Source organism: Triticum dicoccoides, chromosome 6B (genome assembly GCF_002162155.2).
Source record: "Triticum dicoccoides isolate Atlit2015 ecotype Zavitan chromosome 6B, WEW_v2.0, whole genome shotgun sequence".
In the NCBI taxonomy this organism is placed as follows: Eukaryota; Viridiplantae; Streptophyta; class Magnoliopsida; order Poales; family Poaceae; genus Triticum; species Triticum dicoccoides.
In genome coordinates, this window is record NC_041391.1 from 92,669,959 (window position 1) to 92,742,047 (window position 72,089).

The following is a 72,089-nucleotide window of genomic DNA, read 5'->3' on the forward strand; positions in this document are numbered from 1 at the left end:
CATGTGTTGAGGCCAAGATATTCCATTCCTACCATATGAATCTTGATCTCTATCCTTCCCAAGTTGCTTTCCACTCAAATCTTCTTTCCACCAGTTCCAAATCCTATGAGAGAGAGTTGAGTGTTGGGGAGACTATCATTTGAAGCACAAGAGCAAGGAGTTCATCACAAACGCACCATTTGTTACTTCTTGGAGAGTGGTGTCTCCTAGATTGGCTAGGTGTCACTTGGGAGCCTCCGACAAGATTGTGGAGTTGAACCAAGGAATTCGTAAGGGCAAGGAGATCGCCTACTTCGTGAAGATCTACCACTAGTGAGGCAAGTCCTTCATGGGCGACGACCATGGTGGGATAGACAAGGTTGCTTCTTCGTGGACACCTCGTGGGTGGAGCCCTTCGTGGACTCGCGCAATCGTTACCCTTCGTGGGTTGAAGTCTCCATCAACGTGGATGTACGATAGCACCACCTATCAGAACCACGACAAAAATAGCCGTGTCTCCAATTGAGTTTGAATCCTCCAAACTCTTCCCTTTACTTTCTTGCAAGTTGCATGCTTTAATTTCCGCTGCCTATATACTCTTTGCATGCTTGCTTGATTTGTGTGATGATTACTTGACTTGTCCAAAGATTGCTAAAATCTGTGAAACACTAAAATTGGGAAAAGGTTAAGTTTTTAATTGGTCAAGTAGTCTAATCACCCCCCCTCTAGACATACTTCAAGGTCCTACACCTCGGCAATGACTAGCGACTCGGCCAACTTGGCACTGTCTCGAGCGCACTCCATGGACTTGCGGTAGTCGCCGGTGACGGTGATGAGGCCCTTGGGGCCCGGCATCTTCATCTTCAGGTACGTGTAGTGGGGAACCACCATGAACTTGGCGAGCGCGGGCCGACCCAGCAATGCATGATATGCGCTGGATAGGTCCACCACCTCGAACCAGATCGGTTCGCGTCAGAAGTGGCTGCTGTCGCCGAACAGAACATCGAGCTGGACCCGGCCAATGGGAGAGCAGGACAGGCCGGGCACGATGCCGTGGAAGATTGGCCGGGTCGGCTCCAGGTCCTCGGCCTTGAGGCCGAGCTTGGTCATAGTGTCGCGGTAGAGGATGTTGATGCTGCTGCCGCCGTCGATGAGGACTCGGGAGAACTTGTATGTGTACCACACGATGATGGTGGGGTTGAGGACGAGGGCATATCCACTCGGACTTGGCATGACTGCCGGGTGATCCTCCCGGGTCCAGGTGATCAGGTGATCCGACCATTGCATGAAATCCGGCTTGGCCGGGACGATGGTGTTCACCTCCTGCCGAAGAAGGCGCTTGCTGCGCTTGTCGTCATCGAGGCTGGTGATGACGATGTAGGACGCATTCTGGTCCGGGTAGGCGTCGTTCCGCATCGCGCCGCCAGCGGGAGGTGGCGTTGGAGGCGAAGGCGGCTGTCTCGCGCCTGGAGCTGGAGCCGGAGCCGGAGGAGGCGGGACGTCTCCCCTCATGATGCGCTTGGTGAAGGCGCACTGCCAAAGCGTGTGCGTGGAGGGTCTTGCGCCGCTGTGGTCCTTGCATGGGGCATCGAGCATCTATTCAAAACTCATTGCGGGTTGCCATGCCATCTTGCCAGTCTGCCGGCGCTTCGCCGCCGGGTCCGCCGCGGGCTCGGCGGCCGCGACGAGCCGGTTGTCGTGACGCTGCGCTGGCTGGTCGGCCTTGCGCTTGTTGTTCTGGTGATGCTGCTGCCAGCTACTTTCACCAGTCGGCTTTGGGGGAGGAACCAGCTTCATCCAGCACCACCTAGATCTTCATGGCGGAGTCGGCGTTGGCGTACTTGTCCCCCGTCATCGTGAGGGCGGACATGGTGGCTGGCTCGGAGCGTAAGAGCTCGTGCTTGAGGAGGGTGCCGTCACGGCAGCCGCTGACGAAGTACTGGATCACCTGGACTTCATGGACGCCCTCGCAGCTATTTCGGAGCTCGGTCTACCATGCGAGGTACTCGCGACCGGTCTCTGTCAGCCCCTGCACGCACATGGCGAGCTGGCTAGGGCGACCAGGTCACTTGTAGGTCCCCGTGAAGTTGCGGGCAGAGGCCTCCTCGAAGTCGACCCACGCGTTGATGCTGCCCATCGGCAGACTATTCAACCATGTGCGGGCCGACCCCTGGAGCATGAGCGGTGCGTAGCGCACGGCGAGACGGCGATTGGCACCGGTGATGCCAATGGCCGTGGTATAGTCGGTGAGCCTGTCTTCTGGCTTCACGGTCCCATTGTACTTGGGGGTGTCACGGGGGAGCATGAACCCATTGGGGAAAGGCTCATCCCGGATGCATGGGTCGAAGCACGCCGGCCTGATAGCGCCGCTCTCCTCCACCTCCAGGGAGCGAGCGAGCTGATCGAGGCGGTGGCGAGCGTCGGTGTCGTCGATGGCGCGTGGGCCGAGCCGGACGCCAGCCATGCTAGTTGGGTCCGCGCTGGGTCTCCGTGGTGGGCTTGTTGCCCAGGACGTCGGCGACTGTGGCGGCCGGGTTGCGCCGAGTTTGGGCTTGGCCAGAGTGTGCCTCGCCGGGCGGCGAGGAAGCCGTGTGCAGAAGTTCATCGGGTCCACTATGGCGGGCGGAGCCGGACCCCGCCGGCTTGGCGAGCTGGTGGAAGCGATCCTGCTGGGTGTTGGCGGCGTGGAGGAGCTCGTGCATCCGCCCGATGTGCTCTTTTAGCTCCTCACCTATGAGTTGGTCGAGGCCGACCGCGGCTACCTCCGCAGCGCGCATGTTCTTCACTGGGGTCTCATAGACGGTTCGGACGGCACCGAGGGCCCGGCCGATCGCTCCTTCCCGGGAACGCACGTCGGCAACCCGGCTTGGCTCGGCCGCGGTGGGTGCGAATCCGTGGGCGGCGTCGTGGTCCATCTGAGCGGCCTCCAGGCGACGCTTGGTGGCAGCGAGCGTCTCAGACAGGTCCAGCATCTGCTGGCGCCATTCCTCGAGCTGATCGTGCCTCGGCGACGTTGGTGGCGTCGACGTCGGTGCCGATTGGGATGCGGAGGCTCTGCATCGCAGCACGCAGTGGATCGAACGGCTCGGTTCGTTCCGCATCGGTCCTGGCTTCCGCGGCCTTCCTCGTCTTGCTCGACGAGGAGGCGCCATCGCCGGTGACATAAACCTCCACATGGACGTCCATCGCCCCGGAGGCAATGCCACTGCCGAGGGAGAGGGGAGAGTCGGATTAGCTGAGCACCTCACTGGGGTACTCGTCGGCTGCGAACGCATCGGAGATGCGCAGTGCGGCGAAGGAGGTGGCAAGCGCGCCGACAACATCGTCCGCCAGTGCGACGGACTCGTCGGTGTACGAGAAGGGCCCTGTCTGAAGGATGCTCCCAGCTAGCTCCTCGAGCTGCCCCACGGTGGGCGCCAACTGTCGTGGTGGACGCACGACAGATGCTAAGGGATGGCTAAAGAGAGGAGGAGGCTCGAGGGCGTTGGTGGGCTCTAGAGGCGAGGTTGGCATGAGCGGGCGTGGGACGCCGGACATACCCAGGTTCCGGGCTCTCCGCAGAGATAATACCCCTAGTCCTGCCGAGTGTAATTGGATGATTGATAATACAATGTAGCTCCTGGAGCTGTATGGAGGAGGAAGGAAGCTGGCCAAGGCTTGGGCTGCTCCTTCAATCCAGTGTCGCGGCTTGGTGGATAGTCCTATGCTTGCTTGTGTTTTCCTTGTCTCTGTTTCTCACATGCTACCTTGTATCTTATACATGCCCCCATAGGCATGGGTTCCTGGGGGGTTTTATAGATCAACCCACTCAGGGTTACAATGGTAATACATTGAGTCGGTGGGTCCGTATTGTCGGTGTCCAGGATACCGGGCTGGGTCCTGCTTGAGGGCTTGTGGTTCACCGGGTTCCCCTAGGTGCGGGCCCCGCGTGCCTAGGGGGACTGTGCGCCGTCTTGTCGATCGTCAGGGCGTGGCTGAGTCGAGTCGTATACAGTGCTCTTCGTCAGGTTGCTGCTTGTTTTCATCAGCGGTGAGGGCGGGAGCACTGTTGCCACGCCAGCCCTGGTCAGCAGGTAGGTAAGGGGCACTGTTGCCACGCTCCGTCTGACCATAGGCATGGGTGGAAACACTGTTGTCTTGGTCGTTGGTGATTGAGGTCTCGTCCCATCGTACGACCTGGATTGGACGGGAGCTTGACCCGTGGCTGGATTGTGGCGCATGCCACGGGTGGGGTCGGCTTGTTAGGGAAGCCTTGGTCGTGCCGGGTTCGGCCGCCTTGCGCCAGTTGCTGAGTCTGGGTCGGAGAGTTTGGCCGGGCTGCGGGCCTTGCCGGGTCGAGCGACCCTACCGAGCGCGTGCCGGTTTTGAGGGGCAATGTGGGCCCCACTATTTTTGAAGAGGATCCGGGTTCCGTTGCCTGCCCGGGGATCATCACCCCGACAATGTTTGAGAGAGAAGCCAGTCGATAGATTAGTATCAAGATCGAGGTGTCACCCTACTCCTTCGGTGTTGGGAAGTGTGGGTGTGTGGGTGTTTGGGTGTGGGGGGGGGAGTGACACTCACATATCTCTACTCTTATAAAAAAACAGAGTTGGTGATGATGGTGTTCCTGCCATCCTGCAATATAGGCCATCCGATTTATATCTGACGGATAGGAAGGAAACTATGGTAATTTTGCAAAAAGATACCCACATCCCTCTCCGCATTTGCAAATAAGGCATTCCCTGATTCATCCATTTCTCCCACAAGATAAACTTCTCATACAAATGCATCTTGATGTTCCGTGCAATGCATGGGCATCTTGCTAGTAGGGAGAAGGAGTTTGTGTGACACATATCTAGCTATATTAAGGGATAGGTAGATAGCATACGTGTGCGAGACATTATTATACTTTGAGACATTAGTGGATGTGGGTGGGCGGAATTAAAGGGGTGGGCGTGTTAGACATAGAGAGTGTGTGTGTTTCTGTGTGAGAGACTTCTAGGACGGGGTAGAAAGACGAATTTAACCCTGACGGAGGGAGAGAAATACATGAAGTGCGCGTGCGTGATTCCGATGCCCACAGGGAAATGAGATATGTATGCGTGTGAGAGAGATTGCACAATTCATTCACGTATCACTATCTAGCGATCGTGGACGTGCATCGGTTGAACATAAGTCAATATCTACTACGTACCGTGGCCAAAGGTACAATATCGATTCAACGCTATAAAGATTGGACACTCACATATCGCATTTTTTCTATTCAAATAAACCTTTTCAGTTGTGCATGCCAAAGTTACAGTGATGTTTTTCCAAACAACCAATGTAGCTATCATGTACATGCACCATTGTTACTCTTGCATTCAAATTCATTAGTCTTGGATGATTTAAGTTTCTATTTTCAAGTAATATATGTAATATTCATATATGAATTCAACGGGTACGCAATTTATGAAATGGAGGCTATGTAATCATATGAGGTAACACTTTTAAGTAGCTGACTACAATATCCATTTCTTTTTGTGTGCCTCTACACTAACACGTCAATGCATTATGTTTAAAGTAAATAACCAATGGAACCAAATTATCTATTTACACGAGAAATACATAGGCTGAGCATTTGATCCCTTTTTTGTGAACGCGCCAGTACACCTGTACGATTGGCCGCGCCCGTGTGAACGTCCAAGTTATCGGTGCATCATCCCGAGTTATTGTCTTTTTTTTCTGGTGTGGACTTCACACCAGTTATTAACTGCTGATGCGTGCCCCGTGTACACAGTGTAGCATGACCTTCCCGCTAGCACGATCCAAAATTAGTTGAAACTGGATACGAACGATCCCGCGGGCAGCAAAATCTCCCGCCTCCTTCTAAAATTTCCGCCACCTTAGTCTTTAGCATGCGAAATCCCCCTTTTGTGCTTGGTGCATGGAGACCAACAGTTACAATACCGCCCTCATCTACATGATAGGTCGGGGCTGCTTTGGTAACTTCCGGTTCCCCCCACTACACGACACCCCCATTTCCTCTCCCCTCCTGCAAAAACGACTAACTCCACAGCACCAGAGCATCTTACATCACGCCGTCCGTACTTCATCGCGCTTTCTCCCCTCCCCTCTCGAAACCCTAGACTGGTTATCCACCAGCGTACCATAGCCCATTCACTGCCAGCGGCGTCCACCTCGCCGGATCTGCTTCTGCGGCCGCGTCTACCCCTCCCACCTCCCCTAGAAACAAGTAGACTGCTCATCCACCACTGTACCACAGCCCATTCAGTCTCGGCCTTGTCCATGGCGCCGGATCTGCTTCGCCGGTACTCTCGTCAACCGCCGCGCATCTGCAGCGACTCATTCGTACTCCGCACCGGAGACGCTTCATCCACACCCCCCGGAGTCGCCCCACCGACGCCCCCGTCGACGGCCTCTGATCCTCTTCGCCGACACCTTCCTCAACCCTACCGGAGCCGCTTTGCTGACACCTTCCTCAACCCTATCGGAGCCGCTTCGTCGACACCATCGTCAACCCTACGGTCTTAGCTTCGCCTATACCATTCTCAACCCTACCGGGGCGGCTTTGCCAACTCACAAGTCCACGGCCTCAGATCCGCTTCCTCGCACCCTCATCCAACCTACCAGAGCAGCTTCTGACGCCCCGTCCACGGCCGCAGATCCGCATCGTCGACGCCACCCTTAACCCAACCACCGGAGGAGCTTCTGACGCCCCGTCCACGGCCGCAGATCTGCATCGTCGACACTATCCTTAACCCAACCACCGGAGCAGCTTCTGACGCCCTGTCCACGGCCGCAGATCCACGTCGTCGACACCATCCTTAACCCAACCACCGGAGCAGCTTCACCTACGCCCTCGTCCACGGCCACAGATCCGCTTCGCCCACACTATAGTCCACACTACCCGAGCCGCTCCACAAACACCCTACTCGATGGTTCTAGATCTCCTTACCGGACCCCAACAGCCAACACAGCGTCATCACCCTTGACATTTCTAACCTGATTCCCACCGTCTCGAGAGATGCCAAGCACTCGCCACGGCCTAGGTACTTGTCACCTTTAAACCCGTCCAACATCACCTGCCCGATGTACTTCAAATATACTAACCGGTCGCTGTTACCTGTTATGCAGCTGGTAAAAACTACAAGGACGATGTTTCTTCTAGATCTCACAGCTTGGCCAACAAAGATCCTGGACTGAGGCATTGCTATGATCTTGTAAGCGCGTCTCTCTCTCTCTTGTATTGTTCTGTGCCTGCCAGCGTGCTTTGCTAGGATTTTCGACTAGTAATCCCTTTGTGCAGACAATGATTTCTACTACTGGCTGCTAAATTAGATATGTAGACGTCATACATGATACTACCGTGTACCTCCGTTCCTAATATAAGTCTTTCTAGAGATTCCACTATAGGCTACATACGGAGCAAAATGAGTGAATCTACACTCAAAAATGCATCTATATACATGTGTATGTGGTCCATACTGGAATCTCTACAAAGACATATATTTAGGAACAGGGGCAGTACATTACACAAAATCGGGGGTGGCATGTAGGAATTCCAGTGCACTACATTAGGCTCCCTTTGAGTGCCTGCTAGTCCAGCATACAGAGTCATGGCTTGTTTATGGTATGCACACAATCGTTAATTGGTGGTTTAAATATGCGCAAGGGATATGCAATGTAGTATGATGTAGAGATGTATGAAATTAGCCGTGTCAACTTGCAGATAGGGTTACACAATGAAAAATTACAAGATGTATGTGGCAATTTCATGGAACATCGCAAAAAAAGAAGAGGCAGCGGTGAGCCTATACAGTGTGCTATGGTACGTCACTCCTCCATTGCAATCATCGTGGCATGTTATTTGTATGCCAGTTCTACTAGCCAAGTTTCTTAGGGACAGTTATTACGAGTTATCCGAAGAAAATAAGCATGTGTGAATATAAGCTCCATTTAATAAGCCAACTCGTTCTTTTCATTGCGTTTTCAACTTATCTTTGGTATGACCAGTGGAAAGTCTAGATTGCATTATATTTTTTTAATTTTGCTACCCATATGGAAATTAATTTGACTTGCAAACATCGCAAATTGAATCCAGTGCAGTAATTAATATGATAGGACAACAGACCATCACTATTTGCTCAAAATGCAAATACAAAGATACCATCTACTTGGCACAATCTACTTTGGTCAATGTTTTCCATAGAGATCCCATTGCCTAATTTAAACGAAGAACGCATGACCCACATTTAAATGAAGAACAATTGTTTATTGAAATTCGATGGTCCAAGTGGCTGGTTATTATTATCATATAGCAGCACCACCTGAAAGCATCATATAGCAGCAGCAGCAGCTAATAGCAATTCATCATACAGCAGCAGTAGTCTGCAATTCATCATATACCAGTAGCAGCTCATAGCAATTCATCATATAGCAGCAGCAGGAGCAGCTCATAGCAATTCATCATATAGCAGCAACAGGAGCAGCTCATAGCAATTCAACATATAGCAGCAGCAGGAGCAGCTTATAGCAACTCATCATATAGCAGCAACACTAGCTCATAGCAATTCATCATATAGCAACAACAACAGCTCATAACAACTAATCATACAGCAGCAGCAGCAGCTCATAGCAATTCATCATATAGAAGCAGCAGGAGTAGCTCATAGCAATGCATCATATAACAGCAGCAGAAGCAGCTCATAGCAATTCATCGTATAGTGGATCAGGATGAAAATTTGGCAAAAAATCAGAGGAGATCCTCACCTTGTTGGATGAGCTCATCCTTCAACAGCACCTCAAGGCCATGGCCTGGGAGGAGGGGAGGGAGAATTAGGTGCCTTCTACTGCAGTGTGGCATCAGCCATAGTTGTGCAGCGCCCGCCGGAGTAGTGCGTTGGACGAACCACAATGGATCAGCTGCTGGAGACCATGATAATGAGGGGCGGCGCCAGAGGGAGGAGCAGCCAGGGAGATTTGCCCCTACCCGTCGGCCATGTAGCCTAGCTGGACATAGCATCATCGAGGACCAGGCCAGATGGGACCAGTGGCGACGACTCACTGGAGGAACCCTAGTGCTGCAGGCAGGGGATCAAGGTAGAGGGAACGGGGAGAGGAGATGCAAGCGGGCAGGAAATGAATGGTTGCATGTTTGTTTTTACTTGAGGGTCAGGTGTGACACGGGCGTCAACAGTTGCATTTTGAGTGTAATATAGGCAAACAACAGAGTCATTTCACTATTCCCCTTCCCTTCAATTTTTAGTGAGGTTCTACCTGAAACACCCCCTCCAAAGCAAAATTAGTTAAGCCCAAGCCCATAACTCAAAAATGACTTCTTTACATCTTTTATGGCTTATTTTGACAATATGACCTGAAAAGGCGGAATCGAACTGGCCCTTAACCTGCAATTCAATTGTGCGTGCAATGATGAATAACTCTTGCCTGCTATCTCTACATTTAGGCATCATCATACATGGCATAACCTAATACATGTGCATTCCATTGTAGAATCTGGAATATGCAATGTTTATGTTAGTTCATACGTTGCACATGATGTTTAAATGCCCCTTAAATCTGGTCATTCAAGTGATGGTCTTTAAGCCTCCTTCTTTGCTTCTTTTCTTGATATGTAAGATTTGCTCACACATCTGTTCAATTGCTTGTTTGCATCAGCCAGCCATACTAGGATTGTTTGCTTTGATTACTTGCTGTTCTTGACCTAACACTCTAACAGAGCTTGTCAATGATTTAAACACTAAGGGCTGCTGTAGTGGGGCCTTGTCTAACTCATTGGTGACATAAAGGTTTGGCTGTACACTACAGTAGGCTCTCCAAGAGTACCTGGAGATCCAGTTCAAAGGTATGCCTAGTTTTTACATAGTGCAGACATAGTAAATGCTCATTCCATTGTGTGCAAGTGCAAGAGATGCGGCATGTTTCATTATGTGGTGTTGTTTTGTCATAATCTCATCCTTTTGTGTTCACAGACTGGAAAGTATGCATATTTATCTTCCAAGGAGACTTGTAACTAGTTTGTGTCACCTTGCAGAGGGGGTGCAATGAAGATAAGATTGAGGATTTCCAAGTACAAGATGTCAGGAAGGAGCCTTGCAAGAGAAGTAGGAGCTACGCTGAGCCTCTTCAACCTGCTAAGGTAAGTCACTGTAAGCAACTCAATAGTTCAATTCCTTGTTTGTTTCAGGCATAGTTAATTTGCTCTTTTCAATTGCTTTATTTGACCTCAGTTAACGAGATGCCCAAATAATCATGCCTGATGTTCGGTACTTGTATAACTATTAGTTGACATAATTAAAGGCCTTGCCATTTAATTACTCTGCCGAAGTGTGCCTGAAGCTTTCAAGTCTATTAACCAACTATTATTGCATGAGGCTCACAATCTAGTTTATACTATGCTAATGATTGCATAGTTTTGCCTGCAGTAGTATTTTTGTATGAAACCCTCTGCTGTTCATTATGCTCCCTAAGACTTTAATTGAGGTACAGAATGGCCAACTATTTGCTTACTTATACGCAACGTGCTTTCTAAATTTGTAACTTGTCTGTGTTTTCGATTGGGCCCCAACATCATGCTCCTCTGGTGAGCTAAGAGGGATTTCTGTATGCAGGTTGCAGAGAATATCTTTTTTATAATTTTTAAAATATCACCTGCTTATGCTTCATGACGTGTAACATTTTTTTTGAAAGTGACGTGTAACATTATTGTTAGTCCTGTTTTGCCATGTAGTACAAAATAGTGTCTTGCTCGCTTCACTGTTGTAACTATATTTTTGCCCTAGTCATGTGTACTTACAGAAACATTTCAGGATGAAGTGACATCAACACAAAGATCTATGAGCAGTGTGGCATGGCCATTACCGAATGATTATGGATTGGAATTGGAATGTGCTGATGTTCTCGAGCATCAACTAGAGGTGGCAAGACAACATGTACATGATTGTCAATGTATAATCAACAAGTTGAGACTGGACAAGCAAGTATTAGATGCAGGAGTCAAAAAAATGAAACAAGACACTGAGATAACCATGAAGGAATTGGAGATTTTGCAGACTGAAATTTGTGCTATCTGAATCCGGCCAATCCTATTTTCTGAAGAGATTATAGTTCAAATGGAGTTAAGTTGATGCAAGTCCATGATGTATGAGCTGTATTTGCCTAGTGTATGTAATTTGTTGTTTGTGTATGCTTTATTATCACCTGTGCCAAACCATAATGCCCAGTGGGTATAATCGGCTGTAATTTCTTTATTGTTTAGTGTAGGATTATTCTACCTATCTATGCCTTGATCTCTTTGTTGTATAGTGTATGCTTTTTAGAGGTGATAGTATTGAGTAGGATAATTCTTTGAATATGCTATATCGTTCAAACGGGGGCTAACTTGCCCGACCATGGCCCTTCATGGGCCATACGATCCATGGGCCATGTACGGGCCGTCGGATCCATGGGCCTTCAGTGGGTCGTCGGGTCCATGGGCCTTCAATGGGCCGTTGGATCCATGGGCCTTCAATGGGCCATAGGATCCATGGGCCTTCTATGTATCGTAGGATCCATGGGCCTTCTACGTCTTGTTGGATCCATGGGCCTTCTACGTCTCGTAGGATCCATGGGCCTTGTAAGGGCTGACTCATTTATGGGTCTTGTACGGGCCTTTAATGGGCCGTAGACGGGCCTTTAATGGAAATCGTACGTTTTATGGGCTGACCATAACGGGCCGTTAATAGGCCGTATTTGGTGATGCTATAAAAATGGCCCAATAGATTAACGGTCCACAAACGGGCCGACTGTAATGACGGGCTGAATTTGGCCCACAAGCAGAAAATGACAGTAACGGGCCGTAAGTAACCGAATGCTGCAAATGAGCCCAAGAATAAATGGGCCCTCAGAAGGTCGAAAGTTAAGTTGGGCTGGAAACGGCCCAATAGAATAACGGGCCGTTAATGGGTATAAAGTGATACACTGTTCATTACGAGCCAGTTTCACCACGGGCCGTTAATGGGTGTAAACTGATACACTGTTCATTACGGGCCAGTTTCACCACGGGCCGTTAATCGGCCAAGAGTTACAAAGGGCCTCATATGGGTCGAAAGACGTCATGGGCCATACATGGGCCAGAAGTGAAAATGGGATGGAATCATATTGGATGGCGCAGATGATGCTACTGGGCCTAATTCAGATAGGGCATAACATGCCTCGGGCTAGCGGGCTATAAATGGGCTATATGCGAACAAGCCATTAACAGGCTTTCCATGGGCCGGCCCGCCAGCTTTTGACCAAGTCAAACCGGCCGTCCTTTTCACAGGAATGGGCCACTGTTGGGCCGTGCCACGTGTCGATGTATCATAGGCACCTTCTGTCCAATGAGTGGATGACATCTGTCCCAACGATGAGTCGACACGTGTTTCCTCCAACCAACGATGATTTTACACGTGGAAAATCCCCATTGGTCGGGGCTGTTAACGGGTTATCGGATTCAAAACCCGACCCGATAGCTTAACGGCGTTCCGTTACGGTGGATGCCACGTGTCGGTCACCCTTGACAAAAGCACTTTTGTCACACATGATTTATCGTCATGGAAGTGGACACTTCCGTGATGATAATTTTGGTAATGTCATGGAACACTTCTACGACAACACATGTATGACTATCTTGATTCTGTCATAAAATCGTCATGGATGTACATGCATGACAAAAAACACGACCTACTGTGACAAACACGTACCATCATGGAAGTGTATTTTTTTGTAGTGATAGTTCTCGAAGCCGTAGGGTCCGCACGCTTAACGTTCGATAATGATTTGTATTATGAGTTATGTGATTTGATGACCGGCTGAAGTTTGTTCGGAGTCCCGGATGAGATCACGGACATGACAAGGAGTCTCGAAAAGGTCGAGACATAAAGATTTATATATTGGAAGGTTATATGCGGACACCGGAATGGTTCCAGAGTGATTCAGGTATTTTCTGGAGTACTGTGAGGTTACCGGAACCCCCGGGAGAGTATTGGGCCTTCATGGGCCTTAGTGGGAAGAGGAGGCCGGCGGCCAAGAGGTGGCGTGCGCCCCCTAGCCAAACCGAACTGGACTAGGGGATGGGGAGCGGCCCCCCTTCCCTTCTCCCTCACTGTTTCCCTTCCCCTTCTCCTACTCTGAAAAGGAAGGGGGACTCCTAGTAGGACTATGAGTCCTAGTAGGACTCCCCCCTTTGGCGCGCCTCTCTAGGCCGGCCGCCTCCTCCCTCCCTCCTTTATATATGGGGGTAGGGGGCACCCCAAAGCACAACAGACAATATCTTAGCCGTGTGCGGTGCCCCCCTCCACAGTTTAACACCTCGGTCATATTGTCGTAGTGCTTAGGCGAAGCCCTGCAGCGGTAACTTCATCATCACCACCGCCATGCCGTCGTGCTGATGGAACTCTCCCTTGTCCTCAACTGGATCAAGAGCACGAGGGACGTCATCATGCTGAACGTGTGCTGAACACAGAGGTGCCGTACGTTCGGTACTTGGATCGGTTGGATTGTGAAGAGGTTTGACTACATCAACCGCATTACTAAATGCTTCCGCTTTCAGTCTACAAGGGTACATGGACATACTATCCCATCTCGTTGCTATGCATCTCCTAGATAGATCTTGCGTGATCGTAGGAATTTGTTTGAATTACTGTTTTTCCCAATAGGGGCATCCGAGCCAGGTCTATGCATCGATGATATTTGCATGAGTAGAACACAAAGAGTTGTGGGCGATAATAGTCATACTGCTTACCACCCACGTCTTACTTTGATTCGGCGGTATTGTTGGATGAAGCAGCCCGGACCGACATTACATGACCGCGTTCATGAGACTGGTTCTACCGACGTGCTTTGCACATAGGTGGCTGGCAGGTGTCTATTTCTCCAACTTTAGTTGAATCGAGTTTGACTACAGCCGGTCCTTGTTGAAGGTTAAAACATCACACTTGACAAAAAATCGTTGTGGTTTTGATGCGTAGGTAAGAACGGTTCTTGCTAGAAGCCCATAGCAGCCACGTAAAGGTTGCAACAACAAAGTAGAGGACGTCTAACTTGTTTTTGCAGGGCTTGTTATGATGTGATATGGTCAAGACATGATGAGATATAAATTGCTATATGAGATGATCATGTTTTGTAACAGAGTTATTGGCAACTGGCATGAGCCATATGGTTGTCGCTTTATTGTATGAAATGCAATCGCCATGTAATTGCTTTACTTTATCACTAAGTAGCAATAGTCGTAGTAGCAATAGTTTGCGAGATGACAATGATGCTACGATGGAGATCAAGGTGTCAAGCCGATGATGATGGAGATCATGACGATGCTTCGGTGATGGAGATCATGAGCACAAGATGATGATGGCCATATCATGTCACATATTTTGATTGCATGTGATGTTTATCTTTTATGCATCTTATTTTGCTTAGTACAGCGGTAGCATTATAAGATGATCCCTCACTAAATTTCAAGGTATAAGTATTCTCCCCGAGTATGCACTGTTGCTACAGTTCGTCATGCCGAGACACCACATGATGATCGGGTGTGATAAGCTCTACGTTCACATACAATGGGTGCAAGCCAGTTTTGCACGTGTAGGATACTCGGGTTAAACTTGACGAGCCTGGCATATGCAGGTATGGCCTTGGAACACTGAGACCGAAAGGTCCAACGAGAATCATATAGTAGATATGATCAATGTAGTGATATTCACCATTGCAAAACTACTCCATCTCACGTGATGATCGGACATGGTTTAGTTGATTTGGATCACGTGATCATTTGGACGACTAGAGGGATGTCTATCTAAGTGGGAGTTCTTAAGTAATATGATTAATTGAACTTTAATTTATCATGAACTTAGTCCTGATAGTTTTTGCATGTCTATGTTGTTGTAGATCAATTGCCCGTGCTACCGTTCCCTTGAATTTTAATGCGTTCCTAGAGAAAGCTAAATTGAAAGACGATGGTAGCAATTACACGGACTAGGTTCGTAACTTGAGGATTATCCTCATTGCTGCATAGAAGAATTACGTCCTAGAAGCACCGCTAGGTGCAAGGCCTGCTGTAGGAGCAATTGCGGACGTTTTGAACGTCTGGCAGAGTAAAGCTAATGACTACTCGATAGTTCAGTGTGCCATGCTTTACGACTTAGAATCAGGACTTCAAAGACATTTTGAACGTCATGGAGCATATGCGATGTTCCAAGAGTTGATGTTAATATTTGAAGAAAATACCCGAGTTGAGAGATATGAAATCTCCAACAAGTTCTATAGCTGCAAAATGGAGAAGAATAGTTCTGTCAGTGAACATATACTCAGAATGTGTGGGTACCATAACTGCTTGACTTAGCTGGGAGTTAATCTTCCTGATGATAGTGTCATTGACAGAGTTCTTCAATCACTGCCACCAAGCTATAAAGGCTTCGTGATGAAGTATAATATGCAAGGGATGACGAAAACGATTCTCGAGCTCTTTGCAATGCTAAAGGTTGCAGAGGTAGAAATCAAGAAGAAGCATCAAGTGTTGATGGTCAACAAGACCACTAGTTTCAAGAAAAAGGGCAAAGGGAAGAAGGGGAACTTCAAGAAGAATCTCAAGAAAGTTTCTACTCCCGGGAAGAAGCCCAAGTCTGGACCTAAGCCTGAAACTGAGTTCTTCTACTACAAAGGGACTAGTCACTGGAAGCAGAAATACCCCAAGTATTTGGCGGATAAGAAGGATGGCAAAGTGAAAGGTATATTTGATATACATGTTATTGATGTGTACCTTACTAATGCTCGTAGTAGCGGTTGGGTATTTGATACTAGTTCTGTTGCTCATATTTGCAACTCGAAATAGGGGCTACAGATTAAATGAAGATTCGCTAAGGACGAGGTGACGATGCGCGTCGGAAATGGTTCCAAGGTCGATGTGATCGCTGTCGGCATGCTACCTCTACATCTACCTTCAGGATTAGTTTTAGACCTGAATAATTATTATTTGGAGCTAGTGTTGAGCATGAACATTATATTTGGATCTTGTTTAATGCGAGATGGTTATTCATTTAAATTAGAGAATAATGGTTGTTCTATTTATATGAATAATATCTTTTATGGTCATGCACCCTTGTTGAGTGGTCTATTTTTGTAGAATCTCGATCATGGTGATACACATGTTCATAATGTTGAAGCCAAAAGATGCAGAGTTGATAATGATCATGCAACTTATTTGTGGCACTGCCGTTTAGGTCATATTGGTGTAAAGCGCATGAAAAAACTCCATGCTGATGGGCTTTTGGAATCACTACTTGGTGCTTGCGACCCATGCCTCATGGGCAAGATGACTAAAACTCCGTTCTCTGGAACAATGGAACGAGCTACTAACTTATCGGAAATAATACATACAGATGTATGCGGACCTATGAGTGTTGAGGCTCGTGGCGGGTATCGTTATTTTCTGACCTTCACAGATGATTTGAGCAGATATGGGTATATCTACTTAATGAAAATAAGTCTGAAACATTTGAAAAGTTCTAAGAATTTCAGAGTGAAGTGGAAAATCATCGTAATAAAAAAAATAAAGTTTCTACATCTAATCTAGAGGCGAATATTTGAGTTACGAGTGTGGTATTCATTTGAAACAATGTGGAATAGTTTCGCAACTCACACCACCTGGAACACCATAGCGTAATGGCGTGTCCGAACATCGTAACCGTACTTTATTAGATATGGTGTGATCTATGATGTCTCTTACTGATTTACCGCTATTATTATGGGGTTATGGTTTAGAGACGGCTACATTCATGTTAAATAGGGCACCATCAAAATTCGTTGAGAGGACACCATATGAAATGTGGTTTGGCAAGAAACCCGAGTTATTGTTTCTTATAGTTTGGGGCTGCGATGCTTATGTGAAAAATCTTCAACCTGATAAGCTCAAACCAAAATTGGAGAAGTGCGTCTTCATAGGATACCCAAAGGAAACTGTTGGGTACACCTTCTATCACAGATCCGAAGGCAAGATATTCATTGCTAAGAATGGATCCTTTCTAGAGAAGGAGTTTCTCTCGAAAGAAGTTAGTGGGAGGAAAATAGAACTTGATGAGGTAATTGTACCTTCTCCCGAATTGGAAAGTAGTTCATCACAGAAATTAGTTCCAGTGATTCCTACACCAATTAGTGAGGAAGCTAATTATGATGATCATGAAACTAGATCAAGTTACTACAAAACCTCATAGGTCAACCATAGTACGATCCGCACCACAGTGGTACGGTAATCCTATTCTAGAAGTCATGTTACTAGACCATGATGAACCTACTGATACGTCTCCAATGTATCTATAATTTATGAAGTATTCATGCTATTATATTATCTGTTTTGGATGTTTACGGGCTTTACTAAGCACTTTTATATTATTTTTGGGACTAACCTATTAACCGGAGGCCCAGCCCAAATTGTTGTTTTCTTGCCTATTTCAGTGTTTCGAAGAAAAGGAATATCAAACGGAGTCCAGACGGAATGAAACCTTCGGGAGAGTTATTTTTGGAACGGAAGCAATCCAGGAGACTTGGAGTAGACGTCAGGGAAGCTTCGTGGTGGCCTCGAGGGTCAGGGGCGCGCCCTACCCCCCTGGGTGTGCCCCGCACCCTCGTGGGCCGCTTGTGGCTCCCCTGACCGACTTCTTTCACCTATATATGTCCATATACCCTCAAAACATTGACGAGCACAATAGATCGGGAGTTCTGCCGCCGCAAGCCTCTATAGCCACCAAAAACCAATTGGGACCCTGTTCCGGCACCCTGCCGGAGGGGGGATCCCTCACCGCTGGCCATCTTCATCATCCAGGCGCTCTCCATGACGATGAGGGAGTACTTCACCCATGGGGCCGAGGGTATGTACCAGTACCTATGTGTTTGATTTCTCTCTCTAGTGTTCTTGATTTGGCACGATCTTGATGTATCGCGAGCTTTGCTATTGTAGTTGGATTTTATGATGTTTCTCCCCCTCTACTCTCTTGTAATGGATTGAGTTTTCCCTTTGAAGTTATCTTATCTGATTGAATCTTTAAGGATTTGAGAACACTTGATGTATGTCTTGCATGTGCTTATCTGTGGTGACAATGGGATATTCACATGATCTACTTGATGTATGTTTTGGTGATCAACTTGCGAGTTCCGTAACATTGTGAACTTATGCATAGGGGTTGGCACATGTTTTCGTCTTGACTCTTCGGTAGAAACTTTGGGGCACTCTTTGAAGTACTTTGTGTTGGTTGAATAGATGAATCTGAGATTGTGTGATGCATATCGTATAATCATACCCACGTATACTTGAGGTTACATTGCGGTATCTAGGTGACATTAGGGTTTTGGTTGATTTGTGTCTTAAGGTGTTATTCTAGTATGAACTCTATGATAGATCGAATGGAAAGAATAACTTCATGTTATTTTACTATGGACTCTTTAATAGATCGATCACAAAGGATAACTTTGAGGTGGTTTCGTACCCTACAATAATCTCTTCGTTTGTCCTCCACTATTAGTGACTTTGGAGTGACTCTTCGTTGCATGTTGAGGGATAGTTATATGATCCAGTTATGTTATCATTGTTGAGAGAACTTGCACTAGTGAAAGTATGAACCCTAGGCCTTGTTTCCTAGCATTGCAATACCGTTTATGCTCACTTTTACCACTTGTTACCTTGTTGTTTTTATATTTTAAGATTACAAATACTCATATCTACCATCCATACTGCACTTGTATCACCATCTCTTCGCCGAACTAGTGCACCTATACAATTTACCATTGTATTGTGTGTGTTGGGGACACAAGAGACTCTTTGTTATTTGGTTGCAGGGTTGTGTGAGAGACATCATCTTTATCCTACGCCTCCCACGGATTGATAAACCTTAGGTCATCCACTCGAGGGAAATTTGCTATTGTCCTACAAACCTCTGCACTTGGAGGCCCAACAACGTCTACAAGGAGAAGGTTGCGTAGTAGACATCAAGCTCTTTTCTGGCGCCGTTGCCGGGGAGGTGAGTGCTTGAAGGTATATCTTTAGATCTTGCAATCAAATCTTTTAGTTTCTTTTTTATCACTAGTTTAGTCTATAAAAGAAAACTACAAAAAATGGAATTGAGTTTGCCTCATACGCTTCATCTTTTTAATGTATTTCGTGAAAATGATGGGAAGGAAAATTGTGCTCAAGTACCAGAAGAAGAATTACATAGAATGCTTGGCATAAAATATGTGATTGATGAGCATGATTGCAATGTTGTTAGTATGAATTCTTTGAATACCTATGATGCTAATGATATGCAAAGCCACAAGCTTGGGTATGCTATGTTTGATGAAGATGATATTTTTTGTCCCTCAAGGTTTGATGAGCAAATTTATTATGGTAAAATCATGCCTCCTATCTATGATGACTACTATGATGACACGTATGCCATAAAAAATAAACATAACCTTGAAATTAGTCATCATGATTTTAATTTTCAATTTTAATATGCTTCACATGATAGTTATTTTGTTGAGTTTGCTCCCACTACTATTGATGAGAATAAATTTGCTTATGTGGAGAGTAGTAAAATTTCTATGTAAGTAGATCATGAAAATAATGCTTTTTGTGATGGTTATATTGTTTAAGTCATTCATGATGCTACTGAAAATTATTGTGAGGGAGGAATATATGCTTATAGGAGTTGCAATGATATCAAGTTTCCTCTCTATGTGCTTAAAGTTTAAAGTTTTGCTTGTTTTGCCTGCCTATGCTAGTTGATTCTTGTTCCCATAAGTTGTTTTCTCACAAAATCCTATGCATAGTAAGTGGGTTAGACTTAAATGTGTTAGTAATAGTCTTCTTGATGCTCTCTTTATGTTCCAATTCTTATCTTTTATGCGAGCATCATTGAAATCATCATGCCTAGCTAAAAGGCATTAAAGAAAAGCGCTTGTTGGGAGACAACCCAATATTTACCCTTACTGTTTTTTGTGTGTTCACATGATTATTCTACTGTAGTAATCATGTTTTATAGCTTTTTTTTCAATAAAGTGCCAAGTAAGACCTTTAGGATAGCTTATGGTGATAGTTGTGTTGATCCTGCTGAAAATAAGAAACTTTTGCGCCCAGTAAAGTAGTTTTGATAATTCAAAGAAACGTGCTTTTGATCTGATTCTTTTTGATCTGGATTGGTACACAAATTTCTCAGGTTTTCCTAATTTAGTAGTATCTTTTGGAGTTGCAGAAGTATTCGAATATTACAGATTACTACAGACTGTTCTGTTTTTGACAGATTCTGTTTTCTATGTGTAGTTTGCTTATTTTGATGAATCTATGAGTAGTATCGGAGGGTATGAACCATATAAAAGTTGGAATACAATAGATATTACACCAATATGAATTTAGAATGAGTTCACAACAGTACCTAAGTGGTGATTTATTTTCTTATACTAACGGAGCTTATGAGTTTTCTGTTGAGTTTTGTGTTGTGAAGTTTTCAAGTTTTGAGTAAAGATTCGATGGACTACGGAATAAGAAGTGGCAAGATCCTAATCTTGGGAATGCCCAAGGCACCCCAAGGTAATATTCAAGGACAACCAAGAGCCTAAGCTTGGGGATGCCCCGGATGGCATCCCCTCTTTCGTCTTCGTTCATCGGTAACTTTACTTGCATCTATATTTTCAATAAAAATGTCAAGGATAGCCTTTACCATGCTTATTTTGCATGTATACATGTTGCTGTTTCAAAACAGAAAGTTTACCGCTGTTGCAAAAATTCCCTAGAAAAGTCAGAGAATGATATAATGTTCAATTTTTTTGCATATTGAGCTCTGATAAATCTTCTACAGCTTAGTATTTTTCTCATAATTTTTGGAGTTAGGGAAGTATGATGAATCTTGCATTCTTTACATACTATACTGTTTTGACAGATTGCTTTTATGTTTGCATTGTTTGCATATGTTTGCTTGTTTAATGATTCTATTTGAGGATAGGAGTATTAAATATGCAGAGAAATTTAGTACACAACATTGAATAATAATTTTAGTGATTTGTTACAGTAGAAAATGATAAGGTTTTTGCATTGGTTTATATTAACTTATGTCATGAGTTCTTATTTAGTTTGGTGTGAATGAAGCTTTTGAGATTTAGGAAACCGAGATATAAAAGGAATTATGGAGACACAAAATCTCAAGCTTGGGGATGGCCAAGGCACCCCAAGATAATATTTCAAGAAGTCTCAAGCATCCAAGCTTGGGGATGCCCCGGTAGGCATCCCACCTTTCTTCTTCAACAGTTATCGGTTAGTATCGGTTGAACCTAAGTTTTTGCTTCTTCACATGAGTTGTCCTATCCTTGCAATACCATTTTATTTTATTTTGCTTGCTGTTTGAATAAAGTACTTAAGATCTGAAATTCTTAAATCTTTGAGAGTCTTCACATAGTTGCACAATTATTTGACTACTCATTGATCTTCACTTATATCTTTTTGGAGTAGTTTGTCATTTACTCGTGTGCTTCACTTATGTCCTATGAGTAAATGGTTGAATGATTTGAATATCATACATCTGAAATTATATATGTTTCATATGCTTATCCCATGGGGAGTATTGACTTCACATCTAAGAAGTATAAGTGGTAAATTTATTGAAGGTTAGCAAACATTGTATTGTTCACTTGAACAATTCATGAAAGAATGTTGAAGGAAGACAGATTTCACATATAAATATACTATCTTAGACATCTTCTATGATTGTGAGCCCCATTAGTTATTTTCAAACCGGAGCAAATTAGTTGAAATTGGACAAGGAAGACAACATAATGAGTTATGCTTCGGTATATTTGTATAGAAGTTATATTGTTATAGATCCTCCAACATGTGGTGCTTGCTGCTTAGAATCCTTTGCTAGCCAAATATCTGTACTAAGCGGGAATACTGCTTGTGCATCCAAATTCCTTGAACCAAGTTTCCTCCATGAGTGTCCACCATATCTACCTATATGCGGTATTTACCTGCCATTCCAAGTAAATTTGCATGTGCCAAACTCTAAACCTTCAAATAATAATCTGTTTTGTATGCCCGAATCTCTCATGTAGCGACTAGGGCTGTCAGTATCTTCCATGCTAGGTGGGTTATTCTCACGATGAGTGGACTCTGCTCATCATTCACGAGAAAAATGGCTGGTAACTGGGATGCCCAGTCCTATGATCAAAAGATCGAAATCAAATCAAAATAATTGCAAACAAAACTCCCCCAGGATTGTTGTTAGTTGGAGCCACCCGTTGTTTCAGGCAAGCCATGGATTGATGATTGTTGGTGGAGGGGGAGTAAAAACTTTACCATTCTATTTGGGAACCACCTATAATGTGTGTAGTATGGAAGATATTGGGAACTCTTAGTTGTTATGTTGACAATGAAAGCATACCTCTCAAAATTATTTTCATCTATGTTTAAAAGCTTCGAGCTCTCGCATCTCTGCAAATCCCTGCTTCCCTCTGCGATGTCTTGAGCTAGCGTTGGGTTTCCTTGAAGAGGAAAGGGTGATGAAGCAATAGTAGCGTAAGTATTTCCCTCAGTTTTTGAGAACCAAGGTATCAATCTAGTAGGAGGCTCCTCAAAAGTCCCACACACCTACACAAACAAACAAAGAATTCACAACCAACGCAATAAAGGGGTTGTCAATCCCTTCACGACCACTTGCAAAAGTGAGATAGTATGATAAGATCAATATATTTTTGGTATTTTATAATATAGATTGGAAAAGTAAACATGCAATAAAAGTAGATTGAAAGCTTATATGATAAAAGATAGAGCCGGGGGCCATAGGTTTCACTAGTGGCTTCTCTCAAGATATCATAAGTATTACGGGGGGTGAACAAATTACTGTCGAGCAATTGATAGAAAAGCGAATAATTATGAGATTATATAGGCATGATCATGTATATAGGCATCACATCCGCGACAAGTAGACTGACTCCTGCCTGCATCTACTACTATGACTCCACACATCGACCGCTATCCAGCATGCATCTAGAGTATTAAGCTCATAAGAACAGAGTAACGCATTAAGAAAGATGACATGATGTACAGGGATAAACTCATGCAATATGATATAAACCCCATCTTTTTATCCTCGATGACAACAATACAATAAGTTCCTTGCTGCCCCTGCTGTCACTGGGAAAGGACACCGCAAGATTGAACCCAAAGCTAAGCACTTCTCCCATGGCAGGAAAGATCAATCTAGTAGGCCAAACCAAACTGATAATTTGAAGAGACTTGCAAAGATAACTCAATCATACATAAAAGAATTCAGAGGAGATTCAAATATTTCTCATAGATAAACTTGATCATAAACCCACAATTCATCGGATCTCGACAAACACACCGCAAAAAGAGTTACATCAAATAGATCTCCACAAGAGAGGGGGAGAACATGGTATTGAGATCCAAAAAGAGAGAAGAAGCCATCTAGCTAGTAACTATGGACCCGAAGGTCTATGGTAAACTACTCACAACGCATCGGAAGGGCTATGGTGTTGATGTAGAAGCCCTCCGTGGTCGATTCCCCCTCTGGCAGAGCTCCAAGATGGGATCTCGCGGATACAAATGGTTACAGTGGTGGAAATTGTTTTTCGTTGGCTCCCTGGATGTTTACGGGGTACATGGGTATATATAGGAGGAAGAAGTACGTCGGTGGCCGCCCGAGGAGCCCACGAGACAGGGTGGCCCGCCCATGGGGGTGGGCGCGCCCTCCACCCTTGTGGCCGCCTCGATCGCTTCTTGACTTTCACTCCAAGTCCTCTGGATCACGTTTGTTCCAAAAATCGCGCTCCCGAAGGTTTCATTCCGTTTGGACTCCGTTTGATATTCCTTTTCTTTGAAATACTGAAATAGGCAAAAAAACAGTAATACAGGATGGGCCTCCGGTTAGTAGGTTAGTCCCAAAAATGATATAAATGTGTAAAATAAAGTCCATAAACATCCAAAAGGGGTAATATAATAGCATGGAACAATCAACAATTAGAGATATGTTGGAGACGTATCAAGCATCCCCAAGCTTAATTCCTGCTCGTCCTCGAGTAGGTAAATGATAAAAACAGAATTTTTTATGTGGAATGCTACCTAGAATAATTCTCAATGTAATTTTCTTTATTGTGGCATGAATGTTCAGATCCAAATGATTCAAAATAAAAGTTCATATTGTCATAAGAAATAGTAATACTTCAAGCATACTAATAAAAGCAATCATGTCTTCTCAAAATAACATAGCTAAAGAAAGTTATCCCTACAAAATCATATAGTCTGGTTGTTGCTCTATCTTCATCACACAAAGTATTTAATCATGCACAACCCCGATGACAAGCCAAGAAATTGTTTCATACTTTAGCAATCTCAAACTTTTTCAACTTTCATGCAATACATGAGCGTGAGCCATGGACATAGCACTATAAGTGGAATAGAATGGTGGTTGTGGATAAGACAAAAAGGAGAAGATAGTCTCACATCAACTAGACGTATCAATGGGCTATGGAGATGCCCATTAATAGATATCAATGTGAGTGAGTAGGGATTGCCATGCAATGGATGCACTAGAGCTATAAATGTATGAAAGCTCAACAAAAGAAACTAAGTGGGTGTGTAAGGGAGTCCCGGATTAGGGGGTGTCCGGATGACCGGACTATGACCTTTTTCCCGGACTCCTAGACTATGAAGATACAAGATTGAAGACTTTGTCCCATGTCCGGATGGGACATTCCATGGCGTGGAAGGCAAGCTTGGCGATACGGATATATAGACCTCCTCCCATTGTAACCGACTCTGTGTAACCCTAGCCCTCTCCAGTGTCTATATAAACCGGAGAGTTTTAGTCCATAGGACGAACAACAATCATACCATAGGCTAGCTTCTAGGGTTTAGCCTCTCTGATCTCGTGGTAGATCTACTCTTGTACTACCCATACATCAATATTAATCAAGCAGGAGTAGGGTTTTACTTCCATCGAGAGGGCCCGAACCTGGGTAAAAACATCGTGTCCCTTGTCTCCTGTTACCATCCGCCTAGACGCACAGTTCAGGACCCCCTACCCGAGATCCGCCGGTTTTGACACCGACATTGGTTCTCTCATTGAGAGTTCCTCTGTGTCGTCATCTTTAGGCCCGATGGCTCCTCCGATCATCAACAGCAATGCAGTCCAGGGTGAGACTTTTCTCCCCAGACAGATCTTCGTATTCGGCGGCTTTGCACTGCGGGTCAATTCACTTGGCCATCTAGAGCAGATCGAAAGCTACGCCCCTTGCCATCAGGTCAGATTTGGAAGTTTGAACTACATGGCTGACATCCGCGGAGACTCGATCTTCGACGGATTCGAGCCATGGCCGAGCACGCCGCACTGTCACAATGGGCATGATCTAGCTCTACCACTGAACAGTGCCTAGGAGGCCGCCCCGGTGTCTGCTCCAACCCTTAGTTCGGAGCCGACTGCGCCAATCGAGGATGGGTGGCTGGACACCGCCTCGGGGGCTGCAATCTCCATGGCGATCGAGCCAAACACCAGCCTTGTCCTTTGCAAAGCTCGTGACTCCAAGGTGCCGGACTCCTTTCCGGACTCCGAACCTTCCGCGCCCCTGCCGATCGAACCCGATTGGGCGCCGATCAAGGAGTTCGCTGCGCGGACATCTTCCAGCACTCGCCCTTTGGCGACATTCTAAATTCACTGAAGTCTCTCTCTTTATTGGCAGAGCCCTGGCCAGACTATGGCCAACAAGGTTGGGATATGGACAACGAAGAAATTCAAAGCCCACCCACCACCCACTTCGTAGCCACTGTCGATGATTTAACCAACATGCTCGACTTTGACTCCGAAGACATCGACGGTATGGACACCGATGCAGGAGACAACCAAGACCCAGCGCCTCTAGGGCACTGGAAGGCCACCTCGTCATATGACATATACATGGTGGACACCCCAAAAGAAGGGGATGGCAATGGAACAACAGAGGATGACCCCTCCAAGAAGCAGCCTAAGCACCGGCGTCAGCGGCGCCGCTCTAAATCCCGCCAAAGCAAAAACGGCGATTCCGGCACAGGAAATAATAACACCACAGACAGTGCCGAAGACAACCCCCTCAAGCTGGATTCAGCACAGGAGGATGGAGAGACCAACACTCATGAGAAAGCGAGAGACAAAGAGGTAAAGGATGATAATTATATGCCTCCCTCCAAAGACGAGGCAAGCCTCGACGACGACGAATTTTTCGTGCCTGAGGATCCCGTCAAACAAGAGCATTTCAAACACAGGCTTATGGCCACGGTGAGCAGCCTCGAGAAAAAACAGCAGCAGCTTAGAGCTGACCAAGACTTGCTAGCCGACAGATGGACTGAAATCCTGGTGGTCGAGGAATACAAACTCGAACGCCCCTCCAAGAGCTACCCAAACTGCAAGCTGCTACCCCAATTAGAGGAGGAAGCACCTAAACCTACATCACCAGCGCATGACGCATCCGACCGGCCACCTCGTGTCCACGACAAAGAGGCCTCTCGGCCATCAATTCAAGCAGCACCCCGGCGCCGCTATACGAAGGCACAGGGAAATGCGCCGGACCTACGAGACATATTGGAGGACAAAGCAAGGCAAACAAGATCGATCTACGGATCGCGTGGGCGCCCCATGACACGTAATGATAACCGTCATGCCGGATATGGCAAATACGACCAGGCTGAACACAGCAGAGAAAGCTCATTTGAGCTACGTCGTGATATAGCCCAGTACAGAGGCGCCGCACACCCACTATGCTTCACAAATGAAGTAATGGATCATCAAATCCCCGAGGGTTTTAAACCCGTAAACATCGAATCATATGATGGCACAACAGATCCTGTGGTATAGATCGAGGACTATCTTCTTCATATCCACATGGCCCGCGGTGATGATCTACACGCTATCAAATACCTCCCACTCAAGCTTAAAGGACCAGCTCAGCATTGGCTTAACAGCTTGCCAGCAGAGTCAATTGGTTGCTGGGAGGACCTGGAAGCCACATTCCTCGACAATTTCCAGGGCACCTATGTGTGACCACCAGACGCCGATGACCTAAGCCACATCATTCAGTAGCCAGATGAATCAGCCAGACAATTCGGGACACGGTTCCTAACCAAGAAAAATCAAATAGTCGAATGTCCGGATGGGGAGGCCCTCGCAGCCTTCAAACATGACATCCGTGACGAATGGCTTGCCCGGTACCTAGGACAGGAAAAGCCAAAATCCATGGCAGCCCTCACAACACTCATGACCCGCTTTTGCGCGGTAGAAGACAGCTGGCTAGCTCGTAGTAATAACATGACCAAGAGCCCTGGTAATTCGGATACCAAGGACAACAATGGCAGGTCACGCCGCAACAAACACAAGCGTCGCATTAACGGCGACAATGCAGAGGATACGGCAGTTAATGCCGGATTCCGAGGCCCTAAACCCGGTCAGCGGAAAAAGCCATTCAAAAGAAGTACTATGGGCCCATCCAATTTGGACCGAATACTCGATCGCTTGTGCCAGATATACGACACCCCCAAAAAACCAGCCAATCACACCAACAAGGATTGTTGGGTGTTCAAGCAGGCAGGCAAGTTAAGCGCCGAAAACAGAGACAAGGGGCTGCATAGCGAGGACGAGGAGGAGCCCCAACCGCCGAACAATAGGGGACAGAAGGGCTTTCCCCCACAAGTGCGGATGGTGAACATGATATACGCAACCCACATCCCTAAATGAGAACGGAAGCGTGCACTCAGGGATGTATATGCATTGGAGCCAGTCGCCCCAATGTTAAACCCATGGTCCTCCTGCCCGATCACTTTCGATCGAAGGGACCACCCCACTAGCATCCGCATTGGCGGATTCGCCGCATTGGTTCTAGACCCAATCATTGACGGATTTCACCTCACTAGAGTCCTTATGGACGGCGGCAGCAGCCTGAACCTGCTTTATCAGGATACAGTGCGAAAAATGGGCATAGATCCCTCAAGGATTAAACCCATAAAGACGACCTTTAAAGGCATCATACCAGGTGTAGAGGCCAACTGTACAGGCTCAGTTACACTGGAAGTGGTCTTCGGATCCCCGGATAATTTCTGAAGCGAGGAGTTAATCTTTGACATAGTCCCGTTCCGCAGTGGCTATCACGCCCTGCTCGGACGAACCACATTTGCAAAGTTCAATGCGGTGCTGCACTACGCATACCTCAAGCTCAAGATGCTAGGCCCTCGAGGAGTCATTACGGTCAATGGAAACACCGAACGCTCTCTCCGAACGGAGGAGCAAACTGCGGCCCTAGCGGCGGAAGTACAACGTAGCCTCTCAAGGCAGTTCTCCAGTCTGGCTATTAAACGTCTGGACACCATCAAGCGCGCCCGGAATAACCTACAAAAAGACTGCCTGGCACGTTCCGAGCAAGCGTAGCAGTGCGGCCCCAACCCCAACCCTTGGGAAATTGTGAAACCAGTGTTACACGTACATAATTACGCTCTGGAAGTACCATGGGCATAACGGGAGGGGCACAACCACGGCATGCCCAACATGCGTCTCAACCGAACTAGGGGGTCCAAATTTTGTCATTTCTTTTTTCTTACTTTCAGGACTCTACTATCCGGAAGGCCTGTCCGGCAGTACAATCGCCAAACACACGACGCAACAGCCAGGGAAGCAGCAAGCTACGTCGAACGTTCAGGTGGTCTCTTAACGAGCTAAATACATGTCTTACATAAAGTCTCACAGCTTTCCCCTGGAGGCGGACATGTCAAACAATCCCATCTCTTGCTTATCGCACTATTTGTATCGTTCTGCTTTTACAGCAGCCTTTTAATAAACAATATATAGCTCTTGTCTATTATTGCAGTCATTTTTTTTCTTTAAATATGTTCAGTTATGACATTACGCAACCTCACACTTTGGTACGGCTAATACACCAGGGGCTTAAGTACCCCAGAATATGGTGTGAGAAGTCCGAACAGTCTCACGAGTGCGGCACCCCGAACTTATAGCATTATATGCATCGGCTCTGAATCATGTCTTGGGTCAATAGTTGGGTTTGCTCGGCTCCCATGTTTTGGTACGTTACATTCCGTTATATCGGCTAAGGTAGCGCTGGTAGAACTACTGCGATTGTGCCCCACTTGAGCTGGGTTAAGCACCTCAATAGAGAAAGCTAAAACTGACCGTCATGATAGGGCGAGAGCCGGTCGCTGTTCTAGAGGTTTTCGAGTCCCTAAAGACTTATGCCGCTTAGAGCGAGGAGCTAGCTTTGTCCGGCCTAGGCGTGGATAGCGCTCCGAACTCGGTCTTCCGAATACTAGGGGCTTCGCTGAAATTTAAAATTATAGAATTCTATGGCTAAGTGAGAGTGATAAAGCATTATAGTCCGATTGCCTTGTTCGTTGTGTTGAGCACCTCCCTTGAAGGACCCAAGAATGGGAACAAGAGTGCTCAGGTTTATCCCGAACACCCCAGCACTCGTGGCATGGGGGCAGAAGCCGACGACTCGCATCTCTCAGATTTAATAAATGGCCGCACAGAAGGTAATATTTTAAATTCAAAAAGCGTTGCTTAGCGCATATGAACAAGTTTTCAGCGCACAGGATAAACACGAGCGAGTTTACTCAAACATTACATCCTTGGAACATTCATTCTCCACAAGGCGGGCACCCTTCAGGACGCCCTCATAATACATCTCGGGCCTGCGATGCTCCTTCCCCTCCGGTGGCCCATCTGTCACCAGCTTCTCAGCATCCAGCTTGCCCCAGTGTACCTTAGCACGAGCAAGGACCCTACGTGCGCCTTTGATGCATATGGAGTGCTTGATGACTTCAAGCCGTGGAGGCATCCACCAGCCGCCTCACCAGCCCAAAGTATCTCCCGGCCACAATCTCGCCAGGCCATAGCCGGACTATATGGCCCTTCATGGCCTGTTCGGCTACCTTATGGAGCTCGACCAGCTGCTTCAGCTGGTCGCTCAAGGGCACCGGGTGTCCAACCTCACCATACTGGGACCAGAACACCTTCTCCGTCGAGCTCCCTTCCTCGTCTCTGTAGAATGCGGCAGCATCAGACACACTGCGGGGCAGATCTGCGAATGCTCCTGGAGAGCTCCGGATTCGGGTTAGTAACAAGTAGCTTACTTTCACGTGCTTGCTTTGCATAAAGAATGCCTTACCCGCCGCTATCTTCTTCACCGCCTCAATTTCCTGGAGGGCTTTTTGGGCTTTGGCCTTGGCGGATTTGGCGCTCTCAAGGGCCGAGGCAAGCTCGGACTCTCGAGCCTTCGAGTCAAGCTCCAATCTCTCGTGTTTCTTCACATGAGCATGGAGCTCTAGCTGCACCTCCGCCACCCGCGCCTCCTACTTTTCTCGCTTGGTGCGCTCCACGGCCACATTGTCTTCGGCCTTGGACAATGCTTCCTTCAGGGTCGCCACCTCGGTTGTGGCCCCTGTAACACTCACGTTGGTCCTGTCATTTTTTGCAACCAAGTATTTTTTATATACTACCATCAGGTACTACTTACCTTCCTTGTCCTCGAGCTGCTTCTTGGCAAGGCCGAGCTCGTTCTCGGACCGCTCGAGGCTCTGCTTCAATGCATCGACCTCCACAGTTAGTGCGGCAGAGGTCAGCCGCGCAACCTGCATTCCCATATTGACATATTTAAGTTAGACTCCTGCGTATATCTTTTTAGATCCTCAGTCCGGCTTTTCTTCCCGAACACCAAACTGAGCATTAGGGGCTACTGTCTATGCGGTAACATTTTTACATATCTTAATACATACCTCGAAGCTTGTTAGAAGGCTGGCACAGGCTTCTGTCAGCCCACTCTTCGCGGACTGAACCTTCTTTACCACCGCACTCTTAATAGTCCGGTGCTCCTCATTGATGGAGGCACCTTTAAGCACCTCCAACAAATTGTCCGGTGCCCCTGGTTGAACGGGGGTCACCGGCACCGTAGGCTTGCCCTTCTTATGAGGGGGGCGCCTGCCGGACTCCGGAACCACTGAAGGTTCCGGTGCAGCGTCCGGTCCAGGGCCGGACTTTGAGCCCTTTGGGGTTTTATCCCCTTGGCGCCTGGAATCCGGAAGGTTACCTTGCGGCGCCTCCGGGGCTACCTCCTCCTGGCTCGTCCGCTTTTGGGACTCCACCTCGGCGTCGTCCGTAGGGCAGGGGGAGGTAGCAGTCGGAAGTGAAAGACTGTTCACATCCGACGAATCCAGGGATCCGCTCGACGAAGCGTCGAGCTGGGCCTTGGGCGGACTGCATGATTATGTTTGGAGTTAGAAGATACTGTGCTGTAAAGGAACACTATGGGTTATTCTGATATCCGGATACTTACGATTTCGCCAGGGGCTTGGCCCTGGATGGCCACTTCTCTTCACCGTCGTCGGTGTTGGTGGAGTAGTCTGGGAGAAGGGTTTTTCCCTTCTTGGGCCCTCTGGCCCCCTAGTCAGGGTGGCCTTCTTTTTCTTTCCTCCCCCCATTGGAGAGGGAGAGGCCTCTTCTTCCTCCTCCTCACCTTTGTGGGAGGAGCGCGCTTCGGAGTCCTCGCACGAGGAATCTGACACTACCAGGCGCCAGGAACTCTTTCGAGTTCCCGTGTCCTTCTTTTGGGCCTTCTTCTCCGGCACCACGTGAGGTGCCGGGACCAGCAGCTTTGCCAAGCGGGCATCTGCCGGACCTTCGGGCAAAGGAGCCGGACAGTCAATCTGTTCGGACTTCTTCTGCCAGTCCTGTCAAAGGAACGGGAGCTTAGATCCTGCATAGAGTCAAACTATGAAAACCAAATATCCCGTGATGGGAAAAATAAACCTACCGCGCTGGCTTCGCGCTTCGTGCAGAATCCGCGATCCTCGTAGTGGGAGGGTGAACCTCGGGGCCCTTGAATAGCACCTTCCAGGCATCTTCATGCGTTGTGTCAAAAATCCTGGACAAAGTTTGGTGCTGGGACGGGTTGAATTCCCATAGGTTAAAATCCCATCATTGAAATAGGAGGATGCGGCGGAAGAGCATGACCTGGACTACGTTGACGAGTTTAACCTTCTTGTCCATCAGGTTTTGGATGCAGGTTTGGAGTCCGGTCACCTCTTCCGAATTACCCCACGACATGCCCGTCTCTTTCCAAGAGGTAAGACGTTTGGGGATGCCAGATCAGAATTCGGGGGCCGCTGCCCACTCAGGGTCACGCGGCTCAGTGATGTAGAACCACCCCGATTGCCACCCCTTTATGGTTTCCGCAAAGGAGCCCTCGAGCCATGTGACATTGGGCATTTTTCCCATCATGGCACCTCCGCACTCCGCTTGCCAGCCGCCCACTACCTTCGGCTTGACATTGAAGGTCTTTAGCCATAAGCCGAAGTGGGGATTAATGTGGAGGAAGGCCTCGCACACGACGATAAACGCCAAGATGTTGAGGATGAAGTTCGGGGCCAGATCGTGGAAGTCCAGGCCATAGTAGAACATGAGCCCCCGGACAAATGGGTGGAGTGGGAAGCCCAGTCCACGAAGGAAATGGGGGAGGAATACCACCCTCTCATGGGGCCTAGGGGTGGGGATGAGCTGCCCCTCATCTGGGAGCCGGTGCGCGATGTTGTTGGACAAGTATCCGGCTTTCCTCAACTTTTTGATGTGCCCCTCCGTGACGGAGGAGGCCATCCACATGCCTCCCGCTCCAGACATGACTGGAGAAGGTTGAGGTGGGAAGTGCGGGCATGGGCGCTGGAGCTCGAGTGCACGGAGATGGATAAGCAGAGGAAGAAGAAGGCGTAAATGGAAAGAGTGGATCCTTATCCCCTTATATAGGCGGACGAAGATATGTACCCCCACCATCCTAGTATAACTCGTTTATCTCCCAAGCGCCGTGATTAATGGCGCGGTTGGGTTACCCACACCCGTATTGATGAGAATCCCGGAGTAAGGGGACACGATCTCTGCTTTGACAAGACGTGCCAAGGAAACCGCCTCACTAAACGCGTTGAGGTGGGACAGTAAAACGATTCGAATAAAGGCTTGGCCGTGGCGTGATGTCATGCTGCGGAATACGTCAGCAGATTAGATTTTCTCAAATGTTATTCTCTCTATGGTGGAATGTGGAACTTATTTTGCAAAGCCGGACACTATCCTTGTGTTCAACATCTTCGATCAAGTATTCGGAGGAGGAACCCGCCTTGCAATGCCGAAGACAATTGGCGAGCCGGACTAGTTGTCATTGAAGCCTGGTTCAGGGGCTACTCAGGGAGTCCTGGATTAGGGGGTGTCCGGATGACCGGAGTATGACATTTAACCGGACTCCTGGACTATGAAGAATTGAAGACTACGTCCCGTGTCTGGATGGGACATTCCTTGGCGTGGAAGGCAAGCTTGGCGATACGGATATGTAGTTCTCCTCCCATTGTAACCGACTCTGTGTAACACTAGCCCTCTCCGGTGTCTATATAAACCGGAGAGTTTTAGTCCATAGAATGAACAACAATCATACCATAGGCTAGCTTCTAGGGATTAGCCTCTCTGATCTCGTGGTAGATCTACTCTTGTACTACCCATATCATCAATATTAATCAAGCATGTTGGGGATATTACCACTGGGCGTAAACCGGCCTACTTGGGCCGGGTTAACTTCATAGTGGTATAAGCAGGTGAAGGCCCAAGGCCTATAGTCGGTCTAGAATCTGTAGCTGTAAACCGACCTGATGTATAACTTGTATTGTAAGTTAGGAATAGAGAGATACCGGCCGGGATACGAATATGAACCGGCTGGGACTCTATGGACCGACGGGCGTCACTCGTGTATATAAGGGGACGACCCGGTGGCGGTTCAAGATAGACAACAACAACTCGAGCCTAGGCAAAGCTTGTTTGCTCCCTAGCCATCGAGATCATATCAATTCCACCACAACTAGATGTAGGCTGTTACCTTCATCGAAGGGTCGAACTAGTATAAACCCTCGTGTCTTTGTGTCCGCTTTAACCCCTTCAAGTAAACTCGTAGCGATGGCTCCACGACTAAGTCCTTTCGCTAGGACACCTGCCGTGACAAATCCACGACAGTTGGCGCCCACCGTGGGGCTATCGCACGATAGTTTGACGATCTTGGAGGGCAAGCTCAAGGGACTCGAAGTCTATGTAGTAGGCCAGATGACCAAGAGTCGTCGGGGAAGGATCTACATCGATGATGCAGGATGGGGTCCTGAGGCCGATTCGATCGAGTATGGGTACCGGGTCTCCTTTGGCAGCATACACGTCTTCATCGGCAAGATCGGTGAGCCTGGGCCTGAGCCGGACATCTACACCGACCCCGTCGAGACGGCTCAGCGTGCGAGATCTACCCAGGTTAAACCGGCCATGAAGCGTGCCTTCGTTGGAGTCATCTACGGAGGAGAGCGTGAGGACGAATCAGAGCACGGTAACGAGACCGTCATCTATTCCGGCGACGAGTCTTCGACCGGAGAGACCGAGTCGCTATACCGGATGCAAGACGATCAAGTGAGGGGTTGTTCCGATGGCGACAGTATTCCGGACCCCCCAGGCCAGATCAACCGGGTTGGAATATTCATGGCCGGCACCCAGGCGGCGAATTATTCTTCGACTGCCGCAGCAATGCTCTCCGGATCCGCAGCGGCAGCGGCCGCAGGCGCAGGAGGCCTTGTGCGCCCGTCGGTTCAAGTTCTGTCTGATCTGTTTGACGCACTAGCCACGCTTATGATAGAGGATGATCCGGCAGATCAAGAGGCTCATAATGCAGAAATTGCGAAGGTGAGAGAGCAGATCGTGCAAGCCAAAGCGGATCTGGCAGCAGAAAAAGACCTGATGGCTGCAGAGCGGGCCGCTTTGGACGCACAGGCCTATAAACTCATGCTTGACCAGAATGCATCACAGGAGGTTTTGAAGCGGAAGCACAGATCACGCCTGCCGTTAGGGTTTGACCCCCAAAATCTCTTTCACACTCCAGGAGCTGGACCCAGTAATCCATCACGGTATGAGGAGACAAACCGGATTGAGGCGCCAGGGCCAGGAGCGGCGGTCCAACCTCGCCTGATGGAACCCCCTCGCCAAAATATTGTGGTCCCTCCGCCGGTCCAGACGCCCCCGGGTCATTATTCGAATCCTATGGACAACCTTGTTGCGGCCGCCGCACGGTTAGAGGCCATCCCAGTCGAAGGGGATTCTCCGCAAGCAATAGAGACGCGCCGGGTTAAGGAGCTTCTCCGGACCGCGCTGATTCAGCAGGAGGCATACTCATACAGCCGTGATCGGGTTCATTCTACGCCCCGTCCGAGCCGGAGCTATAGCAGGCGCATAGATGAACCGGCCATATCAAGCAATGCGCAAGGCCGTGAAGCGGCCCGTGATGATGACCCGGCAGGTGGTGTTGTCGATACTCGGGATGCGGTGAACCGGGCTCGGGCGCAAAGGGAGGCCGAGTTAGCAGCACAGGATAATGCGGGCCAACTCACACCGGTTCGTTCTACCGGGCCAGGAATCACATCCGCTCTGGGAGTGCCTTGCTTGGTCCCCGCTTTACGTAATGTGCGCCTGCCCAAAGATTTCAAGGGTCCACGCAAGGTGCCGAATTATACCGCTGATTTACCCCCTGAAGCATGGATAGAGAGTTATGAGATGGCCATGGAAATGCTGGACGTGGATGAGGCCGCATGTGCAAAATATTTCACCATGATGCTTGAGGGCACGGCTCGTACTTGGTTAAAGAGCCTGCCGCCCAATTCTATCAGCTCATGGGCCCAGTTGCGGGCCCGGTTTATACAGAGTTTCAAGGATACATGTAAGCAGCCCAAGTCCATAGTAGACCTGGCGGCTTGTGTTCAGGAAGAAGGAGAATCAACGACCCATTGGGTGCGCCGCATTTCGGAAATTTTGCACTCATCTGACAGGATTAATGCTGACTCTGCGGTCTTAACTCTGGAAGGCAACTGCTGGTTTGAGCCTCTAAAATTGAAATTGGGACGCATGAAGCGGTTCTGTAATGACATGGGAACCCTCATGGCTGCTTTAGTGAAGTATGCCGATTCGGACAGTACCAAGGATCCCGAGCTTAATGATGATGAAGCAGGGAAGGGAAAGAAGAATAGAAACTCCAAACAGCAGCAGAACAAACTAACGGGTCATGGAAACGGAGGCAAGCGCAAAGCAGACGGCAGCGTGGACTTTGTGGCCAACACTAACACACAGGACAGGGGGCAGCGGCGCAGAGGTAAAGCGGCAAATCGTAACGGGGCTCCCAATCCTAACGCAAGCCGTTTGAACTATTTGTTGAATCAGCCTTGCCCGAAGCACGGGACGAAGGAGGTGCCGGCTAACCATCTTTGGAAAGATAGTTATATCATGCAGGAGTTCAAGAACTCTGATGCTTTCCAGTATGATCACGGATCAGGTGGCGGTTCAGGATCCGGTTTCCACGGGCCGGATGACGATGGAGCTTCCGGTTCAGGTCGCAATAAGGGCGGTCACAATCACCAGAATAATCAGAACAGCCAGCAGCAGCAGCAGCAGTCGGGTTATCAGAGCCAGCCAAAACAGTTAAACAATGGGCAATATCATGTTTTCACAACTAGTTTGGATAAGCGCGACCGAAAACTCCACAAGCGAGCGGTGAATTCTGTTGAACCGGCCTTACCACGTTACTTGCGCTGGTCGGAGCAGCCTATCGTGTGGAGCAGAGAGGATCACCCGCCCCGGGTTGATAACCCGGGCCAGCTTGCATTAGTGGTAGACCCTCAGGTGGGGGGTTATAAATTCACCAAGGTACTCATGGATGGAGGAAGCAGTATTAACATACTATACTATGAGACATTCCGGCGCATGGGACTAACAGACAAGGATCTCAGACCGTTGAATACAGTATTCCATGGTGTTGTGCCAGGCAAATCGGCATATCCTGTTGGTAAGATAGCCCTAAATGTGGCCTTTGGGGACGAGCACGACTCCCGGTGGTGAAGATCCGGAGCCCGTATCACGCCTTGTTTGGCCGGCCGGCTTACGCCAAGTTCATGGCGCGGCCTTGTTATATCTACTTGCAGCTCAAGATGCCGGGTTACAAGGGGAGCCGTAGGGTCGCTTTGGAATGTGAGGAAGGTGATGCGGCTTATGCAGAGTCAGTCTGTGCCACAGAGGAGTTGAAGTATTATAAGGACAATGTTGATCCGGCAGATATGACCCCTTTAAAGAAGCCAACTACAGAGCATGATTCAGATCTGAAGTTCAAATCGGCAGCTGAGACCAAGCTTGTTGACTTCGTGCCCGGCGATTCGTCCAAGCAGTTGACTATCAGTGCCAACCTAGATCCCAAATAGGAAAGCACGCTCATCGAGTTCATCCGTGAGAATCGGGACATTTTTGCATGGAAGCCGTCTGACATGCCAGGTGTACCGAGGGAACTCGCTGAGCACACTCTTAATGTGGATCCTAAGTATAAACCGGTGAAACAGTTCCTCCGCCGGTTTTACGAAGAAAGACGCAAGGCCATTGGAGAGGAAGTGGCCAGGCTTTTAGCAGCTGGGTTTATTATTGAGGTGTTCCATCCAGAGTGGCTTGCTAATCCGGTGCTAGTTCTTAAGAAAAACGACACTTGGCGTATGTGTGTGGATTACACAGATCTTAACAAAGCCTGTCCGGCAGACCCCTTTGCCCTCCCCCGTATTGATCAGATCATTGATGCCACGGCGGGTTGTGAGCGTTTGAGTTTTTTGGATGCATACTCTGGATATCATCAGATCAAGATGGCGGTTAAGGACCAGGAGAAAACAGCATTCATCACTCCCTTTGGAGCCTTCTGCTATGTATCTATGCCCTTCGGGCTCAAGAGTGCCCAAGCCACCTATCAACGGTGTGTACAGAATTGCCTGCATGAACAGATCGGCCGCAATGTGCACGCATATGTGGATGATATTGTAGTAAAATCAAGGCAGAAGGAGACACTGGTGGATGATTTGAAGGAGACCTTTGACAACTTGCGAGCTTACAGAATGATGCTTAATACGGCCAAGTGTGTTTTTGGTGTTCTAGTAGGCAAGTTACTGGGTTTCTTGGTGTCTAACAGAGCAATTGAGGCTAATCCGGAGAAGATTACGGCTATTACATATCTAGCTAAACCGGAATGTATCAACGATGTTCAGCGTTTCGCGGGCCGAATCGCTGCGCTGAGCCGGTTTATCAGCCGCCTCGGGGAGAAGGCTATCCCTTTGTACCAAATGCTGAGGAAGACAGACAATTTCGTCTGGAGTCCAGCTGCTGACGAGGCATTTGAGGACCTGAAGCGGCAGTTAGCCAATCCGCCTGTTCTTGCAGCTCCGGTCGACAAGGAGCCACTATTATTATACGTAGCGGCTAATGCTCGGGCAGTTAGCGTGGCTATTGTGGTGGAGCGCAAAGAGGCAGGCAAGGAATATCCGGTTCAGCGGCCGGTTTATTATATCAGTGAGGTGCTGATTGAATCCAAGCAAAGGTATCCGCATTGGCAGAAGCTGGTCTATGGTGTTTTGTGGCCAGTCGGAAGTTGAAGTAGTATTTTCAAGGGCACCCCATCACAGTGGTCAGTTCAGCTCCCTTGGGTGATATTATACAGAATCGGGAGGCGACTGGCCGAATTGCCAAGTGGGCTATAGAGCTGGGGCCGCACGGATTGAAGTACGTGCCTCGGACGGCAGTGAAGTCTCAAGCACTTGTTGATTTTATCAATGATTGGACAGAATTACAGGCACCAGAGGAGAAGCCGGATCACACATATTGGACCATTCATTTTGACGGATCCAGGCAATTGGAAGGCTCGGGGGCTGGAGTCGTATTAACTTCCCCACGAGGTGATAAGTTCTGTTATGTTCTCCACTTAATGTTCCCTTGTACTAATGATGCAGCTGAGTATGAAGCCTTGCTCCATGGTCTGCGGATGGCTAAAGAGATGAATTTAAGCCGGGTTAAGTGTTTTGGTGACTCGGACCTAGTGGCTCAACAGGTGTCCAGCACTTGGGACTCTAAAGACCCGCTCATGGCTGCATACCGTCGGGAAGTGGATAATATTGCAGGTTGTTTCAAGGGTTATCAAGTGGATCATGTGGACCATCGGAAGAATGAAGCGGCGGATGCTTTAAGCCGGTTGGGCTCTCAGCGTAAACCGGTTCCGCCTAACGTCTTTTTGGATGTGTTGCACAATCCGTCAGTCAAGCTCCCAGGTGAAGCGGATTTGGCTATTCCTGATCCGGAGTCCCAATTGGTGGCAGCCCTGCGTGTTATTCCGGATTGGACAGTTCCTTATCTTGCGTACATGACAAGGGGGGAGTTGCCAGAGGATGAGATTCTGGCCAGGCAGATAGTCCGGCGATCCAAGTCTATGACGATTGTCAATGGTGAATTACATCATTGCAGTGTATCAGGGGCGTTTCAACGTTGTGTTTCTCCTGAGGAAGGCTGTGAAATCTTAAGAGAAATCCATGAAGGGGATTGTGGGCACCACGCCGGTTCAAAGTCTCTGGTTGCAAAGGCGTTTCGTCACGGGTTCTACTGGTTGACAGCGCATGCTGACGCGGAGGACTTGGTTAAACGGTGTGATGGATGTCAGAAATTTTCAAGGCGTGCTCATGTGCCGGCTCAGGAATTGAGGATGATCCCAATAACATGGCCGTTTGCAACTTGGGGGCTAGACATGGTTGGACCTTTTAAAAGATCCAAGGATAAGAAAACTCACCTTTTAGTGGCAGTTGATAAATTTACCAAGTGGGTTGAAGCAGAGCCTGTCAGCAAGTGTGATGCAGCAACAGCGGTACAGTTCATCAAGAAGGTGATTTTCCGGTTTGGTTTTCCACACAGTATCATTACTGATAATGGTACCAATTTATCTAAGGGTGCTATGAAGGAGTTCTGTGAACGTGAGCACATCCGACTTAATGTGTCGTCAGTGGCACACCCCCAGTCCAATGGACAAGCAGAACGAGCTAATCAGGAAATCTTGCGAGGCATCAAACCCCGGCTTTTGGTCCCATTGCAAAGAACACCAGGATGTTGGGTTGAAGAGCTGCCATCTGTATTATGGAGTATCAATACTACGCCAAACCGGTCCACAGGATACACGCCATTTTTCATGGTCTATGGAGCAGAGGCAGTTCTCCCTAGTGACATCCGGCACGATTCGCCTCGGGTGGCAGCTTATGTTGAAGCAGACACTGAGACAGCACGACAAGATGCTTTGGACCTATTGGACGAGGAGCGTGATATAGCGGCTGCCCGTTCGGCGATTTACCAACAAGATCTTCGTCGCTATCACAGTCGCCGGGTTAGAACCAGAACTTTTCAAGAAGGAGATTTGGTGCTTCGATTCATCCAAGATCAAACGGATATGCACAAGTTATCCCCACCTTGGGAGGGACCTTTCGTAGTCAGCAAGAATCTGCACAACTGGTCGTATTATCTGATTGATATTGAGAGCATCCAGACTCACGTACATCAGAGGAGGAGACCGGCAGACCGTGGAATATAGCTCATCTTCGGCCTTACTATACTTGAGCCATTGGCTCTATCTATGTACATATCATGACAATGTATATATTATCTTTGATATATTAAACCGGAGCCTCAGCTGAAGCGGGGTCTCTGTCTGTCTCATCATGCGAGGATACACGGAGTGGTTCTGTTTAAAAGCGGCCTCCGGTTTACCCCTTGATATTTGTTTTTATATATCACTGGGGGCCTTGGTCATGTCCGAACCAACGAACACCCTTTGATAGGCGACAACCACCAGATCATTTGGGGACTTGGTCAAGTCTGAACCAGTCATGCCTCTTGGTCGGCCTAAGGCCACAAAATCATTTGGGAGCATGGTCGGGCCCGAGCCATTGCTACGCCTCTTGATCTGGCATATATGCCACGAGTCATTTGGGGACCTGGCTGACCTGCATCATTGTCACTCCTATTGGGGGCCTTGATCCTGTCCGACCATGGTAATGCCATCTGAACAGCTCAGTATAGCATATTTTTGCAAATGGTTTTCTTTATTACTTTTGCTTCCATGGTTTGTTCGTTTTTTGTTGGATTTCTTTATGTCAACAAGTATATTTCTTCCGGGTCAGCCAATGATTTTTGGTCCCCCTTCTAATCCGGAGGATTCTGCCCGGTTTACCTTTTCCCTGTTCACATCATGGAGTAACCAGGGGGCTCGTATTAAGTCAGTACGGTTTGTACGGGGGCTACTTTCTCCCTTTTTGACGGTAATGGTTTATAAAAACCACCGCTTCAGGCTTGGATAAGCCAGCTTTATACCAAAACATGGCAGTTCAAATTTTTCTGATTGCAGGAAATAGGAATTAATGTTTTTCAAGCAAAAGCTTCAGTACTTATGCACGAAGGCATATTCCAGGCAGAAGTTTTAACTATCCTATTACAAGGCAGCATGGTGCCCAAACAAAAATCATTGTTTTTGTGGAAGGATGTTGCAGATAGTTCTTCAAACCGGCTTCCGGTTCAAGCCTGCTCCTCATCCTCCGCCGCTTCAGCTTCCTCATCTCTACCCATTGGCTGGAAATCAACAGTGGTCCAGTCGATTCCCATTAAAGCTTGGAAAACAGATTCTTCATGGATCAGGGAAGACGGTTCAATATCAGGGGCGTAAGTGTGCTTACGGATTGGAGGAATCAGATTCTCCGCTTCAACAGTTGGGGCAGGCACTCACTTGTTTTGATTGTTATATTGCGCTTGATAATGCGTCAAATCTGCCTCTTCAGCTAACTGGCAAGCAAGAGGGCGCACTGCACGGTTTATGGCCCTTAAATCTTCTTCGTTGAACTCAGAGCCATCTTCTTTCAGACTGGGATAGCCTTGAGCTGCTTCCACAGGATCAAAGTCGGGCACCCATGCCTTTTCCCGGATTAAGGCATTGATGGCGCCGGTTCGGGCAGCGGATTTTTTCAGCTCCTCAATCCGGGCTAGAAGCATTGACAACTTGCTAAGAGTGTCCTGGATTAAAGAGGGCGCCGGGTTGTTGTGAGAAGCTGTGGTGATGATCCGTTGGGCTCCGGTATACAATTGTTCTACCAAGGTGTAGGCAGCTTTCAATTTCTTCCGCACATCATTTCCTAAGTGCCCAATACGTGTGCCTAGAACAAGATTGGAATGGTCTCAAACCGGACTTACGATACAGAAGATTCAAATTCATCACAGAAGTTACAAGGAGTTTACCAAAGATTGCAGCAGTCATAGAGTGTATTTGTCGCTGTACGGCCGTCAGTTCATCCACCACCGGTTTAAGGGCCGCTTCAGCATGTTCTGCTCTTTTGGTTAAACCGGCCTTCTCAGTGGCCCAGTCAGCCCGCTCTTTCTTGAAACTTTCTTTCAGCCGTTCCGCAGTGTTCAAAGCGCTGGTTAATTCTTGCTTGGTTTTATCTGTTTCAGCTTGCTGGGTCTTCAGGGCCTCCTGCAAATCAGCAATCCGGTCCTCCTTGATTTTAATCTCAGCCTGCATACAGATGGCATTTTAAAGCTTTGCACAGGCGAGCCAAGAAATTGAAGTATCAACCACATAACAAAGTTATATGCCTGATACTTGGGGGCTAATGTACCTTCAATTTTTTGTATATTGCTCGATTACAAAGTCCCAAGCTCAATACAAGTATTCAACTTGGCACTTGGGGGCTAATGGCTATTTGATCAAGTTATGTTCTAAGGACAGCTTTTTATTTTTTAGCCCCGGTTTGCTTATGCTAAACCGGCCCTCGAGGGTTATGCCGACGGATTTCAAAAAATATATATTCAGGATCAAGTCCCGGTTTGAACAAGGTCACAAACCGGCCCTTGGGGGCTACCGGGATGAATGCAATGGCAGAAAAGAAAGAAGGAATTTACCTCAAATTTATCCCTCATCATTTTGACCAGGCCAGCTTCACAGTCACGGCTAGTGTAAAGCCGGTTCAAATAGCCAGAGTGAAGATCTTGAGCATTTAGAGCGGCATATGTTTCTAATTCAACATCCCATTTTCCTTTGTTCAAAGGGGAAGAATCCTCTTTCATGGTATGCCTGGTAAGGGTGGCAGGATTCCCGGGTTCAGAGCGGCCTACACCGGTAATCACAACATCATCATCTTTTGACTCGCCGGTTTGGGTTGGTGCGGCCGTTTTGTCAGCAGGAGTGTGGGATTTCTCAATCTGGACAGAGCTGGCAGGCGGATCAGCAGACGCTGGAGTATTAATAAGACCTTCTTCAGGGATAATGTTGTCTTGTAGAGGAGGATCATTGGGCATATCTTCAGAAGTAAACATTTCACGACCCGGCGCTTGGTCATGTTCTGGGGCCACATTTTCTTCAGCCGCTTTATCCAGGCGGGCCTTCTTGCTTGGTTTCGGTTTAGCCCTGGAAGAAAAGATAAAATTAAGGAAAAGTGTAAACCATTGCGCAGTATACTGGAAGCATATGTTCGGTTTAACTTACCCAGCAACTGTTTTCAAAGGTGGTAGCTGGGTGGCCGACGATTCACCAGATGATGAATGAGAAGTGACCTGATAATCGGAGTCGGATGGATTAAGAGGTTGACAGAAGAAACCCGCTTTACGATTTAAATCAATAAAAAGGTCGGAGACCTCGGAGCGGCGTTTTCGAACCGGACTATTTGGTAAATCGGCAGAGGTAACTACCTGGCCACTATGCCGGGTTGTGCGGCGAGCTTCGTGTTGCTGGGTCTTCATAAGAAATTGGGAATCCAGATAAGCAAGAGGATGAGAAAATTTAACTTTCCGGTTTGCCCGGCAAAATTTTGGCAAAGGCAAGATTTCTGAATCGGAAGAGAGAATGGTTACCTCAACGAAAACTGCATTGCTAGCTTCAGCGTCATCCTGACAAACATCATCATCAATAAGGCGTGTAAAAAGTAAGCCAAGTGAATCAAGTTCTACCTCAAGATCCGGATTACCCACATCATCATCAATAGCTGGATCAGAAGAAGCGGTGGTTTTTCTCTTATGAGCTGGTTTCTTGATAACCTTGGTCTTGGGCCGGGTTGGCCGTCCTGCCTTCTCCGTTTTGTCTTGAGGAAGTTTCTTACTCCAGAACGGATTATCACCCTGGATCAGCAGCAATTAAAACGTTGAACGTATAAAATAGTAAACCGGTTCAACAATAGAGTAATTGAAATATTACCGCTGGCGGTTTGTTGGTGGTGCAGTAAGGAAGCAGACCGGTTTGAGCACAGAGGTGCTCCGGTTCATTCAGCATCTTTTTCACAGATTCTGTGACTTCGTCCTCAGGGAGTTGGATTTTAGTGTGTCGGAGTGGGTCATCGACACTATCAGTATACTCACACATCAAATTTGGGCGCCGGCTTAGAGGCAAGATGCTCCATGATATCCAGCAGCGTGCAAGGTCTATTACTGTTAAACCATTGGCCATGAAGGCCCGGAGCTTGGACAGTTGAGGAGCATATTTAATTCTCTCCTTGGCGCTTAGCCTTTGTGGAAAAGGGTGAGTGTTGCTGAGCCGTTCTGGATGGAAGCCAGGCAAGGGATTTTCATTGTCAGGAGATGTATCCTTGCAATAAAACCAAGTTACGTTCCATTCTTTGGGGTGCGTATGGAGTTTGACGTGAGGGTAGGTGATTTCTTTCCTCTTCTGAATGGCCATACCGCCCAGTTCGGTATTAGGGCCGTCAGTGAATTCAGTACGGCGGTTCAGATGAAAGAGATCTCTAAATAACTCGACGGAAGGCTCTTCTTGAAGGTATGCCTCAGAAAGTACTTGAAAATGGCATAGATTGGTGACGGAGTTGGGGCCAATATCCTGTGGGCGGAGTTGAAAGTTGGCTAACACATCCCGATAAAATTTGGAGCTGGGCGGTTTGAAGCCCCGGGCCATATGATTTGTGAAGACCACGACCTCTCCTTCCTGGGGTGTAGGAGCACATTCATCTCCAGGAACCCTCCAATGAATCGTGTCTTTGCTATCCAAAGCGCCAATCAGGACTAGATCGTTCAGCTGTGATTCTATGACACGGGAGGGAACCCAGTTGCACTCGTACACTTGTTTGGCCATGACGAGATCTACAAGAAATAAGTGATCCGGTTCAAGAACATGCCGGATGAAACGGTGTTGATCTAATTACGGTAAACCAGGGGCAGTACCCATAAACCGGTCTTCTACAACGCAGCATCAGATGGATTCTGGCGGTTCAACCAGGGGACTAATGACATATATACCGGTCTAGTAATTTTTTCTCTATGGTGAAGTTAAACCGCCTGGCCTAAGCATCGGAAGCAATTGAAACTATGGATAACTGGTTATGCAGAAACAAGTTTCACAAAATTATCTTACAGCCGCGGATCTACAGCAAGCTCATAAAAAACAGGAAAAATTTCGAAGACTAAGGCGGAAACAGAAGTGAACTATCGAGCAGATATGTGCAGGAGATTTATGAGCTTGGATGAGAAATAGCAAGCGGATACTAAAGGGATCGCTATTAAGCACAGTAAAAGTTCACAGATGCATTCAAGGACAGAGAACAGCCATGAACACGCAATGAACATAGCAAGAACATGAAACCCTAAGAACAGATCTAGGTTAAGAAGGAGAAAGGACTTGCCGGGAACGGAGAGGATGCGGAAAGACGCCGCAACACTCTGGTACGTACAGGTTGATGCAGCGGCCTGAGACAAGGCAGAGGTCGACGATGGTGGCGGAGCTCCAAAGCCGGCGACGTGAGGAAGAAGAAGAAGAAGGGACGAAGGGGAAGAGAAAGGAAATGACCCTTCGGTCTTATTTATAAGGCAACTGAGCTAGGTCAAACGCGCAAATCCAGGAGCTGTCATTAAGAGGGCGTTATGAATTTCATAATGACGTCATGCCGGTTTATAGTAACCAAAACTGATGACGTCATGCCGGTTTACAGCAACCAAAAATGATGACGACATGGAGATTTGCCAATTAACAGAAGACATCCAAGACGCAAGATGGTGTGAAGGATTGACATGAACCAGTTCAAATCAATCTGGGGCCTAATGTTGGGGATATTACCACTGGGCGTAAACCGGCCTACTTGGGCCGGGTTAACTTCATAGTGGTATAAGCAGTTGAAGGCCCAAGGCCTATAGTCGGTCTAGAATCTGTAGCTGTAAACCGACCTGATGTATAACTTGTATTGTAAGTTAAGAATAGAGAGATACCGGCCGGGATACGAATATGAACCGGCTGGGACTCTATGGACCGACGGGCGTCACCCGTGTATATAAGGGGACGACCCGGCGGCGGTTCAAGATAGACAACAACAACTCGAGCCTAGGCAAAGCTTGTTTGCTCCCTAGCCATCGAGATCATATCAATTCCACCACTACTAGACGTAGGATGTTACCTTCATCGAAGGGGCCGAACTAGTATAAAACCCTCATGTCTTTGTGTCCGCTTTAACCCCTTCAAGTAAACTCGTAGCGATGGCTCCACGACTAAGTCCTTTCGCTAGGACACCTGCCGTGACAAATCCACGACAAAGCAGGAGTAGGGTTTTACCTCCATCGAGAGGGCCCGAACCTGGGTAAAAACATCGTGTCCCTTGTCTCCTGTTACCATCTTCCTAGACGCACAGTTCGGGACCCCCTACCCGAGATCCGTCGGTTTTGACACCGACAGTGTGCATCCAACTCGCTTGCTCACGAATACCTAGGGCATTTTTAGGAAGCCCATCATTGAAATATACAATCCAAGTTCTATAATAAAAAATTCCCACTTAGTATATGAAAGTGACAACATAGGAGACTCTCTATCATGAAGATCATGGTGCTACTTTCAAGCACAAGTGTGGTAAAAGGATAGTAGCATTGTCCCTTCTCTCTTTTCCTCTCATTTTTTTATTTTATTCTTTTTTATTATTTTCTCTTTTTTTCTTTTGACCTTTCTCTTTTTTTTTGGTCTTTCTCTTTTTTCTTTTTCTTTTGTAAAGTCCGAAGTCTCATCTCGACTTGTGGGGGAATCATAGTCTACATCTTCCTTTCCTCACTAGGACAATGCTCTAATAATGAAGATCATCACACTTTTATTTATTTACAACTCAAGATTACAACAACAATATATGACTCTATATGAATGCCTCCGGCGGTGTACCGAGATATGCAATGAATCAAGAGTGACATTTATGAAATTATGAAGGTGGCCTTGCCACAAATACGATGTCAACTACATGATCATGCAAAGAGCAATATGACAATGATGATGCATGTCATATAAACGGAACAGTGGAAAGTTGCATGGCAATATATCTCGGAATTGCTATGGAAGTGCCATATTAGGTAGGTATGGTGGCTGTTTTGAGGAAGGTATATGGTAGCTGTATGGTACCGGCGAAAGTTGCGCGGCACTAGAGAGGCTAGCAATGGTGGAAGGGTGAGAGTGCGTATAATCCATGGACTCAACATTAGTCAAAAGAACTCATATACTTATTGCAAAAATCTACAAGTCATCAAAAACAAAGTATTACGCGCATGCTCCTAGGGGGATAGATTGGTAGGAAAAGACCATCGCTCGTCCCCGACCGCCACTCATAAGGAAGACAATCAATAAATAAAATTGTGCTCCAACTTCATCACAAAGCGGTTCACCATACGTGCATGCTACGGGAATCACAAACTTCAACACAAGCTTTCTTTAAATCCATAATCACCCAACTAGCATGACTTTAATATCACTACCTCCATATCTCAAAACAATTATCAAGTATCAAATTGATCATAGCATCCAATTCACTTTCTATGATAGTTTTTATTATACCCAACTTGGATGCCTACCATTCTAGGACGAATTTTATAACCATAGCAAATACCATGCTGTTCTAAAAGACTCTCAAAATAATATAAGTGAAGCATGAGATACTAGCAATTTCTACAAAATTAATCCACCGTCGTGCTCTAAAAGATATAAGTGAAGCACTAGAGCAAAAAAAGATATAAGTGAAGCACATAGAGTATTCTAATAAATTTCAATCAAGTAGGCTTTTCCCAAAAGGTGTGTACAGCAAGGATGATTGTGGTAAACTAAAAAGCAATTACTAATATAATACACGACGCTCCAAGCAAAACACATATCATGTGACGAATAAAAATATAGCTCCAAGCAAAGTTACCAATGAACGAAGACGAAAGAGGGGATGCCTTCCGGGGGCACCCCCAAGCTTAGGCTTTCGGCTATTCTTGAATATCATGGTGACATGGGCATCCCCAAGCTTAGGCTTTTGCCACTCCTTATTCCATAGTCCATCAAATCTTTGCCCAAAACTTGAAAACTTCACAACACAAAACTCAACAGGAAATCTCATAAGCTCCGTTAGTGAAAGAAAGCAAAACCATCACATAAGGTACTGCAATGAACTCATTCTTTATTTATGTTGGTGTTAAACCTACTGTATTCCAAGTTCTCTATGGTTCATACCACTTAATACTAGCCATAGATGCATCAAAATAAGCAAACAACACACGAAAAACAGAATCTATCAAAAATAGAATTGTCTGTAGCAATCTGTAACTAACGCAAACTTCTGGAACTCTACGAATCCTACCAAAATAGGATGTCCTGGAAAATTTGTCTATTGATCATAAAAAAAGAATCAACGCAAAAGCATGTTTCTGTGATTTAACAAAACTAATTTTGTGTGTGCAAAGTTTCTGTTTTTCAGCAGAATCAAATTAACTACCACCATAGGTTATCCTATAGGTTATACTTGTCACAAACACTAATTAAAACATAAAAACACATGTAAACAAAAGGTAGATGCAAAATTTATTACTAAACAGAAACAAAAACAAAAAATACAAATAAAATTGGGTTTCCTCCCAACTAGAGCTATCATTTAACGCCCATAGCTAGGCATAAAAGCGAAGATAGATCTAAGTAGTGCCATCTTTGGCACTTGATTCATAAGTAGCTCGCATGATAGATTCATAATGTAATTTAATTTTCTTTCTTGGGAAGTGCTCCATGCCTTTCCTTAATGGAAATTGGAATCTAATATTCCCTTCCTTCGTATCAATAATCGCGTCAGTCGTTCTAAGGAAAGGTCTACCAAGAATAATAGGGCAAGATAGATTGCAATCAATATCAAGAACGATAATATATACCGGCACCAAATTTCTATTTGCAACAATGAGAGCATCATTGATCCTTCCCATTGGCTTTTTAATGGTGGAATCCGCAATGTGCAAATTTAAAGAGCAATCATCAAGATCATGGAAACCTAGAATATCACATAAAGTTTTTGAAATCGTGGAAACACTAGCACCCAAATCACACAAAGCAAAACACTCATGATCTTTAATTTAATCTTTATAGTAGGTTCCCACTAATCATTAAGTTTTCTAGGTATAGAAACTTCCAAATTAAGTTTTTCATCATAAGATTGCATCAAGGCATCAACGATATGTTTGGTAAAAGCTTCATTTTGACTATAAGCATCAGGAGAATTAACAACAGATTGCAACAAGGAAATACAACATTCTAAAGAACAATTATCATAATCAAATTCCTTGAAATCCGATATAGTGGGTTCAATGCTATTTAAAGTCATGACCTCTCCAATCCCACTTTTACCAAATTTAGCATCAAGATCTAAAAACTCCAAATTATTGGGACGCCTTCTAACTTAAGTTGACTCATCTCCAGTCCCATTATTTTAAGATTCATATTGCAAAACAAAGATCTAATAGGAGACACATTGTCAGTGTCAAAACCGGCGGATCTTGGGTAGGGGGTCCCGAACTGTGCGTCTTGGCGGATGGTAACAGGTGACGAGGGACACGATGTTTTACCCAGGTCCGGGCCCTCTTGATGGAGGTAAAACCCTATGTCCTGCTTGATTAATATTGATGATGTGTGTTACAAGAGTGGATCTACCACGAGATCAAGGAGGCTAAACCCTAGAAGCTAGTCTATGGTATGATTGTTGTTCGTCCTATGGACTACAGCCATCCGGTTTATATAGACACCGGAGAGGGCTAGGGTTACACAAAGTCGGTTACAAAGGTAGGAGATCTACATATCCGTATCACCAAGCTTGCCTTTTACGCCAAGGAAAGTCCCATCCGGACACGGGACGAAGTCTTCAATCTTGTATCTTCATAGTCTTGGAGTCCGGCCGATGATGATAGCTCAGCTATCCGAACACCCCCTAGTCCGGGACTCCCTCAGTAGCCCCCGAACCGGGCTTCAATGACGACGAGTCCGGTGCGTATATTGTCTTCGGCGTTGTAAGGCAGGTTCTCCTTCAAACTTCATGTTACCGTCAAATAGTGTCCGGCTTCCTTATAAATGTTGCGCTCCTTGGCTTCTACACCCAATAATGGCCTTCTTCCACGTGTCATATGAATGCGAAAGGCTGGGGTATTTTTACATTTTACCCCCTAACCGTGCGAACGAGCCGCCTATAAGAGAGGCGAGGATCTAGATCCAGCTCACACCATCCTCCATCCGCAAGTTCTCATCGAAGCGCCTCTGACAAAAATCCATTCCATCATGGATAGTCGACGCGGCTCCTCCTCTCACGCTCCCATCTCTAACTAGGAGATTAGGAGAGATGCTCAGTTCCACACAGCGAGCTAGTGGCGCTCCAAACCGAGGGATATCTTCCCCCAACTTTCATGGTTCCGGTTCGAGCCGGACTAGCCACCTACAAGGGTGGAAAGCAGGCGGAGAGCATCCCCAAGCCTTCCAAAGGGGAGTGGATATGCTTTGTCCCCTATCTAATAAGGGGACTCAGATTTCCCAAACATCCATTTCTCCGAGGGCACCTAGAGTTCTATGGACTCTAGCTTCACCACCTCACGCCCGCCTCCATTTTGCACATCGCGGGCTTCGTAGCTCTTTGCAAGCTGTTCTGGGGCATCGAGTCCCATTTCGCGCTGTGGAAGAGATTGTTTTGCCTCGTACCCCGTTCTCATGAGGGGTCGATATATCAAGTGGGCGGAGCCGAAATATGGCGCATCGCCGGGATCGGATATCTATCCGGCACCCCGAAGAAGGCATCCGAAGACTGGCCTTCGGAATGGTTCTACATGGAGGACGCCCCTCTGCCGGATCCAGTTCGGATCGGCCTCCCGGAGTTCAGCAATGCTCCCTTGAAGAAACGCCTGAGTTGGCGCCCGCGGAGCCCTCAACGGGAAGATGATAGGAGCGTCCATTATCTGATGGGCCGGATTAGATTACTGGCCCACTCCGGATTGACCATGATTGGAGTCATGGCCACGTGGATTATGCGAGGGGTGCAGCCACTCCAATATAGGGGCCACCCTATGTGGGATTTCAACGGGGAAGATGACGCCACCCGTCATGGCCGCAAAGGGCCAGGCTCCGCAGCCGATCTGGCAAAGATCCTGTCCGTCTTGTACAAGGGAGAGGAGGAGGACTTCCTCCGCACGAATCCACTGAATGGATTCTCTATGAATAACCCTCGGAGCTGGGTAAGCGGATATTCATCTACCCGATCCATAGTTTCAAAGTCAAGCATCTTACTCTGTGATTTCGACGCAGGAGCTGCATCGGGATGTGGAAGGCATACGAAGCCTAACTCCATAGGCCGAGGATCCGGAACGATCCCTTGATCTGACCTCCGAAGAGGATCCGGACATAAAGGTGGAGCTGATTGACGGGGTGTTCCACCAACTTAGCATGGACAATGCCCTAGTCGCCATTATGGCTGACTACCCCGCTTTGTTTCCGGCCTCCCAGGTGACTACGACCGAGGTCTTGACACCATCATTTGATTCGCGCTCAATTCTGACCATCCCATACTGATGGTGCATCGCAGGAGGTGCCTTTAAGGCGGGAAGCCGAACCCGCGGTGGCCGGCCAACAAGGGTCAGTCCGGCCCAGCAGGCGGAAGAGGAGTGCGACGCGAACTGAAACATCGCCGCAATGGTACGGAGCACCGCTATTTTTAAGGGAAGGGTCCCCAAGAGGTATATTAATGCTCATAACTTTTTCAGAAAGAGCGCTTGCCAGACAGTGTCCGGAGAGGTTGCCAATCAAGCCTCTGCCAGGCATGCTCCAACGCATGGCCCGGGAGGGGAGGCGAATATAAGGCATGAGTTGGACGCTCCTCCGACGGAGGATGCCGACAGGCTGTCCGCCACCCCGTCTGACGTGGAGAGCGCCATGAGTCACAGGCGTCGCCGGACAGTTCTTCGTGACGCGTGTTTCTCCCCGGAGGCGTTAAATGCCTTTGATGCGGGAAACACGCACCTCCGTGGTGCTCAAGATGGGTTAACCAGAGCCACGGAGCAGTATGTGAAAGACATACGTGTAAGTAATTTTAATAGTTATATATGCCAGTAGCCCCCTAGACTTAAAATAGTTAAAATAACTGATTTAAGGATCAATTTTTATGCAGGATCTTACGACGAAGAATACCCATCTGTCCCAGGAGCTCCAAGAGTGCAAGTCCCAACTTGAGGCCGCACTGGCCGCCACAGGGGGAGCCACAGAGACCCCCGCTGGTAAGACGTACTTTGAAAAGATAATTAATTAACAAAGTGCGGCATGAATCTGACAATAATACTGCAGAGGGCGCCAGACTTGATCCGGACAAGAAACAGCTACTGCGTCAGCTAAAGGCCGGCGAGAGGGTGCTTATGAAGGTGCAACAGGAGAGAAACAAGCTCCAAGATGCCCACACCCATCTAGGAGAAGAGCTGAAAGATGTTCGGGCCCAGCTGTCCGGCTCCGTGAAGGAGAATCAGCGTCTTTGTCGCGGCATTTATAGTAAGTGCTTGAGTAAATTCCTTTGAAAAGAAGAATTCGGCGAGGAAGTCGATTGACAGAAATATGTCTTTAGGTGTGCTCACAGGTCTCCCTGCGGAGGAAATGCCTGGGTCAATGGGTGACCAACTTCTCGAGCTGGTGCAATTGTTCGAACGTGTTCGGCAGGCGATGAGTGGCGTTGTTCAGGCTTTATGGCCATCCGTCTCCCTACCCGAGGGCCTTGGTGAGCTTGCTGAGAAGCTTCAGGGAGCACGGCGACGCCTCCGTTTGTGGAAGATATCGGCCTGCCGTCAGGGTGCCAGGGAGGCCTAGGCCATGGTGAAGACGCGCTACCCGAAGGCTGACCCAAACCACATGGCCGAGGTCGGACCTACGGGGCCTTATGGGAAGGAGATCCCTGTGAGCTTGATGTACGGCCAAGTAGAACTGGCCGCGAAATATTCCCAACAGGACTGTAAATTAGAGAGCCTGTTAGATGGGATTGAGGAGGAGTACAATCAGTCGGTTTGACGATGTAATTTGAAATGACATGTAAAATGCCTTCTAGCCGGATTGTAGATCGTTTGTCTTTGCGGACCGTTTCGCTTCAACCTCAGGACCCAATAGTCCGGAGTGTGTCCGAATACCCTTACGGTTATAAAAGAACCGGGGCATGCATGGAGACAAGGCATTGGGGTCATAATTGCTTTATCAGACAAGTGCCCAACTAGTTATGTTATATTACATGGTTAGTAAGAAACATCTTCCAGGGACAATAGTTCCGTTAAGGGTTCCTTTCCCTGGGAGGCATGCCCTAAGGTGCAATGCCGGACAGCGAAAATAGCAGAAAAAGCATCTGGGGGCAGATAAATAAGTAAGTAATAAATCATCTTTCAAGTCACCGACCGAGTATTCTCTTAAGAACGCTAGCTTTAGGCTTCACCCAGTCTGAGGTACACATCCGGCTGACCCGGTAGTAACAATCGCAAAGGTGCTCCCTTTACCTCCTAGCCGAACAATCGGGAACGTAGGGGTAAGCACAGGAGCCAGGCAACCCAGCTTGGCCAAAACTTAAGTCATATCGATGCATATAATATTGAATAAAAGGTACATGCGAAAGTAAGACACATGTATTGGGCATGAAGCCCGTATGAATAAGCTTCTGGTAAAGAAGCCCCCAGGTATAATGAGTGCTAGGAGCACATCAAGTGTGCGCGAACAAAGCGCAAATCAGCCTATAAAAGGTATTGAAAAAAAAAGTGGGAAGAAGGAGGGGGACAAGAGACAGTAAAAAATATAAAAAGGTGGACGGGGGAGTGAGACGAACTCTGAGTCTGGCGTTTAGGCGTAGAATCTTAGAAGACGGGCTGCGTTCCATGGGTTCAGCTCGAGTTGGTTGTCAGATGCTTTACGTAGACGGTATGCTCCGCCGGTCAGGACTTGGTCGATGATGAAGGGACCTACCAACTTGGGCTTAAGTTTGTCCTTTTTCTTGTCCGGCAGGCGTAGAATGAGTTCGTCGACATTGTAAGTTTTGGCCCGTACTTCTCTGTTTTGATATCTTCGAGCCTGCTGCTGATAAAATGCGGAACGAGCCTTTGCCACATCCCACTCCTCCTCTAAGGCGTCCAAACTATCCTGCCGGTCCAACTCGGCTTCTCTTTCTTCGTACATGCGCACACGAGGTGAGTCATGGATTATATCGCAGGGCAGAACTGCCTCTGCGCCGTATACCATGAAAAATGGTGTGAATCCAGTAGTTCGGTTTGGCGTGGTCCGGAGCCCCCAGAGTACGAAGTCGAGCTCCTCTACCCAGTGCGTGTTAGATTCCTTGAGGGACCGCACTGGTCTGGGTTTGATGCCGCTCATGATTAGACCATTTGCTCGCTCGACTTGACCGTTAGTTTGGGGGTGATAGACTGAAGCGTAATCGAGCCGTGAAGTTCGTGCCGTTATCAGCGATGATGCTGTGGGGGATGCCAAAATGGTGTACTACCCCGGATATGAAGTCTATCACCGGTCCGGATTCTGCCGTTTTAACCGGCTTGGCCTCAATCCATTTGGTGAATTTGTCCACCATGACCAATAAGTATTTGTGCTTGTGGGTTCCCCCTTTAAGGGGTCCAACCATGTCAAGCCCCCAGACCATGAACGGCCAGGTAATGGGTATAGTTTTGAGGACGGTGGGTGGCATGTGGCTCTTATTAGCAAAGAGCTGGCAACCGACGCATCGTTGGACTAAGTCCTGAGCATCTGCCCGGGCTGTCGGCCAATAAAATCCTGTACGGAAGGCCTTGCCTACAAGGGCCCGGGCTACAGCGTGGTGCCCGCCGAGTCCGGCGTGAATTTGAGCCAGGAGATTCCGCCCCTCCTCTTCGGAGATACACCTTTGAAAGACTCCGGTTGTGCTTTTCTTATAAAGTTCTCCCTCATGGACCTTGTAGGCTTTAGATCGCCTAACTATGCAGCGGGCCTCATTTAAGTAGGCTAGGAATGGTTCTGTCCACGGGGCAATTACTGTCGTTATTTCGTCAGCTGAAGGTGTTATTTCATTGGCTGAGCCGCCGATTGTGTCAGAATTGTCTGAGTTGGGTGATGCAGCTGGCTCCAGATCGTTATTTCCGGACTCCTCTTCCCATAACACGGATAGCTTAAAGAGCCATTCCAAGAAGATGTTTGGAGGGATGGCGTCTCGTTTCACGCCGATGCGTGCTAACACGTCTGCTGCCTGGTTATTATCCCGGGCTACATGGTGGAATTCGAGTCCTCCGAACCGAGCTGACATTTTTAGGACCGCGTTGCGGTAAGCTGCCATTTTTGGATCTTTGGCCTCAAAGTCTCCATTTACTTGGGATATTGCGAGGTTTGAATCCCCGCGCACCTCTAGGCGTTGAATGCCCATGGAGATTGCCATCCGGAGGCCATGTAGAAGGGCCTCGTATTCGGCTGCGTTGTTGGAGTCCATGTACATTATTTGAAGTACGTATTGGATTGTGTCTCCAGTTGGGGACGTCAGGACGACGCCAGCCCCCAAGCCAGCCAACATTTTGGATCCGTCAAAATGCATGATCCAATTGGAGTATGCCCCGTACTCTTTAGGGAGTTCGGCTTCGGTCCATTCGGCGACGAAGTCAGCCAGAACCTGCGACTTTATAGCTCGCCGTGGTTTATAGGTTATGTCAAATGGTAAGAGCTCAATAGCCCATTTTGCAATCCTGCCCGTTGCGTCGCAATTGTTTATAATATCGTTGAGAGGTATTTCGGAGGCCACTGTTAAGGAACACTCTTGAAAGTAGTGTCGTAGCTTCCGGGATGCCATGAACACCGCATACGCTATCTTTTGATAATGTGGGTACCGGGACTTGCATGGAGTTAGAACAGTGGATACGTAGTACACTAGTTTTTGAAGAGGGAATCTGTGCCCTTCTGTCTCTCGCTCGACGACGAGTACCGCGCTGACAACTTGATGTGTTGCTGCGATATATAATAACATAGGTTCGCCCAGGTTGGGCGCGGCCAGGACCGGAATTGTTGCTAGTATGGCCTTTATTTCTTTGAGTCCGGCTGTGGCAGCATCCGTACATTTGAAATGTTCGGTGCGCCGGAGGAGGCGGTAGAGGGGCAGAGCCTTTTCTCCCAAATGGGAGACGAAGCGACTTAAGGCCGCTATGCATCCGGTTAGTTTTTGTATTTGCTTGAGGTCTTTTGGAATATCCAATTGTGACAGAGCTCGGATTTTGGCCGGGTTTGCTTCAATTCCTCTACCGGATACGATGAAGCCCAAGAGCTTTCCGGCTGGTACGCCGAAGACGCATTTTTCCGGATTGAGCTTAATGTCATATGCTCGGAGGTTGTCGAATGTCACCCTCAAGTCTTCTACTAGAGTTTCGACGTGTTTGGTCTTGACGACCACATCGTCTACGTATGCCTCTACTGTTTTGCCTATCTGGGTAGCCAGACATGCTTGAATCATGCGCTGATATCTTGCGCCGGTGTTTTTGAGTCCGAAGGGCATTGTGTTGAAGCAGAATGGCCCATATGGATTAATGAATGCCGTTGCGGCCTGGTCTTTCTCCGCCATCTTGATTTGATGGTATCCGGAGTATGCATCGAGGAAGCACAATGAATCGTGCCCTACGGTAACATCGATGATTTGGTCGATGCGAGGGAGGGGGAAAGAGTCCTTTGGACAGGCCTTGTTAAGGTCTTTAAAATCGACGCAGAGGCACCAGTATTTGTCCTTTTTTGGTACCATTACTAGATTGGCTAGCCAGTCCGGATGTTTTATATCTCTGATGAATCCGGCTTCTAAGAGTTTGGCTAGCTCCTCTCCCATTGCCTGTCTTTTGGGTTCGGAAAATCGCCGAAGAGCTTGTTTGACTGGCTTGAATCCTTTAAGGATATTTAGGCTATGCTCTGCCAGCCTGCATGGGATTCCTGGCATGTCTGAAGGGTGCCAGGCAAAAATGTGCCAATTTTCCTGAAGGAATTCTCGTAGTGCGGCTTCGACATCAGGACTTAATTATGCCCCAATGGAGGCCGTCTTTGTGGGGTCCGTTGGATGGACCTGAAATTTGACTATTTCGTCTGCTGGTTTAAAAGAGGTGGAATTGGACCTCTTATTGAGTATCACATCGTCCCTATCCACCGTGGAGCGCAGCGTTGTTAGTTCCTCTGCCGCTAGGGCTTCGGACAATGCCTCTAGGGCCAGTGCGGCTGTCTTATTTTCAGCACGGAGTGCTGTATCTGGATCACTGTCAAGAGTGATTATCCCATTGGGTCCGGGCATTTTGAGCTTCATGTACCCATAGTGGGGTATAGCTTGGTAGATTGTGAATGCCTCTCGCCCTAACAAAGCGTGACATCCACTGCCGAATGGGGCCACTTGGAACGTGACCTCCTCGGACCTGTAATTGTCCGGTGAGCCGAACACTACATCTAGTGTGATTTTTCCTGTGCAGCGTACTTCTGGACTAGGGATTATCCCTCTGAAAGTTGTGCTGCTTCGCTCGATGCGGCTCCAGTCAATTTCCATTTTTTGAACGGTTTCCTCATAGATGAGGTTTAATCCGCTGCCGCCATCCATTAGTACCTTAGTAAGACAGAAACCGTCCACTATCGTACTGAGGACCAATGTGGCTGGTGCTCTAGTTGTTCGGAATTTAGGTTCGTCGCTGGCGTTGAAGGTGATAGCCATGTCGCTCCATGGATTTGTTGTTGCTACATGGTAGACTTCGGCGAGGCTGCGGATTGTTCGTTTCCGCATGTTATTTGATGCGAAAGTCTCGAAGACTGTTAATACCGTACTGGTACTGCTGGGTTGGTTTCCCGGGGCTAAAAAGCCCACGCCACTTTTGGCCACCTACCGTAGTATCCAACATGCTCGAAGGCTATGTGTTGGAATGGCGCCCTCCGTATTGTGGATTTTGCAGGCGTTGAGCCATCCCTCTAGTACGGTTCCGTACCCTTTAGGGGTTTTTTGCTTTTTGGTTTTTAACCAAGGTGCTTGAGTATGACGCACCCTTTTATTTTGGACTGGGGTTTTATTCAGGGCCGGATTGTCCCAAAACATGGTTTCGGTTTTCCAGGCACTCTCCATCGCGCAGTATTTTTGTACAATGGCCGCTAAGTCGGCGAAGCGTGAAACTTCACGACGACTGATGGCGTTTATGATTCCCTTTTCCGTGCAATTGTTGCAGAAGATTGAGATCGCGCTTTCTTCACGGCAGTCCTTTATCCTGTTCATAACCAGGAGGAATCTGGCCCAGTAATGATGTACTGTTTCAGCGGGCTCTTAACATATTTGAGATAGATCGCTTATGTTTGGGTGGGCGGGTGGAATTAAGTTCGGAACCCCGCCCGATCTGAGGCTCAAAGGCCAAGAAGCTTCCGGATTCGGAAGCTTGGTTTGCTGAGCGCTTTCCAACAGATCTGGTCCGATGCCTTACTTTAGGTTCAGTATTTGATTAGCGTCCGTCCTTTCGCGGGAATCTGACATGGAGGGATCCGGAATGCGGACATAGTTGGATTTTAACATAGATGAAGAGTTGCCGCATTGTTCCTCTACCACGACAACGTGGTGGGTAACCTGGGGAGAGTTAATTTCTCTCAGATAGGTTTTAAGCCCAATCTGATCGTAGTCGGTAGCGACTCCCAGGGCGGCGATGCGATCGAAGAGCTCGTTTACGGAGGAGAGCTCAATCGGATCTAGCTGCTCGGCGAATTCTGAGCTGACGTGAAGATCGCTTTTAATGACTTGAGAGGTCATTGTCGGGGCGGTGGCCGAACAGGCGGTCATGAGAAAACCGCCTACCCAGATAGTCTGGCCGGCGGCCAAAGCTCCCTTGACGACGGCTCCGTCTTTAAAGACGGGAAAAGGCATCCTTCCTGATGGTGACGGCATAGAGGAACTCTCAATGAAAGCACCAATGTCGGTGTCAAAACCGGCGGATCTCAGGTAGGGGGTCCCGAACTGTGCGTCTAGGCGGATGGTAACAGGAGACGAGGGACACGATGTTTTACCCAGGTTCAGGCCCTCTTGATGGAGGTAAAACCCTACGTCCTACTTGATTAATATTGATGATGTGTGTTACAAGAGTGGATCTACCACGAGATCAAGGAGGCTAAACCCTAGAAGCTAGCCTATGGTATGATGGTTGTTCATCCTATGGACAACAGCCATCCGGTTTATATAGACACCGGAGAGGGCTAGGGTTACACAAAGTCAGTTACAAAGGTAGGAGATCTACATGTCCGTATCACCAAGCTTGCCTTCCACGCCAAGGAAAGTCCCATCCGGACACGGGACGAAGTCTTCAATCTTGTATCTTCATAGTCTTGGAGTCCGGCCGGTGATGATAGTTCGGCTATCCGGACACCCCCTAGTCCGGGACTCCCTCACACATCAATAACTTTAAGATCTTCATCATTATTTTCATTGAAACTAGAAGAACATGCCTTTACAAAGCAATCTTTCTTAGCACGCAATCTAGCGGTTCTTTCCTTGCACTCATGAACGGAAATTCTCATTGCTTTGAGAGACTCATTGATATCATGCTTAGGAGGAGTAGATCTAAGTTTTAGAGAATCAACATCAAGCGAAAGTCTATCAACGTTCCTAGCCAAATCATCAACTTTGAGAAATTTTTCTTCAAGCAAAGCATTAAAATTCTTTTGAGAGATCATAAATTCTTTCACACTATTCTCAAAATCAGAGGGCATCTTATTAAAATTACCATAAGAATTATTGTAGGAATTTCCATAATTATTAGAGGAATTACTAGGGAACGGTCTAGGATTAAAGTTTCCTCTATAAGCAATGTTTCCAAAACTATTCCTACCAACAAAATTCACATCCAGAGATTCATTATTATTCTCAATCAAAGTAGACAAAGGCATATCATTGTGATCAAGAGGAGTATTTTTAGTAGCAAACAACTTCATAAGTTCATCCATCTTTCCACTCAAAACATTAATTTCTTCTATAGCATGCACTTTTTTACTAGAAGATCTTTCGGTGTGCCATTAAGAATAATTAGCCATAATATTATCAAGAAGTTTTGTAGCATATCCTAAAGTGATTTCCGTAAACGTGCCTCCCACAGCCGAATCTAAAAGATTTCTAGAAGGAAAGTTCAATCCGGCATAAAATTTTTGTATGATCATCCATAAATTCAAACCATGAGTTGGGCAATTGCGAATCATCAATTTCATTCTTTCCCAAGATTGGGCAACATGCTCATGATCAAGTTGTTTAAAATTCATAATATCGTTGCTAAGAGTGATAATCTTAGTGGGAGGAAAATATTTAGAGATAAAAGCATCTTTGCACTTGTTCCAAGAATCAATACTATTTTTAGGCAAAGACGAAAACCAAACTTTAGCACGATCTCTAAGTGAAAATGGAAATAACTTCAGTTTAACAATTTCATTATCCGTATCTTTCTTCTTTTGCATATAACACAAATCAACAAAGTTGTTTAGATGAGTAGAGGCATCTTCACTAGGAAGGCCGGCGAATTGATCTTTCATAACAAGATTCAGCAAAGCAGTATTGATTTCACAAGACTCAACATCATTAAGAGGAGCAATCAGATTACTAAGGAAATCACTATTATTGGTATTGGAGAAATCACAGAATTTCGTATTATCTTGCGCCATGGCAATAAGTAATCCAACACATAAGCAAACAGAAAAAGGCAAGCGAAAGAGAGAGGAGAAGATTGGGAAAGAGAGGACGAATAAAACGGCAAGGGTGAAGTGGGGAAGAGGAAAACGAGACGCAAATGGAAAATAACGTAAATGCAAGGGAGATGAGTTTCTGATGGGTACTTGATATGTCTCGACTTGAGCGAAGACCTCCCCGGCAACGGTGCAAGAAATCCTTCTTGCTACGTCTTGAGATTGTGTTGGTTTTCCTTGAAGAGGAAAGGGTGATGCAGCAATAGTAGCGTAAGTATTTCCCTCAGTTTTTGAGAACCAAGGTATCAATCCAGTAGGAGGCTCCTCCAAAGTCCCACACACCTACACAAACAAACAAAGAACTCGGAACCAACGCAATAAAGGGGTTTTCAATCCCTTCACGACCACTTCCGAAAGTGAGATCTGATAGAGATAGTATGATAAGATAAATATATTTTTGGTATTTTATAATATAGATTGCAAAAGTAAAGATGAAATAAAAGTAGATTGAAAGCTTATATGATAAAAGATAGACCCGGGGGCAATAGATTTCACTAGTGGCTTCTCTCAAGATAGCATAAGTATTATGGTGGGTGAACAAATTACTGTCAAGCAATTGATAGAAAATCGAATAATTATGAGATTATCTAGGCATGATCATGTATATAGGCATCATGTCCGCGATAAGTAGACCGACTCCTGCCTGCATCTACTACTATTACTCCACACGTCGACCACTATTCAGCATGCATCTAGAGTATTAAGTTCATAAGAACAGAGTAACACATTAAGAAAGATGACATGATGTAGAGGGATAAACACATGCAATATGATATAAACCCCATATTTTTATCCTCGATGGCAACAATACAATACGTGCCTTGCTGCCCCTACTGTCACTGGGAAAGGACACCGCAAGATTGAACCCAAAGCTAAGCACATCTCCCATGGCAAGAAAGATCAATCTAGTAGGCCAAACCAAACTGATAATTCGAAGAGACTTGCAAAGATAACTCAACCATACATAAAATAATTCAGAGGAGATTCAAGTATTTCTCATAGATAAACTTGATCATAAACCCAAAATTCATCAGATCTCGACAAACACACTGCAAAAAGAGTTACATCGAATAGATCTCCACAAGAGAGGGGGAGAACATGGTATTGAGATCCAAAAAGAGAGAAGAAGCCATCTAGCTAATAACTATGGACCCGAAGGTCTATGGTAAACTACTCGCAACTCATCGGAAGGGCTATGGTGTTGATGTAGAAGGCCTCCATGGTCGATTCCCCCTCCGGTGGAGCGCCGGCAAAGGCTCCAAGATGGGATCTCGCGGATATAGAAGGTTACGGTTGTGAAAATTGTTTTTCGTTGGCTCCCTAGTTGCTTACGGGGTACGTGGGTATATATAGGAGGAAGAAGTACGTCGGTGGCCGCCCATGCGGCCCACGAGACAGGGGGGCACGCCCTCCACCCTCGTGGACGCCTCGATCGCTTCTTGACTTGCACTCCAAGTCGTTTGGATCACATTCGTTCAAAAAATCACGCTCCTGAAGGTTTCATTCCGTTTGGACTCCGTTTAATATTCCTTTTCTTTGAAATACTAAAATAGGCAAAAAAACAACAATCCGGGTTGGGCCTCCGGTTAGTAGGTTAGTCCCAAAAAAGATATAAATATGTAAAATAAAGCCCATAAACATCCAAAAGGGGTAATATAATATCATTGAACAATCAAAAATTATGGATACGTTGGAGACGTATGACCCTCTACGAAGGGCCTATCTTTTCTTTTATGCAAGAGTCAATAGTATTCCTTCCCATTCCAACCTACTCTTTAGTTGGCAAGCATCATGTGATGGGGAAAGATCTAAGCATATATGGCCATTCAAATATATTTGATCATGAATTATTATTGTTGACAATTATCTATATGATAAGTAAGTTGGCAGGCAAAACATTAAGCCCATATCTTTCTCTGTGTTCGATCGATGCTATTTGTTCTAAAAATATGCTTTGAGTGGTAGCAATCATGGAAGACTATATGATAATTGAGTATGTGGGATTTGCTAAATCAAAGCTCTTACATAGACCCTTCCTGAAAATAAGATGAATTGCAATTGTTTGATGACTAAGAAGATAGTTTGCTAGTTTTCAAGAAAGTTTATGGTTTATGATTCAACATTTGAATAGCTTGTTACTTGATCATGAGAAGTTTTATGAGATGAGCTACTATTATCACATATAATGATGATAGAAAAGGTGATTGAAATTATCAATGATAAAATTTGTGCACCTACTAGCATTCACACTTCATAAATTCTTTCTTTTATTGTTTACCTACTCGAGCACGAGCAGGAATTAAGCTTGGGGATGCTGATACGTCTCCAACGTATCTATAACTTATGAAGTATTCATGCTATTATATTATCTGTTTTGGATGTTTATGGGCTTTACTAAGCACTTTTATATTATTTTGGGGACTAACCTATTAATCGGAGGCCCAGCCCAAATTGTTGTTTTCTTGCCTGTTTCAGTGTTTCGAAGAAAAGGAATATCAAACGGAGTACAAACGGAATGAAACCTTCGAGAGAGTTATTTTCAGAACGGAAGCAATCCAGGAGACTTGGCGTAGATGTCAGGGAAGCTTCGAGGTGGCCACAAGGGTCAGGGGCGCGCCCTACCCCCCTGGGCACGCCCCCCACCCTCGTGGCTCCCCTGACCGACTTCTTTCGCCTATATTTGTCCATATACCCTAAAAACATCGAGGAGCACAATAGATCGGTAGTTCCACCACCGCAAGCCTCTGTAGCAACCAAAAACCAATCGGGACCCTGTTCGGGCACCCTACCGGAGGGGGGATCCCTCAAGGTGGCGATCTTCATCATCCCGGCGCTCTCCTTGATGATGAGGGAGTAGTTCACCCTCGGGGCTGAGGGTATGTACTAGTAGCTATGTGTTTGATCTCTCTCTCTCTCTCTCTCGTGTTCTTGATTTGGCACGATCTTGATGTATCGCGAGCTTTGCTATTATAGTTGGATCTTATGATGTTTCTCCCCCTCTGCTCTCCTATAATGGATTGAGTTTTCCCTTTGAAGTTATCTTATCGGATTGAGTCTTTAAGGATTTGAGAACACTTGATGTATGTATTCCATGTGCTTATTTGTGATGACAATGTTATATTCACGTGATCTACTTGATGTATGTTTTGGTGATCAAGTTGCGAGTTTCGTAACATTGTGAACTTATGCATAGGGGTCGGCACACGTTTTCGTCTTGACTCTCCCGTAGAAACTTTGGGGCACTCTTTGAAGTACTTTGTGTTGGTTGAATAGATGAATCTGAGATTGTGTGATGCATATTGTATAATCATACCCACGGATACTTGAGGTAACATTGGAGTATCTAGGTGACATTAGGGTCTTGGTTGATTTGTGTCTTAAGGTGTTATTCTAGTACGAACTCTATGATAGATCAAACGGAAAGAATAGCTTCGTGTTATTTTACTACGGACTCTTGAATAGATCGATCAGAAAGGATAACTTTGAGGTGGTTTCGTACCCTACAATAATCTCTTAGTCTGTTCTCCGCTATTAGTGACTTTGGAGTGACTCTTTGTTGCATGTCGAGGGATAGTTATAGGACCCAGTTATGTTATTATTGTTGAGAGAACTTGCACTAGTGAAAGTATGAACCCTAGGCCTTGTTTCCTAGCATTGCAATACTGCGTACGCTCACTTTTACCACTTGTTACCTTGCTGTTTTCATATTTTCAGATTACAAATACTCATATCTACCATACATACTGCACTTGTATCACCATCTTTTTGCCGAACTAGTGCACCTATACAATTTACCATTGTATTGGGTGTGTTGGGGACACAAGAGACTCTTTGTTATTTGGTTGCAAGGTTGTTTGAGAGAGACCATCTTCATCCTACGCCTCCCACGGATTGATAAACTATAGGTCATCCACTTGACGGAAATTTGCTACTGTCCTACAAACCTCTGCACTTGGAGGCCCAACAACGTCTACAAGGAGAAGGTTGCGTAGTAGACATCACCTACGAACTGTGAGGAAGCGATGATGAGCCCAGATTCCGTGAAATGGCTTGAGGCCATGAAATCTGAGATGGGATCCATGTATGGAAACAAAGTGTGGACTTTAGTGGATTTGCCCGATGATCGGCAAGCCATAGAAAATAAATGGATCTTCAAGAAGTAGACTGAAGCCGACGGTAATGTTACTGTCTACAAAGCTCGACTTGGTGCAAAAGGTTTTCGACAAGTTCAAGGAGTTGACTATGATAAGACCTTCTCACCCGTAGCGATGCTTAAGTCTGTCCGAATCATGTTGGCAATTGCCGCATTTTATGATTATGAAATTTGGCAAATGGATGTCAAAACAACATTCCTTAATGAATTTATTAAAGAAGAGTTGTATATGATGCAACCAGAAGGTTTTGTCGATCCAAAGGGTGCTAACAAAGTGTGCAAGCTCCAACGATCCATTTATGGACTGGTACAAGCCTCTCGGAGTTGAAATATATGCTTTGATAATGTGATCAAAGCATATGGTTTTATACAGACTTTTGGAGAAGCCTGTATTTACAAGAAAGTGAGTGGGAGCTCTGTAGCATTTCTAATATTATATGTGGATGACATATTGTTTATTGGAAATAATACAGAATTTCTGGATAGCATAAAAGGATACTTGAATAAGAATTTTTCAATGAAAGACCTCGGTGAAGCTGCTTACATATTGGGCATCAAGATCTATAGAGATAGATCAAGATGCTTAATTGGACTTCCACAAAACACATACCTTGATAAGGTTTTGAAGAAGTTCAAAATGGACCAGTCAAAGAAAGGGTTCTTGCCTGTGTTCCAAGGTGTGAAGTTGAGTCAGACTCGATGCCCGACCACCGCAGAAGATAGAGAGAAAATAAAAGTCATTCCCTATGCCTCAGCCATAGGTTGTATCATGTATGCAATCTGTGTACCAGACCTAATGTGTGCCTCGCTATAATTATAGCATGGAGGTACCAAAGTAATCCAGGAGTGGAGCACTGGACATCGGTCAAGAACATCCCGAAATACTTGAAAAGGAATAAGGATATGTTTCTCGTTTATGATGGTGACAAAGAGCTTGTCGTAAATGGTTACGCCAATGCAAGCTTTGACACTGATCCGCATGACTCAAAGTTGCAATCCGAATACGTATTTATATTGAATGGTGGAGCTGTTAGTTGGTGCAGTCCCAAGCAAAGCGTCGTGGCAGGATCTACGTGTGAAGCGGAGTACATAGCTTCTTCGTAAGCAGCAAATGAAGGAGTCTGGATGAAGGAGTTCATAACCTATGTAGGTGTAATACCTAATGCATCAGGTCCAATGAAAATCTTTTGTGACAATACTTAAGTAATTGCCTTAGCAAAGGAATCCAGATTTCACAAAAGAACCAAACACATCAAGGGACGCTTCAATTCCGTCCGCCATCAAGTAGCAGCGGAAGACATAGAGATTTGCAAGATATAGACGGATCTGAATGTGGCAGACCCGTTGACCAAGCCTCTTCCACAAGAAAAACATGATCAGAACCAAGACTCCATGGGTGTTAGAATCATTACTATATAATCTAGATTATTGACTCTAGTGCAAGTGGGAGACTGAAGGAAATATTCCCTAGAGTAAATAATAAAGTTGTTATTTATATTTCCTTATATCATGATAAATGTTTTTTATTCATTCTAGATTTGTATTAACCAGAAACTTAGTACATGTGTGAATACATAGACAAAACAGAGTGTCCCTAGTATGCCTATACTTCACTAGCTCGTTAATGAAAGATGGTTATGTTTCCTAACCATAGACATGTGTTGTCATTTGATGAATGGGATCACATCCTTAAAGAATGATGTGATGGACAAGGCCCATCCGTTAGCTTAGAATTATGATTGTTACAGTTTTATTGCTACTGCTTTCTTCATGACTTATACATGTTCCTCTGACTATGAGATTATGCAACTCCCGAATACCGGAGGAACACCTTGTGTGCTATCAAACATCACAACATAACTGCGTGAATATAAAGATGCTCTACCGGTGTCTCCGATGGTGTTTGTTGGGTTGGCATAAATCGAGATTAGGATTTATCACTCTATGTATCGGAAAGGTATCTCTGGGCCCTCTCGGTAATACTCATCACTATAAGCCTTGCAAGCAATGTGACTAATGAGTTAGTTGCAGGATGAAGCATTACGGAACGAGTAAAGAGACTTGCTGGTAACAAGATTGAAATAGGTATGATGATACCGACAATCGGATCTCGGGCAAGTAACATACCGATGACAAAGGGAACAACTTATGTTGTTGTGGGGTTTGACCGATAAAGATCTTCGTAGAATATTTAGGAACCAATATGAGCATCTAGGTTCCACTATTGGTTATTGATTGGAGATGTGTCTCGACCATGTCTACATAGTTCTCGAACCCGTAGGGTCCGCACGCTTAACGTTCGATGATGATTTGTATTATGAGTTATGTGATTTGATGACCGAAGATTGTTCGGAGTCCTCGATGAGATCACGGACATGACGAGGAGTCTCGAAATGGTTGAGACATAAAGATTGATATACTGGAAGGTTATATCCGGACACCAGAAAGGTTCCGGAGTGATTCGGGTATTTTCCGTAGTACCGGGAGGTTACCGGAACCCCCTGGGAGAGTACTGGGCCTTCATGGGCCTTAGTGGGAAGAGGAGGCTGGCAGCCAGGAGGTGGCACGTGCCCCCCTAGCCAAATCGAATTGTACTAGGGGAGGGGGCGCCCCCCTCCCCTTTCCTTCTCCCTCCCTCTTTCCCTTCCCCCTTCTCCTACTCCGAAAAGGAAGGAGGACACCTACTAGGACTAGGAGGCCTAGTACGACTCCCCCCTTTGGCGTGCCCCTCTAGGCCAGCCGCCTCCTCCCTCCCTCCTTTATATACGGGGGTAGGGGGCACCCCAAAGCACAACAGAGAATCTCTTAGCCGTGTGCGGTGCCGCCCTCCACAATTTAACACCTCAGACATATCATCGTAGTGCCTAGGTGAAGCCCTGCACCGGTTACTTCGTCGTCACCATCACCATGCCGTCATGCTGACGGAACTCTCGCTCTTACTCAATTGGATCAAGAGGACGAGGGACTTCATCGTGCTGAATGAGTGATGAACACGGAGGTGCCGTACGTTCGGTACTTGGATCGGTTGGATCGTAAAGACGTTCGACTACATCAACCATGTTACTAAACGCTTCCGCTTTCGGTCTATGAGGGTAAGTGGACATACTCCCCCATCTCGTTGCTATGCATCTCCTAGATAGATTTTGCATGATCATAGGAATGTTTTTGAATTACTACGTTCCCAAAGAATCTCGTACTTCTGGAATTTGCGGCGGCTGAAATTGTTTTTCGTCGACTCCCCTAGGGTTTCTAGAATATTTTGGAATTTATAGGGCGAAGAGGCGGTGTAGAGGGGATACATGGGGGGCGCAACCCCCCTGTGTGCACCTTAGGTTCCTTGGCGTGCCCTGGTGGGTTATGCTACCGACGGGCCTCCCCTCTGGTACTTTCTTGGCCCCCAAGGTGTCTTCTAGTGAAAAAAATCTCCAAAAAATTTCACTGTGTTTGGACTCTGTTTGGTATTGATATTCTGTGAAGTAAAAAACAAGCAAAAAACAACAACTGACACGGGGCACTATGTCAGTAGGTTACTCCCAAAAAATGATATAAAGTTGCTATTAAATGATTGTAAAACATCCAAGAAGTTATAGATACACTGGAGACGTATCACGCGTAATGGGGGTAGGGGCGCCCAGGTGCTTTGTGGCCCGCCTGTGACTCGATTTGACCTAATTTCAATGCTATAAATTCTCATATATCTAGAAACCCTCAGGGGAGGTCCCGAAAGAATTGTATCGCCAAGGGAAGTCTCTGTTCTTCCGTGATCCCATCTAGAGGCTGTTTCCGATACTCTGCCGGATGGGGAATCCATCACGGAGGCCATCTTCATCAACCTTGTAGCCTCCATGATGATGTGTGAGTAGTTCCTACATGACCTATTGGTCCATAGTAATAGCTTGATGTTCAGTATAACGATCTCCTCTGGGATCAATCTGATGTAAACTTTTGTGGTGTGTTTGTTGTGACCCGATGAATTGTGGGTTTATGATTAGATTATTCATTGAAAGTATTTGAGTATTTTCTGAGATTTATCTATGTGTGATTTTATAGCCTTGTAATTCTCTTCTATTTATCTATCACTTTTGGCCAATTAGATCGATTTATCTTCAGTGGGAGAGGTGTTTGGTAGTAGGTTCAATCTTGTGGTGTCCTTACTCGGTAACAGTAGGAGTTGCGAGATACGTATTTGTATTGTTGCTACTAAGGATAAAATGACGGGGTTTGGACGTATTATTTGATCTTACTCTGTCTGCATTATGTCAGCATGCTTCAAGAATTACTCTATTTGTTATGAACTTAATACCTTGTGATGCATGCTAGATAGCAGTCAATAGGTGGAGTAATAGTAGTAGATGCAGATGGATGTCGGTCTACTTCTAACAGACATGAATGCTATATATTGATCATGCCATGAAGAATCATAATAACAATGATTTGTTCTATCAGTTTCCCTACAATAATTTGTTTACACACCATTGCTATGTTTACGAGAGAGATGCCTCTAGTGAACCTATGGCCACCGGGTCCATTCACTTTATATTAATAAAACCCTAAAAATATTTGCTGTAATTTATTTCCTTTTATTTAATTTCTATTCTATTTTTATATATCTACCACTATTAGATTTAATCCTTGCAATTGGCTGGTACAAGGGGATTGACAACCCTCTTGCCTTCATTTGCTTTGTGTATGAGCAGGTACCATTTATCTTGTTCATGTGATGCCTCCTATTGGTTCGATAAACCTTGGTTCTTAACTCGGGAAAATACTATCTGCTACTATACTACATCAACCTTTCTCTTCAGAGAAATCCCAACGCCTATCACAAGTAGCACTGCTCCGGGGTTGGCTTCTTTCCATCCCTTCAAGGATGCTCTGGTTGCAAGATAGCGACGTCGTGCTCAACCATGGAATGGGCGTGAGTGCTGCCCCAACTAAGTGTCGGCCACAGCCAGAGTATAGCTCCACCCACAAGTGATGTCGCGACTGATTCAATGATCATAAATTCTGCTATTCAATGCATGTGTTGACTTGAAGGAACTGTGCTATGTTCTTCATGATTTTTCTTATGAAAAATGTCACACCAACCTTATACACAACATAATGCTTCAGCCCTTCTGCATTCGTTGCTTCCGCCGGCTCACACTAACGATCTATAGGAAACAGCCTGGGAGCCAGTTTTTTTTTGCAAAGCGCTTCCTCTCCTAATAATGTTCATGATGTCGCTCCACTTCCTCCCCCCACCATCTCTAGAAGAAACTGATGGGTTAACCTTTAAATTGTGCTTCGCGTCACCCCACCAGTATGAGCGGGGAGGGGGGGGGGTCTCTGCCACAGAACTCATACTGCCGCCGAGCTTCCTCCCCCCACCATCTCCAGAAGAAACTATTGGATTGCCCTTTGAATTGTGGAGAGTCAACAAGCTTGAAATCCATCACTTGTTGTTGCCTATGTGCTGGGCAAACACATCTACAGCCCTCACGGTTACTCACAACCCTTTCTGATCCCCTTGTTCTTGATTCCTCCATTCCTTCCTCCTTCCTTTCTTCCTTCTCTTCTTTATTGTTAGATTATTATCTTGCAATCTCATTTGTTTCATGTGTTAATCTCTCACACACACATAAATCATGACCATCTTACTAAGATATTCTGTTGGTTCCATTCTGCAGAAATTGTGGTATATTGTTCAATAGGTAAGTTACTTTATGGACTGACAACAATTGCATTTCTTGAGTTATTTGATAGTAAATCTAAATCTCTGGAGTCGCGGTACACCAGCCACTGCTACTTGGGATGACCTGGACTCGTTAAAGCAAGAGTTTCCGCGCGCTCCGGCTTGGGGACAAGCCGGTTCACAAGGAGAGGGGGATGTCAACATCGCCAAGACAGGGACTGAACCGCTGGTTTAGTCAGGACGAGCTGTTGTCAATCAGCAAACTGTAGCGGATCCGGCAACTGAAGATGGCGCGGGAGATTTCAATCAAGGAGGTGGGCCGGCCCGGCGGCCCAAGCGAATGACCAAGCCACCGTGTTGGCTCGACGACTACAGCCTGGCCCATTAACTGTGCTAATGGTCACTCATTTAAATAGAGATTAATCTCTTCCTGTAATAGTTGGCTAGGATTTGGGTGACGGCTTCGGTCGGTGTAAACGGATAGCTGTGAGGGTGGTTGGGCGGCCAGCTACCGAAGCTTTTCCCCAATTTTGAATTTGAATCCCTAAATTCTCCGCCGATCTAGTGTGCTTCTTATAGTTGGTATCAGATTCGGCGGTGCTGGATCCGCAGCATCACCACGGGACGCGGTGGCAAGATCGGCGGCGACTGGAGGCGATGGACAAGCTGTCCGAGGACGGGCGCGGTGTCTACGCGCTTCTGCGGGCGGATTTCACTACCGACTTGGACCAGCGCTTCAAGGAGCACGGAAACAACCTTCTCCAAACCATTGACAAGCTCATCCAGGCGAACACAACGACGCTCGACGCATTCCTCTTGGCGCGGGTGGACGGCGTGCGGGACGAGTTCGCCCTCAAGAGCAAGCAAGTCCACGGCGAGCGACTGCGGGAACCAACCGGGTGCGTCGAGACCTCGTCGTCAAGGATGCATGGGAGTGGTCGCGGCGCCGCCTGTGACTCCCTTGGCATCGATCAGGAACACCGGGGGAAGGCACATAACACTTATGTCCCTCCTCCGGTCAGAGGTGTGCGTGATTCCAATTTTCGTGCTTGTTCTCCTCCTATCGGTGATGCGGGCTAACCAGATACTGTTGATGAATTCTCGTTTGGTGTTCGTGCGGATCTACCTCGGTTCGACGGCGCGAATCCGAGGTTGTAGCAGAACAGGTGCGAGGACCAGTTCGAACTCTGGAATACTGCGCCGCACAGATGGATTTCACTGGCGACATCTCAATTTGATGGAGCAGCAGATCGGTGGTTGGAACCAGTCCAATGCAAGTCGCCAAACATATCGTGGTCTAAATTCTGCTGCAGTCCGCAGAGTTGCTTC